At 37.4% G+C, this 72,089-nt stretch overlaps 1 pseudogene; it reads left to right on the top strand.

The window, feature by feature from the left end:
- Positions 1-1,778: 1,778 nt before the first annotated feature.
- Positions 1,779-52,400, top strand: LOC114215163 (nascent polypeptide-associated complex subunit alpha pseudogene; annotated as a pseudogene).
- Positions 52,401-72,089: the final 19,689 nt, after the last annotated feature.

Here is a 72,089-nt window from a genome sequence, read left to right on the forward strand (position 1 = left end):
AACATATTTGGTACTCAGTGGCAAATAGGTGTTTCATTATCACCATAATGATCGTTGTGAGTCATTGTGAAAATTAATATAAAGCTTGAAACAGATTTTAAATTTAGGGCACAAAATATTACCAATAGTTTACATTGTTAATAAACAGAACATACTGTGCTCTTTCCAAATCATCCTGTTCTTCTTTAGTAGAGGGAATTAAATGATCTACCCAGTCACTGGCTTTAGTTTAAACGAATTAAAAAAGACACACATAGTTGTGTATGTACTAAATTTCAATGGGCTCCTTGAAAATTTGTAACTTATAATTCTATCCTAGAGACCAAGAAAAACTGCTGTTTCTAATGAATTTGACAATCTCATTGTATTTCTTGAATTGTAGGTTTACTTCTGTATTATCAAAGTGGGATGCATTGATTATGTGATTGTTTAGAATATTATGAAAGACTTCACACAGGATTAAATAGAGAAAGAATCATGTGGCAAACATACTTTAAAAAAATCTCATACTTAACAAAAAATAAATTGTTAATAATTGATAGTATATTAAAAATGGTTTTGAAACTTGTTTCAAAACTAGTGCCTTCCCTTCATCAAGCAAATAAAAATTTCAGAATGTTTTCCTAAAGAAATAATTTTTAAAGAGCAAAATATATATGGAGATGTTTGTTAAACATTTTCTATATAGTGAAAGGGCAATAGTACTCATAACAACCAATACTTACGTAAGACTTACCCTGTGCCAGGAATGCTTTAGATGCTTTGTGTACTCATTTAATCTTCACACGCCCACTTCTCATTGTACAGATGAGGAAACTGAGGTGCGGAGTGTTTAAGTAATTTGCTATAGTGCAGCAGACATCAGACCGTAGATTTCATGCTCTAAACCACTGTATTATTTAGTCTCGCAAATAGAGAACACAACCTATGATTTAGTAATGTGGAGATTATGTAAATGAGGATTTTAACTGGACAGAATATTATGCAACCATTAAAATAAAGTCTTATGGAGAATATAAAGCAATGTGGACTTTCAAAAACATAATGCTAAATCATACAATAATGGTCCACCATACCATACAGGATGGTCAACCCATTGTGATGGCAGACTTTAAAGATGGCTCTCACGAGGGGCCTAATAGAAATGAGTGTGCAGGGCCATCCAGGCACACAGAGGTTGAGAGGATTAAGACAAGAAAAACAGGGAACAAGAGCAAGCCATCTACCCAACCCTACTGGCAAGAGGACAGTTGTTATACCCATGTGATGCCGCGTTGGCTTCGTGCTGGGAGGGTATTTGAACCAAATGATGGAGAAGAACATCTGGCTTCAGAAGTGTGAAGTGAAGATGGAGGGAGAGCCAGAGACCCAACGGAGAATTGTCCCAGAGTAACAAGAAGTCAAGGGAGGTTGAAACCCAACCCTGACTCCTAGTGGAACAGAGGTTAGACGAACAAACTCTAGCCTGCTAGCTCGGGTGGTGAACAGAGCCCCTGTGGTGCCAGTGACTGAGAAGTGCCGTGAAAGCCGAGGTATCCCAGAGATCCCAGCAGAGATGGGCTTGTTGATGGAAGTAGGGGGTCAGACCAGATAGGAAGCTAGGCCTCCTATCTGGAGTAATTTCCAGAAATTGTGAGCTATTAGAATCATTAAACACCAAGAGCTACAGAATCTTCAAATATAGGACAGTAGAAGATCTTCTAAATCCTACTGTCCCTGGCCAAGGAAGCCTTTCAGAGCTCTCCAGCCTTTGATCCTGTGAGAGTCAGAGGAAAACAATGGAAGCCAAGAGTCAAAGGCCTCAGGTAGCTGCGACGGTACAAGACGTGCACAGGACTCGAGAACAAGTAAAATATGGAAAGTAATGCATTCAATTAAAAGAGTAATATGTGGATATTTTTCATCTGATAAATTTCCTTTAATGTCAAAATATTTCTTTGACAATTTTTTAAAAAATCTGGTAACTCGTGGACATTATACTCTAGCAAGTTTTTTTTAGCTGTGTACTCTAGCTGTTCAAGTTTCTGTGAACAGATGATTTAGTTGAACATTTCCCTTCCTTTCACACATAGGTACAATACTAATAACCTCGCCACTGAATTCTCAACAAAGATTCATATGCTGGCTTTAGTGCGTCACCTCTCCCAGTGGGTTTAAGGGCTCACAGTAACGTAGGGTAGGGACCGTTTCTTCTTAGAGCAATGTTGAGAAGTTGACACTGCAGGATGGAGATAAAATGATCTTTTGTTCATTTGTTTTAAATGCCATATGTTTCAGAGATAACAAATATTGAGAGGTAGTGAATGATTTTTCTTTTTCTTCTATTTCATGGGAATATTTATCAGCACCTATCTGACATTCTGTTTGGGAGATTGCAATAGCTGAGAAATCATAGGATGCCAGCCCAGTCTGATGAGACCCTGACAACAAATTAGCTGGTCCTCCCATCCTACAACAATAAAAATCAGTTTATGAATAGGGAAGTTTGTATATAGATACTCATCTTCCCCTTTCCTCCTTTCTTCCTAGAAAATTTTGGAGAAGTCACCTATATATTAACTAGGTAAGTTTTAGGTGTTGGGTTCTATTTTAAATATACAAACTCAGGGAGGGGTTTACTGTGATAAATCAATTAGAAGAATTTTAAAAGTAAGCTGATTTCTTACTGCATTGAATTTAAAAAATCAGATATGAGATAAAGTGAAAAAATATATTAACTTCTCTTTTATTTGGTGTCAAAAGATAAACTGATTGCTTGGTCTGGCTTTTGGATTGTCTATGGAATTAATTTTTGTAGGATATTTATACATATCATATTTACATTCGTTTTCTTTCTTTTTTTTTTTTTAAGATTTTATGTATTTAAGTAGTCTCTACCCTCAAAATGGGGCTCGAACTCATGATCCCGAGATCAAGAGTCACATGCTCCTCTGACTGAGCCAGCCAGGTGCCCTATTTATATTCATTTTCTAAGAAGCCTGGGTCACCATTCATAGATTCACATTCTAACACTGAAAAATTGTAGCATGCAATTCTTGTTACCAGATTATCTTGGAGGTTAAAATAATCCACTGCTACTGAAAAGGGTGTCCCATGCCTATCTCTCTAAACTAATATTCATCAATCTGTGCCAAATAGCAAAATTTCATTCCTATTAAACCACCAAGAGTAAGAATTTTTATCATCCCAGCAGCAAAATTTATTTATGGATTGGATTGTATCCCAAATAAAAGTCGTTCTAGAGGATTTGCAATAGAAAATGAAAAGAAATTCTACTGATGAGTTTGCAAACAGCATCAAACTGTCAAAAAGCATAAAACACAATCAAACTGTGTCATAAAGCATGAAAACAGTGTCATAAAGCATAAACAAACTGTCCCGTACTGATGCGGGGCCAGTTGGATGTTAACGAACTTCTTTTAGAGGGCCTTAATTTTTGCATTTCCTGTGACTCAGCCAAGCCTCCCACTCTCTTTTGAAGTCATGGATCATTCTGAAGTCGTTTGCAGTATGCACTTTTTATGCTTTGATGACATCAGAAGTAGTTATAGTTAACCACTAAAATGCAAACATATTTCCCATGAAACCAGCCCTGGCACTCCCTTTTACTAAAATAAGATGCCCCTCTCCACCGAATTATAGCAGCTAACTTCTGAACATTCACTGTGGTCAGGCATTTTTCTGGGCATGTGTCATCCATGCACACAAGTAATCCTCTTAATAAGCCTAATTATTCCTGCCATTTTTCAGACGAGTCAACTGAGGCACGGAAGTTTGAAAGACTTGCTCCAGCTCCCACAGAGAAGTTGGAATGCTAACCCAAGCTGTCTGACACCAATGACCTGCCATAGTCTCAGCTCCTCTTGGCTTACTCTTGCCCCCGCCATCAGCTTCCTCATCTCCTGTGCTCCAGTCACACTGCATGACTTTGTAGGTCTCCAACACATTCCCAGTCTTTCCATTTTAAAAAAAAATTTTTTAAAGATTTTATTTATTTATTTGACAGAGAGAGAGCATGCACGAGAGAGCACAAGCAGGGGGAGCAGCAGGAGAGGGAGAGGGAGAAGCAGACTCCCTGCTGAGCAGAGACACCCATGTGGGACTTGATTCTAGGACACTTAACCAACTGAGCCACCCAGGCGCCCCCAGTCGTTCCATTTTAAGCTAGATCTCCTTCTTTTGCCTGGCCACTGCCCCTGAGCTTGCGGGACTCTGTTTGGTTTCTCTGTGTGGGATGTGTGTCGGCCCGCCTTTAAACCAAAGCATTAAGTAAGCCTTTGGAGAAGCTCCATAGCGGAGTGGGGAGGTCTTACAGGACATTGAGGAAGGAGAGCTACTTCTTGTTCCCTTAGTGTTTGTCTGCTTATTTTGCAATGGTGTGGTTGAGAAGGATACTGGAAAGAAACATTACGCAAAGGTAGGAGGGATCTGAGATTTCCTTCTGGGCGAAGCATTAACCCCCTCGTTGTTCATAATGGAAAGGCACGAGGTACTATGGAAGGAGCTACAGTAGGTAGGAAAGCTCTGGAGAAATTTGGGGCAGGGTCTTTATAGATACAGAGGATGTTCCTTAAATATGTACATTTTTATTTACGGCCCTACCAGCGTGTCTTGGTTAGATTACTTGGTAGCACCTTGTGTTAGTGGTCTAAATGTGCTTCTAGCCACTGCCCCCCTCAAATTCTCTTCTTATTCGTCTTCTCTTTTATCACAACTGAAATATGATTTTGTTTAGTGGCAACCCATTTATATTCTCCTCTCAAAGAAGTGGAGCAATTCTTCCCTGTCTAGCTTTACTGATGAGAATACATTGAACTCTTTATTTCATCTTGGAGCCAATATTTACAGGAGCCAGTTCACAGTATACTCCAAATTCTGTGTTCCCTGGTCTTATATTTTCATTTCTTTCAGAATTAAAACTTTCTGTTTCAAAAATATCCTGCTTTATCCTTCTGTCAGTGAATGGCAAATCTAATGTCATCTGTCAGGGCTGGAAGGTTAAGGACTGAAATCCAGATTTTAGAGAATGGGTAACTCAGGGATACCAGTTCCTCCTCTGTTTAGCTTGTGCTCCAGGTCCCCTGCACTTTCACCTACTTAATCTCTCCCCTTCAGGCACCTGGCTGCTCTTGCATCATCCACATTACTTCTTTTAATAGATGACTTCTAGTGGCATTAAGCTACGTTTTTGTAGCTCTGATGATAAAACAAATAACCAAGCATAAAATCCCCATCATCCTCCAGCTTTGAGCATCACAGCAAAACATTTCAAAAGAATTGTTGACACACATTGTTTCAATTTCATCTCTCATTCATAACATATTCCGATCTGTTTCTGTTTCTTCCAGTTCCCCTGTCAATGGCCTTCCTCCCTCTATTACTCAACCCTTCATCCTTCAGCTGCATTCAACATGGCTTCTCTTGAAGCCCTCTCTTCTCTGGCTTACAGGGCATTTTCCAGGTTCTGTTTCTACTTCACTGGCTGCTGCTTCTCAGTCTCCCTTGCTGATATTTCTTCTTTTGATCTTGAGGGTTGGTGTGCCTCAAGTAGGTCTCTGTGCTTATTGTTCTTATCTTCTCTCCCCCAATCTTTCTCCTTGCCTGATTACAAAAGGGACACCAGATAGAACCACGTAAAACTGAGGTCTTTATAAGTGTATGTGAAAATGAGATGAATATCAGCAATTTGTTGATTCACCCTAATGTTTCTAATCTAAACCTCTTTCCTGAGTTCCGTACCCACTGTTTACCTGACATCTCCACTGGATGTCTAATAGGCATCTCAAACATAAAACATGTCTAAAGTGGAATTTTTGTATCCATCCATCTTGTTCAATTCCAAGTTTCCTATATGTATTAAATACCACTACTAAAGAGTCATTTTTGATGTATTCATCTTCCTCATCTTCAAAATATAATCCATCACCAAATCCTTTCTCTTCTCCCATCACTTTATATGTTGGATTTCTAGGTCCACTCTCAGCTCCTCCAGTCCAAGCGATCCTACACCTTGAGTGAGCACTCTAACAATGCCCTGTTTTTTTCTGCTTTCACTCTTGTCCCCTTCCTCCCCGATCTCTAGTAACCAGAGTAATCAATTGAAAGTATGTCAGACTCTCATATTAAATAGTTAAGAAAACAAAAGTAGTAGCAACAAAAATACCTCTTTAAAGACTTCCCAATGCCTTTAGACTAATCAAAATCCTTGCCATGGTTCATACTAGGGGTTAGAGAACTATAGCCTGGAGGCCACATTGAGTCCACTGCCCGTTTTTATAAATGGTTTCTCTTTAGACACAGTCATGCTCAATTATACATTACCTAGCATTACTTTTGCACTACAGTGGCAAATGGAGTCACCGCAACAGAAACCATTTGGACTGCAAAGCTTGTATTTACCATCTGAGCCTTTACAGAAAATGTTTGCTGGTCCTGGTTTATAGGGTCTTGTGCTCTCTAGTTCCTACCTAGCTCTGAACTCCTCTCTGCCTTTAGCTCACTTACAACTCTTCCCCAACAGGCCTTGTTCCTATTACAAGCCTAGGGCTAGTGCTTTATGCCATGAGGGATTCCTTTGTATCTCTACAAGCAATGTTCCTTCTCTGGATCTTTGATTGGCTGATGCTTTCTCAATATCTCTAGTTCTCACTTCCTAGGTTGGAGGTATTCCTTGACATTCTATCTAAAGTTGCTCCTGATTTCTATCTCATTGCAAATTTTTTATTTCCTCATAGCACTTATCAGTTAGTAATTACCATGGAGACACTAGCCACAAGAGAGCTAGTATAGTATAATATCGGACAAACTAGATTTTATGGCAAGACATATTATTGGATAGACAAGACATTTACTATCTATAGAGAAGATTGTTTGTGGATATATAGATACCAGATGAAATAGACTTTAAAGCAAGAGAGAGTGATAAACTTAGATATTTCATATGATAAAAGGTCAGTTCAATAAGAAAAAAATCTTAAATTTGCATGTATCTAATAACATAGCCTCAAAATATATAAAGTAAATACTGATAAGTTACACAGAGAAAAAGAAATATTCACAATCACATGGCTGGAGGTTTTGATATCACTATTTTAGTAGCTCATACAAATACATAGGTAAAATGTCAGTAATAGGTCCTATCCACTCCTACTGAATTGCTTACATTTCTTTTTGAGGTCTTTGGTAGCCCACTAATTTATTTCCATAGCACCAAGTACCTACTATTAAGGAAACTTTCTATATTTCATCTGTTTATTTAATAACCTCCCATACTCCCACACAGTTTGGAGACAAATATTACTAAGCCTGTGGACAGGTAGATAAATTGAGACTCAAAGCTAAATAATTTATAGTAGGTCTTGCAGAGAGTAATGAGGCCACGTGGCTAAAACCTTCGAGCCTTGGTCTTTCTGACCTGTATTTTTTTCCATAGATTACACTTCCTCCCCTGATGAATGAGTTAGCAACTTACTGTATCTTTTTCCTGTAATTGCTATAAACCATTTTCTTCCTCATATTATACTCAGATGGGGATTGGCAGAGATTAATGTCACCATTAAAAACCTGTGGGATGCTGGGGTGGTCATTCCTATACCATTTCTGTTTAGTTTGCCAGTCTGGCTCCTGCAGAAATGGACAGATCCTAGAGAATGACTATAGTATGGACTACGTCAAGCTCAGACAAGTAGAAATCCTGTGCACAACTGCTGTGGTCAATGTAGTATCATTGCTAGAGCAGATTTATAAAGCCTCATGTTCTCATGGTATGCAGCCATTGATTTATTGAATGCATTCTTTCCTATTCTGGTGAGATAAGGGGATCAGACATAGTTTGCATTTATGTGACTGGCACAAACACATTCATTTATGCTTTTGCTTCAGGGCTATGTTAACTCTCCTGCCCTCTGTCATAATATAGTCTGAAGAGATTCAGACTGTCTGAGTTTCTCAGCACATTACATCGATCCAATATATGACATCATGCTGACTGGACACGATGAACAAGAGGTGGCTAGCATGCTGTAAGTCTCAGTTTTATGCTCTTCTAGTGGCATAAGATAAACTACATGAAGCATTTACCTTTAAAAACTTGTAAATTCTCTGCCCCTTTGAATTGTAAATCTTCTCCCAGCCTCTTGCCAGCTTTGCAATCTAGGAATGTCTTTCTCAAAGACTTGGGGACCATCCCTTAGCAATGTAACCATGAAGAAAGATAGTTCCCCAATTTCCCAGGCTCTGTGGGAAGGTAGGAGCTTAACTTGGGTAAGCACCAATTAGCACACACAGATGGTCTAATCACATTGATCAGCACCCGCGCCCCTCCCCCCGCCATGACCTCTAGTACTTTCTCAGTAGCTCACCCTAGTGTTTAAAAACTCACCTTCAATCTCTCCTTCTTCCCTAATGCAATAGTCATTTTACCCCAGGTTTACTGAGATATAATTGACATGTAACACTGTATAAGTTTAAGGTATATATGTAATGATTAACACACACACACACACACACACAGTGACATGCTTATCACAATAAGTTAACATCCATCATTTCATTGTTACACATTTTTCTTCTTATGATAAGAACTTTCCAGATCTACTCTTGGCAACTTTTCAATATAAAATCAGCAATGTTCACTTGAACATAGTCTTCCTTGCCTATTTAATTCCATCTAGTATCATCTTTCTTTGACCCAGGTTTCATGATGAGAAGAACTGGAGAAGCTGCTTTGGGTATATTGAGGATTTCTGAGCTTCCCTTTCAGCCCTGAACCACCACCTACCTCTGGACCATGACATGAGAGAAGAACAAACATTTATCTTATTTGAGCAGCTGAACTTGTGTATCTCTTTGTTCGAACAGCTTGGCCTGTGTCATAAGTAATGTAAGATCTATTTGACCAAGTTCCTTTAAAAAGAAGACAGGATCAAGTTTGAAAAACAAAAAAAGAATTAACTTTTTTTTTTCCTCTGAGTGTGCATTATGGCACTGAACTTTGTTAAAAGTCAAAACTTAGGAAAATATAAAAGTACATGTAGCATCCATCACCAAAAAATTGAAATAAATGTGATATTTAAGTCTTGGACCAAAATTGTGTTGTTCAGAAACAGGAAAACACAAAAAGATGAGTTTATAACATTTTAGGATTCAATTTGGCCAAGTTCTACAATGATTTATTAAAAAAGCATTACAGAGAGCCTACCCTGAAGCCCACTTTACTCAATATTTGGATTGCTTAGAAAAGGTAAATAATAACAAATGTAGAAAAGAATACTTCTGTGTAATTATAATCATGTATATTTTGACCTTCTAATGAGCTTTTTACCATGTCCATATTACAGTTTTTTGGGATAATGCCAAATTTCATCATGTCATTCACTGATGCTCTTTCTTCTTTCCTTTATTCTATTTGTAAATATCCTTCAAATTGATTCAATATAAACTTGTGAATACAAACATTGTGCCTGGACCTGTTTTAGGTGCCAAAGTGCTAAAGAGATCCTCAATGGGAGATGGACAATAAAGTACGAACAGGTCACAAAAACAAGAGCATATTCATTTGTAATAAATCAGAAGTGTGGGTGGGAGAAGGAAACTGGACGCTGCCAAGGAGACTAAGTGCGTGGGGAGGAGAGCGCTAGGTTAGCTAAGCTGGCTGGGTATGCCCACCTGTGCAGAGCTAGGAAAGAGGATTCCAGACCCAGGGAAGTGCAATTGCAAGGCCCCCTGGCAAAGAGAGAGCTGGACGCCCCAGAAGAGGCAGCGGCTATTGAAGGAGAATCAAGTGAGCCAGGAAGAGATGGGGTTGGGATGAGGGGTAACTAGAGAGGCGTGATTAGAAGAGGGATTTACGAGACAGCTAAGGAGGTTAAATTCTGTTCTAAGCACAAAGCAGAGTTTTAACGGGGGCAGTAACAGGATCGATTTACATTTGTTGGAAATCACTCTGTGGTGCCTAGATTAGAAGAAAGACTGTTTTACACTTCATCATTGAAGTCACCTGCTGCTGGGGGTGGGGGTGGGGATTCAGGAAAGTAATGACTTCCCTGCTTTGGGAATTTGGAGTGAAATCTCTGGACAACAGGGCTCATTTGCATAGTATGGTCTGATTGGTTGGAAAAGGTTTCTCCTTTTGTAGGCTAGTCAGACTTTCAGCCAGATGGCTTGCCCCCGGAAAAAAAACAAAAACAAAAAAACAAAACAACAGCAACAAAAAACATCTATCCAGCTAGTCACAGGGTTTTTTGTTGTTGTTTTGTTCCCCTGCTTTTTAGTAAGGCCTGAAGAGATCACTGGTGAGAATCAGGGGCCATAGGTTAGTTTGGCCTCTGTCCCCCCAAGCAAGGAGAGTGGAGAAAAATCTCAGAAGACACGGGGATTTCTCTGCGGCATACAAAAAAAATCAGCAAGCACCACAACATACATTCCCTTTAGCACTCTACTTTAAGTCTGCATCGTGTTTATATTACTTATGCACCCATCTTCTCCACATCAGGATTTAAGACACAAAACAAAACTTTGTTCTTTAAACTTCTCAACACTATGAGTATCACAGTGAAGTTAAAGGAGTTGGAATTAAATCATTCATGTGCTAATTTACATGCAGCAGAATATCCAAAGTAACTGCTTTAATACTTAGCAAATTATTATTTAGGAGATGAACATATTTGAATAATATAAATAATTAACATACTTTTAAGACTATTCTTGCTGTATCGGCATTACAGGAAAAGGCATTTTAACTATCTGTAAAAAACTATATTGGACAAGCATCCTTGATGATGATTAAAATTCAACAATTTGATTTTTTTTTTGCTTTCTTTTATGAGACAACTAAATGCATTTGCAATACTTCATTAACTAGAAAGTCTGTTTTATGCCACCCAGAGATGAATTTATACTTGTGCAATATGCAAATATTTTCAAGGTATAAAATTTTAACTGCTGTTGAATTCAACTGAAGCACCATGAAAAGTGAAACATAGTTCATAATTCCAAATTTCATTTTAACAATCTTGGCTAAACATTTTTTCAGGATCGAGATTTTTGAAGTAAATCAATTTTAGTTACGATGATCTCACCTCCCTAAGTAATGTCTGCCAGGCTTCATGGGGTCACAAGTACCAGCCTCAGAGTACAAACAGGACCAGAGTGGGAACCTGGCTGTACAGGAAGGCAGGAGCCAGCCCAGAAGCTGCAAATTCCACTTTTATGGAGTCACTCATTCCTTTGTTTTCAAAAAAAGCCTCTCCTAAAATATAAATGTCCTCTGGAAAAATGGGATTTAAAACCTGGCAACATTTGTCTTTCACTTGTTGGCTTTAAAAAAATATTTAACGTTACAAAAATATAACGAAGAGAAAGATTTGGGTTGTACCTGCAATATTTTCATGGTAGGAAAGGTTTATGTTGATAACCCACAAAACTATCTAGGAGTGTTGTGTGGGGTGCCTAGACATTAGTGATCCAGTGATAGGTAGGGCGAGAAGGAAGGGATTGTGAGAGGAGCTCCAGAAATTTGGAAAGAGGAGAAAAGAGAGGCATCCATTGTTATCTCTGGAAGGAAATCTGGCTTGGATGTCAGATCATCTTGATTTTTATCCTGGGTTTATAACCAAAGCCATCATAACTACTCGGGTAAAAATAGATCCAGAACAGATCCAACCTTTGTGTGAAGCTTATACATTTCTGGTGGAAAAAATAAAATTATGAATACAAATTTAGGCATAGATCCCTAGAAGAGGATATGTAGTGAGGGACCTTGAAGCTTAAACTCTTCATGTAATGTTAAATTCTGCTCCAGGTGGATGTCAGAATTGCTATTTTCATATGATACATCTGAGATCCAAAGATAAGAAATGGCTTCCAGCTAGTATTTGGTAGCGCTAAGCCTCAAACCTGGTCTCCTGAAGATGGAATCTCTGCTCCTTCTCTCCCAGAGAAGGAGCTCCCTATGTGACCTCAGGCGAGTTACTTCACCTCTGGTTTTCAGTCCCATCTTGAGAAGTGAAAGTCAAACAAAATGAACGTAAAGGTCTTCCCAGTTTCATAAAAGCACTGGCCATTTATGCAAGTTGAAAAAGAACAAAATTATCCTTGCTGCTTCTCAGAATCTCACCCCCTGTGACCCAGTAGAACGTAGCACAGTGACTAACAGTACCACTGTGACGTCAGTTTCTCAGGGGTGCACTGCTGGTCCTAGCATACGATTGCTGTGGATGCTCAGGCTAGTCAATTCTATTTTCTCCTTTATAAAATAATGATACTAATAGTCTTGGCAGCAAAAGTTATGATTATTATGTAACTTCACCCACAGTGCGGTAAGAATTAGCCATTATTTTTCAATCAGTTACCAAATCAGAAACAGCTCCTCTCCATATCCCTGAACCACCCTCTTCCCCCGTCGTTTTTCTCTTACCATTTCCAATAAGGATGCCTTCCCAGAATTCGCTTCAGTATCAGGATAGTACCGGGGTATCAGCATACTTGTCCTTTTCGTTTCTACTCTGCTGTTTCCCCACATACTAAACAATTTATGTGGGACACATGCTCTTAGTACGTAAGGGCCCACCATCATTCTGGGTTTTTTTTTGTTTTAGTTTTGGTTTGGGTTTTTTTGGTCATCCCTCTTGCTAAAGCAGTTACTTTCAGGGGCGCCTGGGTGGTGCTGCCAGTTGGGCAACCCGCTCTTGGTTTCCGCTCAGGCTGTGATCTCAGGGTCTTGGGATCAAGCCCCATGTCAGGCTCCACGTGGAGTCAGCTTGGAGTTTCTCTCTCTCTCTGCCCCTTCCCTCTGTGTGCTCTCTCTCTCTAATAAGTAAATAAATCTTAAAAAAAAAAAGAGAGAATACACTTTCATTTATCTTTTCTTCTAGAAGACCACATTGTCTTTGGAGCTGCTTTCTTTCCTGTCCTCAGGAATTCTTTTTCTGCTAGGTGAGGGAGCTTTGAGACACCCCTTTGCCTCCCACACATTTCAGCTCTTCTCCTTAGCCACAGACTGATTCAGTCACCGACTGGCTTGACAGAGGATATACGGATATGGTGAGACAAGTATTCGCCTCTCAAAGCCATTGTTTTCTCATTCACAAGTTGGGAAAATAATTGTTTCTCCATAACTGTGGTATGAATTAAATGAACCAAAGCATGTAAACAAGTGAGCACACTGCAAGCCCTTAAGAGCTATTGACTCTTACCATCGTCACAGTCATTTACGTGCAGAAGAGTTTGGTAGCACTTGGTGTCCTTTTCCCCTGCAAAATACTTTCCAGAATGGGTCCAGCGAGACCAGAGTTTCACATTCTGGAAATAATGAGCAAAATGTTAAGTATGTTGGTCAGGTTATCTCCTGATCAGGAACACTTCTTTTTATGATTGCAGAATCCATTCTTATGCTGATATATAGTAATCCTACTGCATTCTTATGAACCTCTGTTTTTTGTAAAAAAGAAAAAATCTTAAGTGATTAAACATTCTTAAGAGACATTTACTTATGCCGTGATTGAGACTGCATTTTACTTCTCTCAAAATAATCTTTTAATAAGTAATTTCAAAAGATATGTTCAAAATAGGAATGCCATCAGGGAAATGTTGATGCAGATGGGATTTTTTAGAGCTCAAAGTAATTAAGAGTTCTTGGCAAGGAGAAAAAAAAAAACTTTGAAGAAATAGAATCCATTCTTTATCCATGATAATTTAATGTTGTACCTTTAAACTGTCTTATTAGTACTTATTTATGATCCACCCAAATTTAGCATAACAGCATATAATTGAAGTCCTTGTATTCTGGGTGCATTCATTTAAAATATTGATTGAATCAGTATCCTATTTTACAATGTTCTACTTTAACGCAATAAAGATCAGCTATCATGTAGGTCTTTAAGAATGACACCGAGTTCTGGAATTACTATTTGGCACGAAAAGATAGCATTACCTAATATGAAAGTTTGTTGGCTCTGAAAGTCCTCTAAAGTTTCTAACATATTAGTATTATTGATTAGGTTTCTGATGATTGACTAATGGTGTGAACATGTTTGGTTAAAAGCAAACAAGGCCCCTATCAATGAAGAGTAACACTTTGCTTAATGGAAAAATGAGAATGGATGACTTGTTAATGTAAATCATCACACATAGGGATTCAAAGCATCAAAATCTCAATTATTGTCATTATAAAACTAAAATCTTTACTGTTGTGTCCCAGAAACTATAAATTCAAATTTAGAGAATAGAACATCCATACATCCTTTATTGAGCATTGAGTATCACCTATACACCAAAATGTACACTAGTTGCTGTATATGCAAATATTAAAAGACCTAGATGTGGCAACTGAAGCCAAAAAATGAACAAAGGAGACAAAACAAAAAATTATGAACTGACCTATTTGCAGTTTGAAACTTCAGAACTTTGAAAGAAAAGAGAAAGAAAAGTTAGGAAATGGGGGATTAAAACTTAGAGAGGATGGTGGAATCTTTGGAGGATAGGACATTTATGCTGAGGCTTAAGTGATTCCAGGAGAAAGACTGGAAGAATTCTAACAGTAAGGGTTCCAAAGTATTCCATTATTTGATAAAGAGGAAGGTCAGAGTGGCCCAAGGCTAGCGAAGGAAGAAAAAGAGGAATTGAGAGGACTTTGGACAGGGCAGAGTCAGATGACGCATGTAAGTAGGACAGTTAGATTTTAACCAGTAGGCAGTGGGGACCTTTAATTTCTAGAAGGGATTAATTTAATATAAAAGTTACACATTGGCTTCTTGCTACTAGATAACAGATATTGTTCTCCTTAATCAGAACAAATCAGGAGCAATGTAATGGAAGGAAATAAAGGAAAGGGAGTATGGTGGTGAAGAATTATAAGTGGGGGAGCACACTGAGTATGGGATTTTGAAAAAAGATGAGAAGCACAGCTTTTAATATTTTTTAAAAAAGATTGTATTTATTTATATTTGAAAAAGAGTAGGTGTGTGCATGGGAGCGGGGAGGAGCAGAGGGAGAGAGAATCTGAAGCAGACTCCATGCTGAGCGCTGAGTCCGACATGGGGCTCAATCCTGCCACCCCGAGATCATGACCTGAGCCAAAATCAGGAGTCAGACACTTGATTGAGTCACCCAGGTGCCCCAATATTGATTTTTAATATGAATATGGTCCTTTCCAGAGTTTAGAAACCTCAGTTTCTAATGGAGGAATAATTTGTTCAACAAATGTTTATTGATCATTTGATGTGTGCTGGAATTTTCCAACTTAATAAGATTTAATATAATCAGATTGATAATACAACAATGCAAATCATGAATGAAGGATAGAAAAAGTGAAAATCTCGAAGGATAGAAAAAGTGAAAATCCCTCTGGTACAGATAGGCAGTTGCTTCAATTGGAAGACAAGGTCATTCATTTGAAAACATTTTGTATACTGATCATATGAAACTATTAGCAAGGTTCTGTACACTCTGGAGAATAGAGAGTTGGACCAAATCTGCATCTTTCCCTCAAAGAGCTCACAGCCAGTAGAAAGAAGACAATTACAATAGTCAAACTTGATAGGGTTCTGAAGATTCCTAATATGTGAGCTACACAGGAGTTACAGCTTCATTAATTTATCCCACAGCAAAACTCACTGGGCACAAATATGTGCCAACTATCATCAACATGTCTGCTCTAGAATAATTCTTTACAGAATTTAAAAAGGAAAGTCTATACTGCATGCTTACTTTGTGTCCGACGACATGCTGTTGGGTTCCTCTTTATTTTCATTCATCACAAGAGTGTATTACCCTACTCCCCTTTTCAGGAGGAAAGGAAAGTGCATAAAATATATGTAATTTGCCTGGATTTTACTAGATGTTAAGCAGCAGAGATGGAATGTGAATATATCTTTGATTCTAAAGCTAGTTTTCTCCTCTCCTTGGCTATTTCGGGATCTCTTTTTGGTAAAGGAAAATACTTTATTTTAGAAAAATAGGACATGTTTTGATGCAAATTTTAGAACAATAAGTTTAAAGGTAGATTTAGGTGTACCAAAGTGGAGAGAGATTCAAGATAGTTAAGTTGATAAAGAAAACATTGGAGGTCAAAACATGTACCAATTTATTTATTCTTTTATTTTTATTTTTATTTTTTAAAGATTTTATTTATTTATTTGACAGAGAGAGACAGTGAGAGCAGGAACACAAGCAGGGGGAGTGGGAGAGGGAGAAGCAGGCTTCCCGCTGAGCAGGGAGCCCGATGTGGGACTCAATCCCTGGACCCTGGGATCATGACCTGAGCCAAAGGCAGACGCTTAATGACTGAGCCACCCAGGCGCCCTGTACCAATTTATTAAATGATAAACCCTAAGCCAAACACAATAAATAGTAGGACACATGGGAAAGAGACTTATAAGTAAATATATGCAAAACTTGGTAACCAAGTTTGTCTCTCAGAAGGCAGCAGGATTAAGAGGGGAGACGGGATACTTTTATCCTGGACTCTATAGCTTAAATTTTTTTTTAAAAGACTTTATTTATTTATTCATGAAAGACAGAGAGAGAGAGAGAGAGAGAGAGAGAGAGGCAGAGGGAGAAGTAGGCTCCAAAGGAGCAGGGAGCCCGACGTGGGACTCGATCCCAGGACCCTGGGACCATGACCTGAGCCGAAGGCAGATGCCCAACCGTCTGAGCCACCCAGGTGCCCCTTAACTTACATTTTCGACAGGAAAGAATCCATGTGTTACATGTGCCATTGACTAAAACAAAGAGATACACATAAAAGTAAACTCGTTTTGTTTTAACAGCCGGGTGATACGTAGAACAGTATGGTTTCATGTTCGTAACAGTTTAGAGACCGTTTCCTTCATCGTATACAGAGGCACACTTTCTTCTAGAGTTTTACTAGATAGAAGAGCCATCGAGTAACAACGGATGGCCGCAGAGCATTGCAGACCACCAGAGCTGTCTGAGATGGTACCGTAGATAAACTAAGACTAAAGATTCTTGGTCACTACAGGTTCCCCACAGATCAGACCACAGAGGTCAGCTGTGAACCTAGTCACACAGAGCCTGCTCTGAGCTTGGGATTCCTGCCTTTCCACCTTCTGCTTTTAAACTCTTAAGAGTAGCAACAACAACCAAAAGACTCTTTCACCCACAAGGTAAGCACAGACTCTTACCTTTTCCAGTGTTTGCCAAGCACTCCTTTTGATTGTTAGTTTTTAGATGTTTTTATACACCCCTTGAGACATCTGGTGTGCGGTCTCCATGGCTACTCTTTCTCAAAAGTTCTTTTGGTGACGGTACAAACTGCATGATTCAGGACTTTCAGATTTTCAGTAGAACAATCCATCTTTAGGATGAGGCCGCGATTGCCAATGAACTGGGCATATCATAGGTTTTGAGTCTTAATACTTATGTTAATGTTCATTTCATTCTCATAGCTTTTTAAAAAAAAAAAAACATTGACCTTTAGATCAGAAAACTCCCACATCACTATAGAAGGCAGATCTCCACAATATGGAAAGAAAAGCTGTGACCCACAGTCACTCAGTGTGTTCAGCTGATACATAAGCTAGTACCCCCCAGCTCCTGACTTCTACTTTGGCACACTGTCCATCTATATCATGGTACACATATGGGGGTCTTTTTGGGTCGTCTCTGCTTATCCTGAGTCAACCATCACACCATCATAAAGCCAAAACAGATGCACCTTTACAACTCACCTTGCTATGGACAGAAAGTATGTGTCTCCCCAAAATTTATATTCGAGGCCCTAATCTCCAGTGTGATATTTGGAGATGGGGTCTTTGAGCTAATTAGGTGACAAGGGCAGAACCCACATGATAGGACATAAGAGCCTGCTTCCTCTTTCTGCCTTGTGAGGATACAGCAGAAAGTGTCCATCTGCAAATTAGAACCCCAATTAGCCAGCATCTTGTTGTTAGACTTCCTAGCCATCAGAACTGTGAGGAATAAATTTCTATGTTTTAAGACAACCACCCAGTCTATCATATTTTTAAAATATGATCCAGCCTGACGTGTGGCTGGATCCCAGGACCCAGGATCATGACCTGAGCCAAAGGTAGACGCTTAACCGACTGAGCCACCCAAGGTGCCCCCAGTCTATCATATTTTTGTTATAGCAGCCTGAACTAACCCACAACTAGATTTCTTATTTATGATTAAGGAAACAGTAGAAAAAAATCTCTTAAATACCACACCACAGAAACTTAACTCAGTTCCTCATTAGATATTTTTTTCTCCAAGAAGTTTCCCCCAGTACCAGAATTCTCATTTTTAGTCTCTGGATTTTGCATGGAGATGCCAGATTCAAGAAAACATGGGTATGATTGTCTTTAAATTTAAAACATTCTTTGCAAGCCTCAACAAGCTAAAACAGTAAACTGGGAAAAGCTGAGTTTTTCTACTTTCCCTTTCACTGAGAATATTTAAGAATATTTGGAGAATATATAAGTAATTAAGTTGAAACCATTTAATGAAGAGGGGGGGGGAAAGCAAGGTGAATAATAAACCAGCTAGAAATTTAGCTCCTAAAGGACAGCATCATGAGGGCGCCTGGATGGCTCAGTCGTTAAGCGTCTGCCTTCAGCTCAGGTCATGATCCCAGGGTCCTGGGATTGAGCCCCACATCGGGCTCCCCGCTCAGTGGGAAGCCTGCTTCTCCCTCTCCCACTTCCCCTGCTTGTGTTCCCTCTCTCGCTGTCTCTCTCTCTCTGTTGAAAAATAAATAAAAATCTTTCAAGAACAGCATCATGAGCAAAGTTATTTACAAAACCCTTTTAGGATATGCTAATTTCATGTTTTATATATATATAATATATGCATATACATATATATAAGACCATTATCAAAAATATTTGGGAAACTTGCATATTACAGTTCTCACTTTGGAATATATGAACCAAAGCGCCAATAATGTCAAACAAATGTATTTAACTTGTTTAATTCAGGATGTCCTGAAAAAGACTCCTATTCTTTTAATTCCCATCATTACCTTCTAGAACATACTTTGGCTCTAAAGGAGAGCAAGTTGAGAATGGTGTCCTACAGCGTTACAGACCTCTAGCCACAGGACCGTATAAGCGGACTCTGCTTGCTTTGTTATTATTTTGTTTTAAACTAAATGTTTGGATCATAATCTCCTGTAGAGCTCTCCCCCAATCACAGTGTAGTCACTTAATGAATGCTCACATTCACGTACTTTCTCAAACATCCAGAACTGACCAGGACTCAGCAGCGTGGGACATGTTCTGGGGGTCAGGAGATCAGGAAACCAGGCTTGATGGAAAGGTTTAATCTTGGGAATTTGTACACCTGAACATTAAGGAGGTGAGAACAATATGGCTTCTTCCTGGAATTTTCTAGGATTCTATGATACAGTCTTTCCCATGGTCCCAAGGCAAAGATCTGAAATATTTGGTAGTCTCAGAGTTTAATAAGGGTGTTCCCTGAGTTACGGGGGTCTTCGGAGATTACAGCAATAAGAAGATTAAAGGATCTTAAAAGGATAACCACCAGAGCTACTTCACAAGGAGAGCTGAAAAAGCACTTGTAATTTCCCGAAGAGATGAAAGGATTGCCAAAGGGAAGGATGTCTCTGGCCAGTTTTCCAGTGAAATATAATGAATGGGAATTTAGTGGCACATAATACCCCTGCCAAAATAATGGTGGCTGCTCTAACAACCAAATCCTAAAATATCTGTGACTTATGCGAAGTTTTTTTTCTTATTTAACAGTCCATTGCAGCTGTTCCTGACCAGCAGAAGTTTTTTTTTCTCCAGATAATGATTCAGGAATCAAAGATTTCCACACCTTATGGTTCGGGGTCCTTTGCATCTAGCCCCAGAAAAAAAGGAACACCTCCTACTTAAATGCTTTGTACCAATTACAAGCTTCTTGACCAAACAGGCCACAGGGTTCCCCCAGAGGCAAAGAGCTGGAAAATGGAGCTCCAGGCTAAGCTGTACTGAATACAAAATGGAGATGAGCCCTAAGAATTCCCAGAGCAGACAAAACCACATAAGCCATGTAAGCAAGATGGGTAAAATTTTTGATAATTTGGAATTATAGTGGCCACTTTAGGAAACATTTGACTTAGATAAGATGGTCCCCCTTAGGGGGCGACCTTGAAAAACGAGGATCCAAGCCTCCCAGACAATGGAATGCATCACTTGCTATGTAGACGCTCTTAAAAAAGAAGAGGACTCCAAAAATAGCTCTGAAGGGATTTTTACAGCATGCAAATAATCTTCAGGTAAAAAAAAAAAAAAAAATGTTGGCCTTCTGAGCAGGTAACCTTGACTGAGTCTGTCTGCCAGAAACCATTTGAATCCAGCTATTTTTCTGAGTTTTACATTATTGTGCCTGAGGCATGGCTAAATTTTTAAAATGAGAGCTATGAGACCTGTGTTTGTCTATATGTCTATTATGTATAGGTAATATTTTTTAAAGTTCTATTTAATTGGCTTAATGAAAAATAATCACTTATATAAAAATTCCTAAAATGCTGAAATACAGAAACAAACCCAAATGATTTAAGTTCACATGATCTGGGATAATTGTCAATAAACAAAAGCTAGTTTAAGTCTGTTGGTTTAATAGAAGCAGGCATGTCTTCAGAGTTGTCAACATTAAATAGAGTGCAAACATACAACTTTTCTACCTGGGTTTACTAGACAAATAAGCTTATGCTGCCTCTAGGTTACAGAATTTATCAGCAAAAAACTAAAAATAAAAATAACTTTAGATGACAGTTAGATATTTGATATCTAAGCATAATTGTTAAAAACAAGTTACTTAGAGAAAGGCAAATGAAAGTTTATACTAACAAACTAATGGATATTCATTGAATATCTAGACAGTATACTGAGACACTGATTGCTAAACAGAAATTTAAATTTACTTTTGGGGGGCACCCGGATTGCTCAGTCATTAAGCGTCTGCCTTCGGCTCAGGTCATGATCCCAGGGTCCTGGGATCGAGCCCTGCATCGGGCTCCCTGCTCCGCGGGAAGCCTGCTTCTCCCTCTCCCCCTGCCTGTGTTCCCTCTCTCGCTGTCTCTCCCTGTCAAATAAAATATTAAAAAAATAAATTTACTTTTGGCTTAATATTTACATAGAAACAGAAAATATTTGGATCTCTAAATGTCTTTTGCCACATTAAATCAAATTATAGTATGAAAAACATGACTAAAATTTTATAAATTTTAATCATGTACACATTTTGCTAACCTACAACAGGATGCTGGTATATGGTAGACAGTTGCTAATATGTGATAAACAGATAATTGCCCGTTTCCTAGTTTTCACTGGAAAGTAAAGTTTACAAATATTTAAAATTTATAATCAATATGTAAAATAGAACTACTAGAAACAATAAGAGTGAAGGGAAACAACTTTATATGCAAAATGTGGGAAGAAAATAAGATGTATTTCTATATGAAGAGGATTCAAGGAAGAGAAGAGGTGTTTTTGTTAATAGGAGAGTAAGTTCTAAAATAAAATGCCTGCTTACTCTAAACAAGAAGGAAAAGTATAAGATAAAACCTAAATGGATACAGAAAGTTGCAGGTTTGTGGAAAAGAAATTTTATGTTGTGAGTTCAAAGCTGGCTAAATTGAGTAGATTTTATAAAGATTTTCAAGCTCATTTTAAAAGGAGCTGAATAATGTGCAAATACAAAACCAGAGTTTAATTTTGTTTAAGCCACAGCATTTTTTTCTTTACATTATTGGTCTACTCACTAAAAGTTTAGAGAAAATTTTTTATTTTTAAGGTAATCTGTCCGGGAAACAAAGATTCTTTGTCTTAGAAAATATTTCCTGTGCTCCACATTGTCCTTATCAGGTCTCTGATTACTTAGGGAAAAAAAGGAGTCTTTTTTTTTTTAAGATTTATTTATTTATTTATTTGAGAGACAGAGAACGAGAGATAGAAAGCACGAGAGGGAAGAGGGTCAGAGGGAGAAGCAGACTCCCTGCCGAGCGGGAAGCCCGATGTGGGACTCGATCCTGGGACTCCAGGATCATGACCTGAGCCGAAGGCAGTCGCTTAACCAACTGAGCCACCCAGGCGCCCAAAAAGGAGTCTTTTTAATATTAAATAAGTTCTACTTACAACTATGTGAAAGGTTTCTGTATTTGCCTAGATCTTTTGATTGTCAATGATGGGATAACTAAGTCTTGTTTTATAGTGACTGATACTTCTGTTTGATCAAATGTCTTCAATCTTTTGACATTTTTGGCAAGCTTCCCCGAATCAAGTTCTGGATGACATCTCCTTGACCTCAAAATAACTAGACTTTTCCAGAGGGGCTCTAGGAAATCTCAGAAGATTTGCTTTCTCTCCTTATGAGAGATTGATTTATTTAGACTTAGTGGATACATTGAATTGCATGGGAAACAGTCAAATAAAAAGTAATGTTTAACCCTTAGATTATATTTTAAATGGGTACATATTACTAATTCAGAAATATGAAACTCCTCAACTTCTGTGTCCTGCTGTAATATTATCAGTCATAATTCCAATTATTTTGAAATACTATAGATCACCAAAACAACCAAATTTACTTATCAATTGCATCATTGTGTGTGTGTGTGTGTGTGTGTGTGTGTGTGTGTGTGTGTAAACTCTCATCAGATCTTAACTAGGGCTATTTTTTAAGTTTTTTGTCACTCATAGACACTTATTTTATTCTCAATTCTTCTCTGAAAGCATTTACAATGAACTACATATAAAAATGTTTCATCTTCAAAGAGATTCATGGAAAAGATCCCGACACATACTCCAGAATACAGGTATCTGCTAACTTTAAGATCATTACACTAATCTAGGTAAGACTTTTTAAAATTCTAAATGAAACCAATTGATTCATAAAGCTGCTAACCCAAGATGAAGCAAAGTGAGAATTATAGGTGACTGAACAGATGAAGAGGATTATAATATTTAGGACTTGATTTAAAACATTGCTGGTTCTTTGATGTTTTCTCTTCCAGATTTAAAGGACCCCGTTTCTCCTCTCTTAAGCTTTCTATAACTTACAGCAATTTGGTAAAATAAACTTTTGTAAACAGAAGTTGAAACATTTACCTTTTTCTCCCTCCAGAATTCAGGAACTCTTAATATTCTTATTTTTCACAACAATATATGTACTTACCTAAGTCCAGTAAGAATCTGTTCTCTTTGTGTAACAGGACACAAACAAGTTAGTTTGGCTTCTTAGCCTAGAGAGACTTTTAAGATCTAATAGAAATTCCTTATTACCCAGCAATTTTAAAGTACTAAGTTTAACTTTACAGAGCCAATAAAACCCCTTAGATATGACCAAAGCTTTGACTGAAATGTCATATTTGAGAATATGCATAGAATTCTTATTCTTCCTTCATTTATGTAAATAATCAAGCCAAGCTTAATAAGCCTAGACTTATTTTACAAATGTGTTTCACTGTAAATATCTTTGATAAGAATGGGAGGACAATTAAAAAATGTGTTTCAATAGAAAACTGTAGTATATCTATTATCAGATGCTAGTCCTGTTAATGGTGTTTGAGATTTTGTTATCTACTTAAAAACTTCAGAGAAACCACCACAACATATTATATATGGACAACCTTTGTGTCTGTTACTGTGTGAGCCACTCAAAGAGTTCACCGGAATACCGAATTTAGCATCAAAGACAGTCAAACTGCAAACCAGGAAAATCTGTCAGATTAAAACTGCCATCCTTTTTCTACCACCTGAAGATGCTTTCAACTCAGATCTAGAAATTTTCTCAACTGACTGCTCTCCAAGCTCAGAAACGGCTCCTAATATTTGTTTGAACTTTAACCTTTGTTAACCTTGGGACTTCTGTTTAAAATTAACATTTGTTTTTCTTTTGTTTCCATAGACATGCCTCTAATTACCTGGTTGCTCACATCATTTGGAGGCCTAATTTAGGTAGAAGCTCACCGGTTGACACCACTTTCTAAAATAAAACATCCTCATGTTCAGCTTGTCCTAAGTAATCACGAGGATAGGTGATTACTAATACATCATGTTTTACCTATGTAAATAATTCAGAAAAAAAGTAGAAACCCAATTACACATTATCAAAAAAAAAGTGTAGGTTGACTTGGAAAGGTAAAACATGAGTCTTATTCTATCCCATTTGATTTAATTAATTGGTTAAATCTTGACTCCTGGGAAATTTTTCAGTTCTTGGCAGTTCTTAGAGTGATCAAACTAACCTCCCCCGTGCATTGTATCCTCTGAAGGGTTGATATGCCTTTCAACAGACACACATCAAATGATATCCATCAGGATTGGACAAGCGCAAGAACTCAATGATCTGACCTCTCAGGTCTATGATGACCATGTAACTGTTGGTAACGCTGACTACCTGACACTCCATCCTGACTCAACGTGTCCAAGCAGCAAACATGGGATTCCTCAGTGTTCAGCTCTCAGTACCTGAGAGGACTGCTGTACGAGCTGGTCTCACTCCCAGCTTGCTGAGAAAAGGACCAAAAATGGGGAATTGTTAAAATTAAATGCAAAATGGAGACCGGGCTTGAGAATTCCCTGAGCAAGCATAGAACACTTAAGCCATGTAAGCAAAACTAAATCAATTTTATTTCATAAATATGAGCCAAAGTTAGGTTACTTCTTGTAAATGCCTCTGACGATCATAAAAAAAAAAAAAAACCCTTAAGTCATCTTCTGGAAAATGGTAGATCATCACTTTTAACCAGTCACCTGCTGTGTGGAAACCCCCCTTGTAAATATAAACAGCTTCTTCATTTTTGCTTTACAACCATCCCGTGACATCACGCCCCTGAGCTTCAGATCAGTCTGTGAATTTGAAAGCTCCCAGTTAGAGAACTGTTCTTATATTCGCAATAGACTCTTACTAAATACTCTTTAGTATTTCCATGGTTTTAATTTTGCTGCTTCTGGAGTTTTGACAGCAGCCGTTTCCAGCAAATTCTCTGCACTAGGGAATGGGAGGTGCATACTTTGGTGAACAACTAGCCTTTTATTTTTTATGGATAATAATAGTATGTATTAGCTTCCTATTACTTCAACACATTACCGGAAATTAGGTGGCTTAAAACAATGCAAGTTTATCATCTCACAATTCTGGAAGCCAAAAGTGTGAAATGAGTCTCACTAAATGGAAATTGAGGTATTGGTAGGCCTGCACTTCTCTTTGGTGGCTCTGGGAAGGAACACATTTTCTTACCTTTTCTAACATCTAGGGGCTGACGGCATTCCTTGGTTTGAGGGTCCTTCCCATCTTTAAAGCAAGCAATACCAGGTCAAGACCTCCTTCTTCCTCTTATAAAGACGCTTGTGATTACATTGGCCTACTTGGATAATCCGAAATAATCTCCTCCATCTGAAGGTCAGCTGATTAGCAACCTCCATTCCATCTGCAGCTGTAATTCCCCTTGGCCTTAGAACCTGTCTAGTCACAGGTTCTTATGATCAGGAGGACATAGTCATTTTTAGGGGGCCATTCTGCCTACCACATAGTATCAAAAAGATTAGTCACAATGACATTTATTTAGTACCTTCTGTATACAAGAATCATGATATAGAATAATTCATTTAATCCTTAGAACAACCCAATCAGGTAGGCATTGTTAGCCACCATTTTGCAAATGAGAAAATTGAGGGAGAGAGATACTCAGCAACCTTGTGTTTAAAGTCACAGAGCCGGGGTCCCTGGGTGGCTCAGTTGGTTGAGAGTCCACCTCTTGATTTTGGCTCAGGTCGTGATCTCAGGGTCCTGGTATTAGGTCCATGTCGGGCTCTGTGCTCAGTGGGATTGAGGATTCACTGCTTGAGGGTTTGCTTGAAGATTCTCCCTCTCCCTCTCCCTCTGCCCCGCCTAAATAAATAGATAAATATTAAAAAAAAAATAAAGTCACAGAACGAATGAAAGGGAAAAAATAGGATTCAAAACCAGTTCTGTTTGAGTCTAAAACTTCCATTTTATCTCAGAATGTCTACCTCTTTCCCATCATATCTTTCTTTCCTTATTTTTCTGCAGATGTCATGGCCTCTTTTTGACAAGTGAAGCCACATAAATCTCTTCTTTTAAAATACTTTTACATTTTTAAGTGGTTGGAAAAAAATCAAAAGAAGAGTTATATTTTGTGAAAAGTGGAAATAATAGAAATACAAATCCCAGTGTCCATAGTAATGTTTTATTAAATACAAGCATGCTTGTTTGTTTGCTTATTGTCTATAGCTGCCTACATATGGCCTCTCCCTTTTCCCTCTAGTCCCAGAGAAAAACATTCCATGGCCTCCAAAAGTAAGTGACTGAAGCAAATGTTCTGCTCTCCGTCTTCTCAAATTCCCCTAGTAAGTAGACAGGCCAGTATTACTACATAGAATAGAGCACAGATGTCTGCAAATCTCAGGCTCCAGAGCCCAGAAGAAGCACCTGACCGGCTGGAGAGGGCCAGATGGCTCTGCCTTTGCTTTCTTAGAGGTAGTGAGAACTAGAGAGAGAGAGAATTTAGAGCTGGAAGAAAACTTAAACATGACCAAATTCATCCTTCTATTTTACAGCTAATAAAAATGAGGCCCAAAGGATATGCACAGCTGGGCTTGGGTCGCACGTGGTTATTTATAGCAAAGATCTAACTGCTGACCTAGAGTCCAGGTAGTGTGCCTCCCAGCTTAGGCTTTTTCTTCCACACCCACTAAACAAATTTGGTCCACCATCTGTTTTTTGTTTTTACAACCTAAGAGCTAAGAATTGCTTTTATCCACCCTCACCATCTGTAGCATAGACTGGCCAGGTTGCATTGGGCTGAGGATGTGGGATTGTTGTGGGAGAGACGTTTCACTCACACACCCTATCCTGTGTATACTCAAGGCAAGTAAAAAAAGAATGTTTTCAATGGAAATCATATTGAATACCGTCCCTATAACCTTTCTCTGGTCTGTGAATGAGGAATGATCCAGATTTTATCCTCAGAGAGAACTGTCTACTCCAGCCAACGACAAGGTGAAGGATTTTTTATTTATAATCTCATTTAATCTTCACAACAAATTTGAGAAATATGATACCCATTTTACAGATGAAGCAACTGAGACACAGAGAATTTAACCCATTTGCTACAGACCCAAACCAACCATGGTTGGTATCTAGCTTTTTTTTCTCGGAAAAGGTCATGGTCTTATCTCTAACACTCCCACATCGACTACCCCTGAACTCCAGAATAAAAAACAGTGAACAAAATTTTTTTAATTATGGTTTTCATTGTTTCCACCTGTGGCTCTAAAAGAATGTTTAAATAAATAGGACCTCTCTCGTACGAGTATCTTTTAAAACCAAGTAAGGAATACTGCATTACAGTTTGAAACAACACTAAAGCAAGATAAAATCCTGCTTTTTCTCCCATTAACATGGGAAGGGGAGAAAGCTTCAGCTCACTTCCTGATAGCGAGTGAAGGAGGATCCCTCGGAACTGCAAATTAAATCTGAGGTATTTTGCCAGTTGACTCCCAATCGATTATTCCAAGTGTTTGTGATGCAGAGAATGTCATTTCTCCCACTCTGAAGAGTGGTGGACTCTGAAGAGTGGTGCTTAATTATTCATCATGAAATTGAATTTCAGGGCTTGTAATCACGTAACTGTTCAAAATGGAATTTGTCACTGAAACACATTGAGAGGAAATAGAGGATTATTTAACATCTACTCATCTCACTTCGAGATCAGTTTGAAATTGGATGTGTTTCGTGATTTCATGATGGCAGTCATATAAGGGCCATGTAAGCTAAACTCTTACATGTTTTCTACTAATTTGTTTGATTTAGGTAATTTTGTATCATGAATTGGAAAGAGTAGTACAGTTTAGGGGATATAGATTCAAGATTTTTCTTTCCTCCCAGAGGTTCAACTCCACAGAAACACAATTAACTTACTCTGAGCCATTCCTTGAGATGCTGAGAAAAATATTAGCTGACAAATGAAGTCCAAGGTAATAGGTGGGGAAAGACAATAACTGTATTAAATGGAAGACTGAAGTGGTTCCAATTAGTTTTAATTTTAGTTAGAAGCAAAAAGATGCTTTTGAATTTTTTTAGATTTTATTTTATTTTATTTATGCTTAGCATTTTTTTATTATGTTATGTTTATCACCATACATTACATCATTAGTTTTTGATGTAGTGTTCCATGATTCATTATTTGCGTATAACACCCAGTGCTCCACGCAGAACGTGCCCTCTTTAATACCCATCACCAGGCTAACCCATCCCCCCACCCCTCCCCTCTAGAACCCTCAGTATGTTTTTCAGAGTCCATCATCTCTCATGGTTCATCTCCCCCTTCATTCTTCCCCTCCTGCTATCTTCTTCTTCTTCTTCTTTTTTTTTAACATATAATGCATTATTTGTTTCAGAGGTACAGATCTGTGATTCAACAGTCTTGCACAATTCACAGCGCTCACCATAGCACACACCCTCCCCAATGTCTATCACCCAGCCGCCCCATCCCTCCCACCTCCCACCACTCCAGCAACCCTCAGTTTGTTTCCTGAGATTAAGAATTCCTCATATCAGTGAGGTCATATGGTACATGTATTTCTCTGATTGACTTATTTCACTCAGTGTAACACTCTCCAGTTCCATCCACATCGTTGCAAATGGCAAGATTTCGTTCCTTTTGATGGCTGCATAATATTCCATTGTATATATATATACCACATCTTCTTTATCCATTCATCTGTCGATGGACAACTTGGATTTGACACTATCAAAGATCACTGCAAGATTACTTTTTTTTTAAGTTTTATTTATTTATTTTAGAGAGAGAGGAGGGGGAAGGGCAAAGGGAAAGGGAGAGAGAATCTCTAGCAAACTCCTCCCTGTGCTTGGAGCCCGAGGCAGGGTGGGACTGCGAGGCCCTGTGCCTGGTCCAGGCCCTATGCAGGGCTGGATCCCACCACCCTGAGATGATGACCTGAAAGATTACTTTCATCAGAAAGCTCTAGTCTTGGGTTTGGATATAACCAGATATAGGGTGGGGCCTCCTACATCTGTGTCTCATAATGACCTGCCTGGACTTAAATGACCAAAAGGCAGAAGACCATACATATTATGAATGAAAAAGAAGTTTAGTGAAAATGAACTAGAGGCATTTTTTAAATTTTATTTTGTTATGTTAATCACCATACATTACATCATTAGTTTTTGATGTAGTGTTCATGATTCATTGTTTGTGCATAACACCCAGTGCTCCACGCAGAACGTGCCCTCTTTAATACCCATCACCAGGCTAACCCATCCCCTCACCCCCCTCCCCTCTAGAACCCTCAGTTTGTCTCTCAGAATCCATAGTCTCTCATGGTTCGTCTAGAGGCACTTTTATTTAATCACCAGTGAAACAAAACACTGTGATCTCTAAGAGCAATAAAATAACTAGTACTTAAAAGAGCTGACAATTTTCTAATGATCAAAGTAAAAGTTGAAAATATCTAACCAAGGCCATATTATGATTTTTTCATCATCTGAGGTGATACGGTTCAACAAACAACAAAGTTTTATAAAACAACAGCAAGAAAAACCATTTCATATCAGATACTCTCTTGTCCACATAGCCTTAAAGTTGACCTTAAAGAACAAATCAACTCATGTTGAGTTTAAATCAGATGCACAAATTTTTACATGACCAGTGAGGCCCCACATGCCCTAGAATCCTGAGAACCTCTCCATCCTTGTCTGATGCTACTCTGCTCTCACTTTGCTGGCTGCTCTTTCATGCTCCAAAACTACCATTTTTTTTCTTCTGCCCCCACTTTTAATCCTTTTCATATACAATTCCCAGAACCTGACAAGTCCCACACCTTCTCTTCATACAGCTGGCTCCTCTCTTCTGGATCCCAGCGTAAGTCACCTCTAGCAAGGTCATTCCAGATAGCTTATCTAAATTGTATTTTTTCCTGTCTCCAACCACTTTTCTCCATCACTGCCTCTTGTTAATATCAGTTATAATAACATATCAATATTATAATATAAGAACATAATAATATATATAATAATATATAATAATACTGTTATTATACCTGTTAATAGCACTAATAACAATTTATAAATTATATGTGCATGTGTCTGGTAGGTAGTATACTATCTTTTATCTCAATTAGGTTGTAAGTTTCATAAATGTTTCTGGCAGTGAATTTTATCTATCAATGTCTACCCAGTACCTGATAAACAAGTGTGTGAAGATTTAAGAAATAAGTAAGTTCAGATACCTCTTCCTATCTCCAAGCCACCTCCTTCAGACATGTTTATGGGTAACTGGCTAAATTCATGCCTTTAGAAAGCAGTTCTAAATCTAGTAATCATATTCTGGAACATATATTGAAAGGTAGAATAATTAGGTGATTTCTCCAAAATCCCAACTCATAAATGCTCCACTTTATTCTAGTGGTTGAGTGAGATAATACAAATCTAAGGTACAATCTTTATCAACAAAAAGCTTATAATTTTATTGGCGCAACCTCTATACACGAATAGGTTAGATAATCAAATAACTATTCAAGATCATTAAATCAACTGGTGGAATAGTGAGAAAACTAAAAGTGACTGTCAAAGGATTTAAAAGAATTGAGACAGATAGGGTATTCATTTGGCTCAGCATAGGAGGAGAGGAGGAGAGGCCCAGAAAGAATTATTTTAGATGGGGAAAGGACAACATCCATGTAGCAAAAAGGAGCACAAAGAGCCTAGCTTAGAGATGATCTGTTGGGAGATCGTTTGGGTAGGTTGGGTAGATAGTGTAGCCTAATGGAGGGATATTAATGCCAGACTGAACTGTGTCAATGTGAGTTCTTGGTCAACAAGTTGTCTTTGCAGATACAGGAAAGAAAAATGATTTGATAAAACTGGAGTTTTAGAAAAATCATCTAGCAGGACATATTGGAAGACAAAATGTTACCTGTAGCCAGACAAATAATGAAGTAAATGAAGCAATGTATAAAAGATGGCAATAAAGATGAAGGAAAAGGAACCAAAAATATATCAAAGGTTATTAGTAATTCCTTTTGCCTGAGAGAAAGGTTTTATCAAGCTGATATAAGTGACTGAGAAATTTTTTAAGACACTCATTGAAGTGTCTTATTGAAGTTGCAATTTTTGTTAACCATGAAAACACACTTAGGTAATAAGAAACAACTTTAGAGAAAAGTTTATTCAATTTGAATAGCCAAACAGTACATCAAGTTAACTTTTGACAGGCATTCGTCATGCATTCATTCACTCACTACTAAGGGTTTTATTAGGTGAAATGAACATGTTGTCAATTGACATTGAAAATAAAATAAATGAACAAGGATTTGAATTAAAATTTCCTTGACCCAGAATGCTACAGCTTTATTTCATGGCATGGGCTGAAACATTTTTGGCCTGTGTATAATAGAAGCTTTCTTAGCTTGACATTATTCTCAGATGTCATCTCATACTTCTTTAATTTATACCAAGTTTTAAAAGTCTTTGAGAAGTTGTGCACATAGGTCTTTTTAATGGGGACAAGCTACAAGGGAACACTGTGCTCTTTTGAAAAATTAGAGCAGGACTCTGAACATTTTTTTGCCCTCCATATTGCCTGGTTTTACAAATTTTGACTCTATTTTAATCTTTTAGTATATAAAAGACACTTGCATAAATCATCTTCAAGAAAAATTGCTCTTGGGTCTTAAGGAAAAAAAAAACTCTGCTGCATCATCTTAAAGCATCATAAAAAATCACAGATAAAAAGCTCAGAAAGTAATATTCACTCTGATCAACAAAATCTCTTTTATTATCCATGCATTATAGACATTTAGAGGTTTCCTTTTCAAAATGGATCACAATATCCATAAAGCATGTTGGTATACTCCTTTCAAAAATAATATACTATTTTTTCAATAAAATGTATTGGCATTCCGCCTATTTATAAAGGCAATTCCAGTCCTCTGAAACACATTTGAAAAATACAAAAACTATAAAGAAGAAGAAAGTGATTTATGTTCTCATCACATAACTTAATCACTTGATCGCTATATAAATTAGAATCACACTACACATTCTATTGTATAGCTTGATTTTTCCACTTGATAATATATAATAAGCATTTGCCCTGCTTTTAAACATACTTCTCAAACATTTTTTAATGGCTGCTTACTGCATCTTATATGGTTGAACCATACTTTAATTTACTAATCATCAATAGACAGAAGCTTTGGGGCGCCTGGGTGGCTCAGTCGTTAAGCGTCTGCCTTCGGCTCAGGTCATGATCCCAGGGTCGTGGGATCAAGCCCCACATCGGGCTCCTGGCTCAGCGGGGAGCCTGCTTCTCCTTCTCCCCTTGCCTCTCTCCCTGCTCAAGCTCTCTCCTCTCTCTCTCTCTCTCTCTCTCTATCTCTCTGTCTCCGATGAATAGGCAAAATCTTTAAAGGGAGAAAAAAAATAGAAGCTTTGTGACATTTCTTTATCATAGAAGATATTGCAGTTAATAACCTTGTGCAAAGAAATATGCATTTTTTTCATTAAAGTGTATTTATAGGATAATATGTATCTATTTCAGTATCTATATCTATCTATCTATCGTCTATCTACATACACATACACAAAGTATATTTTACCAAGTTGTCTTTCTAATATCCATAAAACAATAATTTCATCTCAGGCTAACTTATCTATAGAGTAACTCATTTGTGACTGTGTTGCATGGCATGGGATTTTTCACTGGCTTTGTCATTTTGTCCTTTGAGCTGGTCTTCAGTGAAAATTCTGTTGGAGCCATGCACACACTCTGCAGTATGAAAGCATTTTGCGGCTCAGTTTCCTGCTTGCCTCTAATGGAAGAGCCAATGAGATTATGAAAAAATATGGTTTTTTAAAGACGTAGAAAGGGGGCTAGATTATCCAGGAATTCTGGGTCATATTGGGTAGGCACTGCAGAATTTAAAGTATGTGTAATGTGTGTGTATTTATTAAAGATCCCCTTTGAGTAGATGTGAGGAATTGGGTAACTATGTTATTGATGGGTATGCACCAGTTTGCAACAGTGCAACCATACTGATTGTTAAAAAATTGATATAATTTCATTCTTATTAGAAGTAGTTGTCATCTCATGCCCAAGTGCCTTGCTGCCATTTGGGCAGTCCTGGCCCCATGTCAGAATCAGACAACCAAAGTACCTGGTGCAGCAGTGGGCCTCCAGGATGCTATCCCAGAACTATTTTGCCGCATCTGCTCTTTTTAGTTGACCCCTGTCCCATTGAGATTGTGTATATATATATATATTTAATATAACTCCTGCTGGGGAATAATTATTAAGTACATTTTATAGTAGTTTAGGAAACAAGTAATAGCAACTTGTCCCACTTTGGCTAGCATATGGGCATCAAAATAAAGAGAAATAAAGTTAAGAGTGATTTAGGAACAAAAATCGATGGGACACACTAGATAAGGAAGTTTAGCGGGGTGGGGAATACTTTGAAATGGCTGCCACAGAAAGCTTCTCTCAATTGTTATCATTTAAGCAGAGCTCTGAATGAGGGAGGAGCATGAGGAAGAATATTTTGGGCAAAGGCAGAACAGTAATAAAGGCTCTGAGGCAGGAAAGAGCTTGGCGTGTCTGCAGACATCAAAGGAGAACAAGGTCAATGCATTCCAGGAAGTGGAGTGTATAAAGGGGGTGAGTGAAGAAGAAAAGATTTAGCGAAGTAGAAGATACATTCAGGCCTATAATGGCCAGAACGATCTTCCTTCTGTAGGGGGGGAAGACACACCTCTAGAGGGCAGACAGACTGGCCCAGGTGCAACCGTTCAGTGAGTTTGGTTTCAGACACTGAAAGCAGCCCGCTAGCTCCGCCATTTTGCTGTGTAGTAGGAAGCAAGGTAGTCCGCCCAGGCCAAAAGAGGTCAATATTTGCAAAAAAAGTGAAGATCTGAGTTGCCATTCAGGGAGCAGGCAAACATACTGACCAGAAAGATACAACAGGATGTATAACCCTTAAATGAGCCATAGATTATCCAAGTAATTTCTTAGGTCCAATGACATGGATGTTCCCCACGATAAGGAACATAATTCCTAAGGAAAGTAGCTGCTTTAAAACGTATTCAAATAAATTATGAAATGATGGGCTCTGCTCTCCACATTGTGACACTTCCTAAGTAGAACGTCTGAACCTTATTACTGCATATTTACATTTCTTCCACCTGCAAATTTTAAAATATGAAATTTACCTCAGTACAACGCCTCTTTAATGATTTAATTTCATACGTTTCATCCGACCTGTTTTCAGCAAAAATAAGGGAAGCCAAATGTGCTCTGCTTTGTCATAGTCCCACATGTGCAGTTCTGTAATTAAGCATAATCAAAATCAGCCTCTTCTGTCTTATTTTATATCCCCATCCCATATGCTATATGTTTCTTGCTCCTATTAAAAAGATGTAATTTTAATAAAAATCAACTTTTGTTCCTTTCTTATATTGCTATGATTTTATAGCTTTTAAATCCATGATTACTAGGTTCAGGTGCTGGTGGTTATTAAGTTCTCTATATTCTCTCATAATAAAGCTTAAGGTAAGATAAAGGAAATGACAATTCTAAGCTTGTCTAGCCTTGAGTAAGAAGGCCCATAGTAATATCGGTGGGACGTGTGCTGGAATGAGTCTGGACTTAAGTAAACAATTGGTCCGTGAATTCAGAATGAGAAAGGTGAATTTGTGTTAGGTGTGTCTCTGGAATCCCGGAATTGCTTATGCATTCAGAGGCTCAGTCCAGTCTATGAGAGTCTTCTAAATGAGCCCCAAACTCACGTCTAAGAAAGGGGGGAACATCTAAGCAAGTAGCTTTCACTTGTATTTGTTTTTTTCTTGATATTCACTGACTCTACATGTTAGATTAAATTAAAGTAATTAGAGTGTCTCAGCCTTTGAATTGCACAGAATAGGTTACTGGAATGCCTCAGTGCTGACCCCCTTTAACTTTGGTGTAGTCGAGGTCCAACTGGAGCAGCTGAGATTTCTGGGCTGGTTGCTTCTACTACATTTAGCCTTCTCTATTTACTCCCTGTGAGCCATGCAAATTTCACAGATATCTATATACACAATATCAAAAGGATAGGAAGCACTGGTTTAAATTACCATGTAGTAATGAGAAATGCTAGCTATAGCTAGACCTGCTATAACTTATTTAAAATAACTTACTTTTTTATTTTTTTCATTCTTTTTTTATTATTATTTTTTATTATTATGGTATATCAGTGGTTCTTCAACTTTGTTTCATATTGGATTCAGCTGGGGAGCTTTTAAAAATCTTGATGCCCAGGGACATTGAGCTGGCTCAGTTGGAAGAGCAACCAATGCTTGATCTCAGGGTTGTGAGTTCAAGCCCTGCGTTGGGTGTGGAGGCCACTTAGTTAAAAAAAAAAAAAATCTCGATGCCCAGACTACATCCCAAGCTATAGCAGAATTTCTGAGAGTGGAACCTAATTGAGAATTAGTGGTTTATAGGATTACTAATAATAGGGGACAAATATGGAATAGTCCAACTGTTCTTTTATTATAATTTATCTAATATGTAGCGAAATGTGCAAATTATGTGCATCTACATATGATTCAATTTTTATGGCTTAATATATTTTTCACTTAAATTCATAAAACAGGAGCAAAAATAGCTGACTTACCTGCCAAAGTAATACCCAATCCACCAAAGTGGTAGATACAAAAGCCTTATGTGATAGCTTTAGTTTTATGAGCTATTGTTTCTGGCATGTGGTGATTGAGCAAAATGTAAAATTATTATTTTTTGTTAATTAGTTATTTTATTTCTATGGTTTATGAATCTTGATGTTAATCAGGAAGGAAAAAGAAGGCATTGGTTTGGATGAAGGGAATTACGTGAGGTTGTACTGTGAGCTCTTTTGTGTTTTGCTTTGGGAGACTATATATGGCAAGGAACCTGGGTGAGGAGAGATTTGATAAAAATAATTGATGTTTTTTCCTGAGGCTGTGAACACCTGAACAGGATACATGGTAAAAACACAAACAAAAAACAAACAACTGAGTAACTCATCATCTGCAAAGACTGAATTGTGGGAAACAAATTGGAAAAACTGAACCCCTGAAACTCTGAGTTTTCTTTACTAGAAACTCTTGGCTAAGATATTATACTCTTTTCCCTAACAGTGTGTATCACTTACCTAGGATAGTCACACTGAAGAATCTGAGACTGTTATTTCAGTCACAGAAGATATTTTGTCTTTTTTTTTAAAGATTTTATTTACTTATTCATAAGAGACAGAGAGAGAGAGAGGCAGAGGGAGAAGCAGGCTCCCCGCTGAGCGGGGAGCCCGATGCGGGACTCGATCCCAGGACCCTGGAATCATGACCTGAGCCGAAGGCAGACACTTAACCATCTGAGCCACCCACGCATCCAGAAGATATTTTGTCTTAAACCAACTGGAACCAAACGAGAACTATTCTACAAATTGGTTTTAGTGAGTACATAAACCTCCCGAATTTATTTATAAAATGGAATTTTGTGTTAATTTCCCTAGTGGCTTTTTTTTGGGGTAAGAGCTGATTGTTTTTCATTAGTTTCTCACAGAAGAAGCTGACTCAGAGGTATTGGGTGCCATGTTTTTTTTTCTTTATTAACATTCTTAGTTTATTGATCCTCTCATGAAAAATCTGCACAACCACCACAGATAAAGCCACTGCAGCATCTTTACTCCTTCTGTTGTCCAATCTCCAGCTCACTTTTTGCCAGTACCAACGTTGGCTTTTGCAGTCCCCCTGACTTTCTTCATTCTGTTCTTACGTTCCTTTCGCTGTTTTCTTGATGTCTTTTTCTTCTCATACAGGCCATGTCTTGCAAGTCTGTGTTTGGGTTCATTTTTCTTTGCATAATCCAAAGAATCATAAATCATGCCAAAGCCGGTTGTCTTGCCACCACCAAAATGGGTTCTGAATCCAAACACAAATATGACATCTGGTGTGGTCTTGTACATTTTGGCTAGTTTTTCCCGAATTTCTGTCTTAGGTACCGTTGCCTTTCCAGGGTGAAGAACATCAATGACCATCTGTTTCCGCTGAAGTAGTCGGTTAGTCATGAACTTCCTGGTCCGGATAGTTACTGTGTCGTTCATGATGGCGGCAAGGCTGGGTGCCATGTTTTAAAGGTCCAAAAGTTTGATTTTCTAGACTCCAGATTACTATTTAAATTTAAGTCCTCAAGAGCTGAATTTGTCTACATTTTATCTCATCACCAAATTTAATATTTTTAAATTAATGTAATAAACATATTGCACTATCAAGAAACAAAATAAAAATAATAACTGTTGGTGCTGGTCCTTTCTTTGGCTCCATTTTGGTAGAGAAATGCTGAGGGTCAGTAAATATTCACTCTGATAGGGGAGTGATTAGCAAGTTCCCAGAACCTCTTTTTGTGGCTTTCTTCAAAAGAAGATACAGCTGCTGATGTGACATATTAAGAAAAGGAAGAAAAATATCCATGAGCCCACTAAAGACAAGCAATAAGAAGGGTGTTAGAGACTGGAAGATGAAAACCCAAAAACATGAGCGATGAATCTCCAAGCCATCCATTTCCGTTCTTTTGACTTACTGTTTTTAATCCTTTCTGTTGGTTACAGCTGTGTTCCACAGATGAGCAATTGCATAGTGTTGTTAATTTTAATTTAACCTGTGAATCATGGTGATTAAGAGATCTATAATCCAGGCATGCTAATTAAGTGTCCTTTGTATGAGTTCTAGGAGTGGAAAAAAGCCATTAGCCATGTTTTGTGAGCCCTTGGCCTCATCCAACAATGAGGACATTTCATTGGGTTTTGCCTTTTAGGGTCAGTTCTACACCATGTCTCAGTCCATGTTAAGGCTTTTCAGAAACATCAATGGAGTCGGAGAAAAATAGCTTATTGCACTGCCTTTCTTGCTCTTTTTGAGGGAGAGAGGCTGTGTGCACAACAAATAAGAGTGTCTGCAACATACATGCCCACGCTCATTTATTTAAAGAGTTATCATTCATCATTGTCAGAGACCCTAAAGGCCAGAGAGCCTTACTGCCAGTGTCTCATGTTCCTTGTGAGTTTTTCCAAATGTTTAGAAGACTAGTCACAGTGATACCTAATGCAAGAAGTAGGAAATATTTTTAAATTTCTAAAATTGATTTTTTTTAACTTTTTTAAAAAAGAGATTTCTGTATAGAGCTGAGCTATATAGACCACAAATTATGCTTAGAGATTTGGAGGTTTCCAATGCTTTATAATTTTTATTCTTTTTCTGTATTTATACCCCACCTCCACAGATCAACTTGTGCAGAACTTATTCAAGAGGTAAGTAAGATACTCGTTATTGACATGCTATTTATTTATTTATAATTTTTTTATTATTATAATTTTTTTTTCTTGTAATGAGAACCTTTAAGACCTACCCTTTTATGAACTTTTGGATATATATTACAATGCTAGTATTTGGGATTTTTTTTTTAAGATTTACTTGTTTATTTATTTTAGAAAGACAGAGAGTGAGAGAGAGTCATTGGGGGGAGGGGCAGAGAGAGAGAAAATCTTTAAGCAAACCCCCCACTGAGTGCACAGTCAGATGCTGGGCTTGATCCCATGACCCATGAGATCATGACCTGAGCTAAGAATCAGATTCTTAACCAACTGAGCTACCCAGGTGCCCCAACAATGCTAGTATTTGAATCAACAAAATATACATCCATTTGCAAACACTACAAGGATATTATCCACAAATCACCAATTGGCACTGAATTATTTGTCAGGTTTTTCATAAAACAGGCATCTGCCAATAGGGGTTGACAAACTAAATTCATTCTTTGAATTTTTGTTCTGTATCCTTAGATATTTCTTATCTTAATTTTTTTTCAAATTTTCTTTTGAATCTTCTTTTGGCACTATATTTTAAATGTCCAAGAATTTTTTTATGTCCCTTTTTCTTAGCATCCTGTTCTTACTTTATGGTGCAAAATCTTTTTGAATCTCTCTGAGAATACACATTTTGCTTCTTAAGGTTATATATTTTCTCCTGTTCAAGGGAAAAAAATATATTTTTGGTTTACCTACATTTCTCCTTTGTTCTGAAGACTCTCATGAAATATTTGGTGTGAGGACTGGAAATTTATTTAACTTTAGGAAAGGAGATGAGGATGCTCATTGGGATTTTTGCATATATGGGTAATTTATCACCTGTCAATCTTGCTTTAGGGTGAACAGGCAAGATCCAGCCATTATGGGGTAAGCCTTACAAGTACCAGAAAGTCTGAGTGGAGCTGACTCTGGGATGTGAGTAGCACAATAGTTTCCCTCATTCTCCCCAATTTTTCTACTTTACTAAAAAAAATAAACATAAAATGTTACCCATTGTTTACCTGGCAGAGGGAAATAATCTACGCCCACTAGGGTTTGCATTATAAATTATCTGAAATTTAAACAAAGCAAAAGAGATTATTAAATATTCTTTTAGTGCACTCCTGGGATTCATATCTTATTGTCTGTGTTGTTTTTATAATTCTTGGAATAGATTAATTTTTAGGTTTTTGTTTAGTAGAGATGCAAATGATTTCTGTCAAGTAGAAAAGATAATCCTCGAGATTGTAGTTTATGTCCTGACTGGACATTAAGCAGCTTTGTATCTAACCCAGCACTCTTGCCCTACGATATTTTTTATTACATTACCTCCTTGTAACTTTATTGGTTCCTTCCTTAATTGAATTAAAGATCTTTGATGTGTGTTCATTTTATATTTATATGAGAGTCATGCTCTTACCTCTTTGAATATTATACTTTAACAGCTATTAAAGCTTAATCAGCTACAGACAACCAGGAACGAGTCTATGGTCTGATAAAAATAAGATTTGTTAATTCTTAACAAGGGAGTGCACTCCAGAGGAATTCTGCTGGACAAGAAGGAGGAGAAGAGTGTCTTTTGTAAGGTTTGATTTTTCACTGAAGGACTCTGAAGAGGACTAAGGGAGGTGGTTACCAGTTCCGGATTTGTTGCTCTTTTTGAGGCAGGATTGAAAGAAGTGGGATTAACCAGGCACCAGGTACTGTTAAAATGAAAGAGACTTAGCAAGTCAGTATCCCCAGTAATAAATGAAAATGGCAAAATGGGTCAGGAGCATCACTGGTAAGAAAGCAGTGATCAGTCAGAGAGAGAGTCGTTACAGCATTTTACAGTTGCTATAATTTCTTGAGTGAAATAATATTTTCTGTTAACTTTGCAGCTGGCTTTATCCGTTTTGTTTTCAGAGCCTAAATAACGCCAAGGTGCTCTTTGCTTTTTCTGTTTGAGCTGATTTTCAGTCTTTTAGTCCTGGATAGGTTTTTCCTTTTACAACATAAGACGGGTGGGAAATGGCAGGTGAGGTAGATGTTTAACACTACGCCACCTCCACTTGATCTTGCTTTTAAATCCCATTTCTCTCTCTCTCTGATCACCCATGCAAAACTCCATTCCTGAGTCTGGGGGCTGGAGGAGGGGTGGTCAGGAATCTTTTCTATAAAAGGCCAGATAGGAAATATTTTGAATGCCGAATTGTTCTTGGTCTCAAGTACTCATCTGTGCCATCATGACATGAAAGTCCTCAAGGAAAATACACCATGAATAGATGGAGATAAAACTTCATTTATAGAAATAGATGGTGGACTACTTTTGGCCCATGGGTCATAGTTGCCAGTCCTGATCTAAAGTTTCTCTGTGTTTCTATCCAGATGATCAGCGCCCTATTCTCCTACAGTGCCCACATCTTTCCTAAGCTGTGAGTTCCTTTACTGAGTCAACCTTCAACAGTCCTGTTTGATTCTGATGTTCCGGGAACTGGTTGAAATCTCTCACTTACTTGTAGGCCCCCTTCTTTTTTCCACATAAAGTTTTTTATTACAACCAAAAGCTCCTTTTTATTTCATCTCATTGTTAGACCTTTTCAATTTCCTTTATCACCTCTTTAGTGAGGTCTCTTGTGGGATGGGAGGGAAATTCTTGTGTCAGTTTGTCATCTTGAACTATAGACAGTATAAAAACGTTTTAATAAAAGTGAATAAAAATAAAGTTACTTGCATTGCCCATTAGGGTATGACTATAATGACTATTTTTTCATCTGTCAGCATTTCTTAAGGTTCCAAATTTGCATATCACTGTATTATTGAATAATGCAGGCATAGTTTCCCATCTAAAAGAGCTTCATACCCCAAAAAGTTGGGAGCAGTCTGCAGACCAGTATAATAGACTAAATATATCAAATCATTACATTATTGAGTAACTCTATATTTAATCAATACCTGCAAAGTTAAAGTGAGGTGATACCACACAAGAGACTTGATTCTGAAAAGCTAACTGGTTTATTATATACATGGAAAAATTTTTAAATCTAATATTTCTGTTTGGCTTTTAATTATCACCCTTACTTTTCTTTAGGTTATTTCATAAAGGTATAGATAGACACAAGATGCCAAATGGAGGACAATGTATGGATTTTGTAAATAGCATTATTTTTCTGAAATACCATTAATTTTCTGAAAAACTCAGATTAGAAAGCATGTCCAAGATCTGAGGCCAAGGTAGGGACCCTGCTACTACTTATTACAAATCTATTTTTGACATCTATTTATGGGAAGAGCCGAGTTTTCAAGCTGGACTGCAAATATATTTACCTAGCCAGATGCACGGATTGTTGTAAGCTTCCTCAGAAACCTGGTCACTAACAGAATAAGGTATATAAGAGAACATATTGGGTGTTCTAGGCTTGCCTCCAGAAGCAGATATGGAGAGGAAGCCTTGACTCACCATAACAATGCATGAGACAGGCAGATTGTGGAAAGATGCAAGAGATTGTGGAAAGTTCTTACTTGTAAGACATAGTAATGTTACCTACTGAAAGAATCTAATAGATATTAGGCCATTACCAGTTAGATTAGTTCTTCCAACATTAGAGTAAACAAGGGATGGAAAGAGAAACAAGGATTCTCTTCTACATGCTCTCCATTGTGGAGAGAAATGGAGATCTCTTTACTTATGGTAAAAGAAGGTGGAGCTAAGAAGAAAAGGGCTCCTCCATCCCCCCCAAAATCATTAAAGTAAATCAGATTATACTCTTACGTAAATGCAACTAATACCTTATTAAATGGTTCACTTAATCTACAATACTGATAAAGTCATGTCAAAATCTTTTTTTTTCTAACCTTAAGGTATGTGGAAGATTTCACAAAGGAAATGAACCCTGAGGATTATAAGTAAGTCACTAAATGCCTAGTGGAGTGAAATCAGTCATAAACTAGTTAACAATGTGCATATCTTAATGGTATGAATTTATAGAGCTCATCATTTTAAAACTAGCAAATGGCAACCTCAAGTCACATATGCAGAACCTTCAAGAGATCTTCTTCAATAGCACTTCAGCAGATAGTAATTAGGTTTGGACTCCAGCAGCCTGCAGCTGAGGCTGTGTCATATGGTGAAGGCTGCTTACACACCAAAGCATGACTCACATAAAGTAAAAAGTAAAATGAATCATCTTGGCTCCTTGTCCTTTCAAAATAGAAAAAAAAAAAAAATTAGGAACAAGCATCCACTTGAGGTAAAATTGAACGGGAAGCACCCAAAGTCCTGGGATAAAAGCAGCATCTTCAAGAGTTTTAGCGCTGTGACTGTAGCCAAGATCTAATCCAAAATTACACAGACTTTATCAAGAGCCAATCAACCACTTAATTACACTTTTCTTCACTGAATCAGCTCTGCATCATCCAGCAACTCTGTTAGATGTACAATGCATTACATTCCTCAAGATATTCTTTCAGATATATGAGGAATTAAAGGGCAAATAACACCTCTCTTTATTCAAACTGTAATTACTGGTGTAAAGTAAGAACTATATATGCCATTCCTTGGTGCAAACCATTTGAGTCATCCTTTCTGAAAAATTATTTGTCCTATTTGTCCAAGGCACGTTGATTCTGAATTACTATCCAACATACACAACTCCCCTCCCCCGCCATCACCATTGTATCAGCTTAGATGTTATCAAGAGGAAATAAGTCACTGGATTAAAAAGTAAGGTGTGCTATAAGAGAACTTTTTAAATTAACAGTAAAATCATGACCCTCATACAAATACAATATGACCGTGTGTCAGAGATTTTATTTAACTTATTAATGAATGAAGGAATCAGCAAAGGTATTAAAAACTGGTTCAAGGACAAGCAGAAGAGATGACATATAGGCAATAAAGCAACACTGAAATGATTAATAGATAAAAAACTGGCTTCTTTTTCAGTGGTTGGGAGAATTAATAGATCTCCATTGGGAAAAAAGTATTTGATAGCCTATGGAAAGGAATGATTTGCATTAATATCAGTTTTATACAGCTTACAGAATTATAAAAAAAATAAAATGACAATGAAATGCACAAACCACTCTAGATCCAGAAAATCTGGAAAGGTGTGCTAGATAGTATTTAGTTCCATAGAACATGCTATCTTTTTTGTTTCTCTTTATTTCCTGGTAGGCACAGGACTAAATTTAGATTTCCATTCAACAAAACCACTAAACAGAAGATTATGTATACATTTAATAGAATCATTTTATCTTATTCTACTTTGTGTGTATAGAAGATACACCCAAAGTTAGCCAGGATAGTTTGCTTTGTAAATACTGAGGAAGCTGAAGTCTACTTTTCATTGCCTTCTTACTATTTCATGACTTTTAATATATTCAGTCATCCAGATGCTCCTGTTGATTCTTCTTTTGCAAATTATCTTACACCTTACCATTATTTTTCATTCCCATTGCTACTACCTTAGTCCAACCATTTAGGGAATAAACCACCATACAGCTGGATTAGGGTACCAATGGTTCTCTCTTTTTTGAATCTCTTTTTACTGTGATGGGTACGATATTGCTAAATTGGCAACACCATTTTCACATGACTATCCAACCCAAAATCTTTTAATGTCTCCAGACATTTTAGCTTTATATTCAAGGGCAACTGGTTATTGAAAGAGCAACTACAAGATGGATGAGCCGCCTTAAGTCCCTTTTTAAACAAACCAGTGGTTAACTAAGCTAAGAGCAATAAAACCTGATTTATGGTTAGAAACATGCAGATAGATAAGCCATTTTGTAAAACCATAATTCTTTTCCAAAAGAGCTTCAGAGACTATTAGATCCAACTTCTTTTTTCCTTTTTAAGAGAAAGGAGTGACTTTTGATAGAGATTTCAAGATTCACTGAAGTGCCAAAATTCTTTGTCTTTGTGGTGACAGGATGGTATAGCTTCAGAGTGATTCAAATGACTTCACTTGGAGCTTCGGTCCATTTCTTATTAGCTGTGGGACTCTTACCAAAGTATTTAGCTACTTTGAGCTACATTTCTTTTTGTAAGTTGGAGATACATGAAAAAAAAAATTCATCTACTTTACAGGGTTATTGTAAAAATCACTGGAGATTGTACATATCAAAACAATTGATAAAATACTATTCAAAACCTAATAGTACTACATGGATTTTTCCATGCCTCTTCCACATAATTTATTTTGCAATTACTAGTGAAAGAAACTGGTAATAATAAGCCAGAAAATACACTGCTAAGTTGAAATCCTTTCTGACATTTTCTTTCAAGGTTGAACACACAATTGTCTAACACCCCCTCCCCCTCCCAAGAATAAAGATTACATCAGTGAAAAGCCTAGGGTTCCCGTGCACAGGGTGTACCAGTAGATAAAAGGCTTGATGTGAATGTTTTCATCAGTTTCTTACTCACAAGTCTACTAAATGTTACACTAGATTTTGCCTACTTGAATTCATTTATAAAAATATTCCAACAGACAGAAGTTGGCAATAGTTGAGAGAAAATTGTATGTGATGTAACGAGAAATTTTTAAAAATTCATTAATTTAGATCCATTAATTTATGATCACAACAAAGACTATTCAAAAAGGAATATTTTACCATCTTCAACTATATATCTTATTTAATCCAAGTGAATAAAGTGGTACCAAAAAGGGAAAGAAGGCAATTAACATTAAATATCTACTATGTGCCAGGCACAGTTTTGAATTTCCCTGTCCTAGGTTAAACTCTGTGGCGATGCTTTAGTGCGTTAATAAGAACAATTATCAATGAGTACATTATTAACAGTCTTTAGTTGGAAATCTCACAAAGCGCATTCTGACACAAGAATGTGAGGGCAAGTAGTTTATTTTGGAAAGAAATCCAGCAAGCACTCTGAGTAGAAGTGAGACAAGGAAAGGAAGACAGGCAGTAAGGAGCTCCTAGTGAGCAGGTTTCCTTTGTGGGCAGCACAAGAGAAATCCTATTTGCGACCCTCTGAGGGATTGTACAAAACATGCCTTAGAATTTTTCCACTGAGAGGTAAGCTGGAAAGGTAAGAGGTAGTTGGAATATTTGTTCACTAACTCCTGTCCCTCATTGGTTAAGGATTTATACTGAGGCATTAATCTTTCAGAACTACCAATCAGTCCCGCAAAAGTGCTAAGCATGTTTGATGCCAGAGAATATCCTTAGACAGAAAGACATAGGAAGTCACTGTCCTGTAAGGGAACCATCTGCTGAAGTAGACCATGGGGACATAGGTGGGGCATTTTTGTATCTACTACATTAAATCAATGAAATGTCATTATGTTAATCATTGAGGGGACACCAAAGAAAAAGAAAGCTTAATGCAATTTTTACAAGTTGAATTTATTTGTCATGTACAAACTTGGGTACTAGGAGTACAATAATAAAATACAACCTGTTCCCATAGGGAGCTTATATCAGCATTGGAAATATATCATCACTTTCTAAGATAAAAGATGTAGAATGAAAGAGTTATAGAAATTTAGAGTAGATGGAGTCCTGGATGAGAGCCTCTTTAAAAAGCAAACATAAATTGAAGTTAGCATTGAAGTACTTAATTGTATTTAGACAGGAACAAGGATAAAAAAAGATATTTTGGGCAAATAGAAAAATCTAAACAGAGATACTGAAGTGAGGTTTTAAAGATGAATTTTGTTACAGGATTGAAAAGACAGGAGACATGAGAGTACTGTTGTATGTTATTCAATCATCTGTTACTGATGTGTTGAAAGCCTGGACTAAGAAGATAGTAATGGAATGGAATGGAGCCAAGGAAGTGTGCCACTTACTACCCAATAACTCACTTTCCTTTTAGGTCAGTCCCCTATCAGCATGACTTCAAAACCAAAGGGGCCAGATACCTTCAAATTACATTTCAGACTCCCTTCGAGTTAGAGTACCCTGCATATGATCTGGATAATTATAAAGGCACATCCAAATATGGCTGATATTAAAGCTTACCTCCCTGGAAAATAATTCTCGGATTCATATCCACACTTATCCCATCATGCCTACAGTTTTTTAGGCCCTTTAGTTGGATTTATTTAACCCTTGACTTCCTTCTCATCAGGATGAATTTGGGAAATCTAGACAGATCTTTGCTTCAAATCTCTCTGGATATTAGTCATACTCTTTGGTTGTAGACTATTTCTTGAAAAAAAATTATGACCAAACCTCCATCTTATACTGCAATCTGAGTCCCTGTTTAGAGTCCACTTCTTCTGGGAATAAAGTAATGATTTGTTACAAAAGTTTTCCATGGGATGGAATTTTAGTTCCTAAATTGTGTAATTGGATCTCTGTTGTCATGTTTCTTCTCCACCTCCTGCTCAACATTTCAGTGGGTTTGATGTGAATGTCCACACTGATCCTCCTTGATAATATTCTTACTGCCTACTGATACCACTGTTTTTTGCATAATGCCAATATACCATGATCTCCAGCTGTTGTGGGGTGTTCTTGTCATTATAGTAGATAATGTTGGTATTTCACCCTGATTGCCAAATAACAGAACACCTGATAAGTTGGATTTTATATTCCGTTGTCATCAGCTATCTTTATTACCATATCTGACAGGTCAAAAGAGCTTTAAAACATCTTTTTTTTAGTTCATAGGCAGGAATACACATTCATGCAGGTGTGCACTTATTAATTTAATTTACTCATTTAAGCATTTTTTGAGTGGTTGCTACCAGAAATCATCCCTCCTTGCATGAAGTTACATTATAGCCCGGAACAAAGGTAAAATGAGATGACACATCAGAAACACCAGCATATACTTGGCCCTTAAGGAATGTCGATTTCCTTCCTGTCTTGCTCTCTCTCCTCTCGCGTTCCATTTTGGGAGTTCCATTGCTGATCTCCTTTCTGCCAATCTCTTAGACTCTCCCCTTAGCATCTGTCAGTGATGATTCTCACTTCTGATCCTTTGTCCCACATTGAAGTCTTTATAACTATCTCTGATGCCGAGTCCTAGTCTTATTAATTTATTTTCTCCACCATTTCTCACACCCTGCCTTGTAATACTTGTTTCTTAACACATCAGCACCTGTGGTGAGGAAATCTTTCACTAAGTCACTAAATGGATAGCTTTGGGTAAGTAATAATTTGTTTCATTGTGGAAAGATTTGAGATTGATACTTCTCTCCTAAAATGTACTTCAAGACTGATTGTACAGAAGTACATATTGGACATATTGGACATATGTCCAATTTTCAGAGGTTGTTTTCTACTTCCTTTGCCTCTCTCTATTATAATTTTTCTACAGAGAAAAAAACACTAGCAAAATTAATCTTATCTAAATGGGGTAAGGAGGGCACCTGGGTGGCTTAGTCCTTAAGTCTGCCTTCAGCTCAGGTCATGATCCCAGGGTCCTGGCATTGAGGCCCGCATAGGGCTCTCTGCTCAGCAGGAAGCCTGCTTCTCCCTCTCCCACTCCCCCAGCTTGTGTTCCCTCTCTCGCTGCCTCTCTCTCTCTCTGTTGAAAAATAAATAAAATCTTTAAAAATAGATAAATAAATAAAAATAAATGGGGTAAGGAGAGGGAGGAGCAAGATCTACAGCAAACTTAGATGTGCTAATTTTTCATTTTAGTTTCGGCTTGTCTTAAGTCCTAATACTAGACGTTTATACCAATAAATATGGCAGCAGAACAAAGAGATAGAACCTGAAGAAGCATGTGGGGAGGGTATGTTTATGGAAGAAATATAGGACCAAACCACCCATTTCTGTTATGGAGATTGAAGCCTTAGACTGCTCTTTTAGGCCTCTGTGATATATGTATGTTATAGTGTATATATACAGTGTGTGTGTGTGTGTGTGTGTGTGTACATAGTGTATATTATTGTATACATCATTCATGCATTGAGTATATACACTATTATATATTGTATATGCATATATTGTATACATACATTGGGTGTATGTATATAGTGTATTATATATATATACATACATACATATATGTATATATTATTGTAAGAAAATGCTAGAATTATTCTCTAGATTCACCATAGTAAGTCCATCTCCTTAGGAGATGATTGTTCCTTTTTCTATAGAAATGATATGATTTGAAACTTGAATAAAATCCCCCTGAGAGGCAAGGTGAGCAGAAATGAGAAAAGTACTATCAGAAGATAGTCTTCTAAATGTCCCAAGGGGCAAAAAACAGCTAGAGGAGATATCTTAGCCAAGGAAGCACAAGTGAAGGGTGATATAAGCTTTGGCAACTATAACAAAGTCACCAAAACCCATGCTAATACCTGCCAATATTAAGTGATAATAAGGTCCTATAAGTGTGATTTAAACTTGGCTGCAAAATTACATAGTATGGTGGTTTTCTACCCCAGGCTGCCTCCTGGTCATTCTGATTCCAGCAGCCTAAGAAAAAGGTACCAGTACTTTAGAAAATCTCTACACATGACTCTAATGTGTTACCATGTTTGGGAAATGTTGACCTAATAAGCCCTTGTATGAGTGGGTGTGAGTGTATTTTAAAAGATTTGGAAAGGAGAACCTGCCATTTGCTACAGTGACCTTCATTCCATATCTTACCATCACGGACATTTTGTGTTTGTTAATGAGTTATAAATGCAAAGGAACAAAAAGGTGAGAGTTTCACTTTAGGCTTACACAATGTCACAAAATGTGCCTTTTTTCACTGTCCTTGAAAAAGAATATGTATGCAATAGCTCTTTCTCTGTAGCCTATTTCAGGCAATTAAATGAATATATGTGTGTACATGCATATAAACATTATACTTTGGCAAGGTTGAGATCTGTTTTGATAGACCAATTTAAGTTTGAAGACATACACCTAAGACAACTCTGACCTGAAAATATGCTGATTTTTTTCTCTTTTTACTTTTACCTAGTCGCAAGTCAAACAGTGGAAAAGAGCAGGCAATGCTCTGAGCATCCTGCTGAATTGCAGACTTGACTTTCTTATCGGCTAGTTCCCACATTTGCTGAAACAGTCTTGCCAAAGCATGCACAAGGATTTCAAGGGGTCACAGATTTGCAAAGGTGGCCAGTGGAAAATCAGGGGTCTGGTATAGGTATTTCATTTGTTCCTCTTTTTTCGTTGTCTCTAATTCCTGTGTAAGCAACACATTTTTATGTACCGATATCAATCTAGTAAATCATGTGTATTTCCTGAAGATGACTTCCTGTGCTCCAGTGGGATTGTGGAGGAGATTTTTCTCAAGAATTAGGTCGAATTCTGCATGATTAGGGCAAGATGGGAAAGGAAGACTGGGAAGGCAGATATAAATCATAGCAAAGATTATAGCTTTTTGTTTGTTTTGCTTTGGTGATATTCCTTCAGAGAAATACATTGCATTTTCCTCTGACTCTTCATTAGCTTTTAGACCAGAATACATATTATTACTAATAACTATGTTCTGTCTGGTGGCCATCTTCTTAATTAGTCTGAACTGTATTTGATTATAATTTGCTTCAGGTATTATTGGATCATCTTATTTTAGATCTCGTTGTTGTCCTTTGTTTTCTGTTTGTACCAAAGTCATAACCATTCTGTCCTGGAAACACCTAAATCAAGTTTGTCTGCTCTAATTAAGGAAGTTTAATTTCTGATGTTCTGGAACATTCCACTTGTTAGATTTTCCCAAAATATAAATTTCTAGGTCACCATTATAGGAAACCTCAAATGTCCACCATGTTATGTCTCCTTGAGAAAGCTTACCATAAAATACTAATGTTCCTCTCCAGTACCCCTTATTGCTATTTATCACATATTTTTAAAAAAGATTTTATTTATTTATTTGTCAGAGAGCGAGAGAGAGAGCACAAACAGGGAGAGCAGCAGGCCAAAGCAAAAGCAGGCTCCCCGCTGAGCAAGGAGTCCAATGCAGGACTGGATCCCAGGACCCTGAGATCATGACCTGAGCCAAAGGCAGATGCTTAACCGACTGAGCCATCCAGGGGCCCCTACTGTTTATCACATAGTAAGGTTTCTTCAGACAATTGCCATTCTGTGCGATCCACTCGCTTAAATTTTACTGATGGAGCTAAGATACACCACTGTGATAATATGTGAAAAATTATAGTAATTTTTGAAGTTGACTACGGGGTTTAACTTTGTGCTCTTACATGATAGCTTCTATATTACTCTTCAGTAATTTTTTTTTAATTCTCAGAATTTTGATTGCAAGTATTCCTCATTGCCTTAGATAATTGCTACTCTTCTCAAATCATTTTATTCCATCTGGATTTCATGTTAGATCTTGCAAAGAAAGCACAAATATATTTAATATTTAGAGTATTTCTTTTTTTTTAAAGATTTTATTTATTTATTTATTTGACAGAGAGAGAGAGAGAGATAGTGAGAGCAGGAACACAAGCAGGGGGATTAGGAGAGGGAGAAGCAGGCTTCCCGCCAAACAGGAGCCTGATGTGGGGCTCGGATCCCAGGACCCTGGGATCACGACCTGAGCCGAAGGCAGATGCTTAATGACTGAGCCACCCAGGTGCCCCTAGAGTATTTCTAACAGAAATAAACTTATTAGGGTTTACTTTGATCAAGGGGTAGTTTAGCTCATAAATAATACTGAGAAATCATCATTTATTTATTTCTACTTTATCTTATATACATCATTTATTTATTTCTATCATTTATTTCTACTTTAGAGTCCATGTCATGGATTGTGAATGATGCCCTGAAATTATAAGGATAATGGCTTCCAAATATATAGGTTCAAGTGACCCTGCACCTTTTCCATATGATGTTAGATTAGATGTAAATTTTATTCACTATAATGTTCATCTGTTTACTATAACAACTAGCCTAGCATATTACAGGTGGTAAGTATACTGTAAATAGTTGCTGATTGACCTCTATATAAATTATTGAATGAGTGAGTGATTTAGCTATAGTTTTGTGCTACTAGTGTAACCTAAATCATTTTCATAGTGGTTTGATTATATGTTTACATGAGCCACTTCCAGCTCTGAAAAAAACATTATGAAGTATAACAAAACAACACGGGAGAAATGTAGCCAAAGATAATTATACGTGGGATGAGATGAGATTCTCTGACACTCATGCTCGTCTCTGAATGGTAACTTTCATTATGGTTCCATCTACAAATGGTCCCAGAGCACCAGGACAATGGAAAACCCACAGAAAGGAAATAGGCAAAAGTCAAGTCTGTGTATAAACTGCAAGAAGGCAATGTGTCCCTGTTTGAGAGGTAATTAAGACTGTACTTTCCGCTGCCGCCATCTTGGTTCCGCATTCCCCTCACAAAACGCCTGGTGAAGCCACAGAAACCGTCCCTGCTACAGAGCAGGAGTTGCCACAGCCCCAGGCTGAGACAGGGTCTGGAACAGAATCTGACAGTGATGAATCAGTACCAGAGCTTGAGGAACAGGATTCCACACAGGCAACCACACAACAGGCCCAGCTGGCAGCAGCTGCTGAAATCGATGAAGAACCAGTCAGTAAAGCAAAACAGAGCCGGAGTGAAAAGAAGGCACGGAAGGCTATGTCCAACCTGGGCCTTCGACAGGTTACAGGGGTTACAAGAGTCACTATCCGGAAATCTAAGAATATCCTCTTTGTCATCACAAAACCAGATGTCTACAAGAGCCCAGCTTCAGATACCTACATAGTTTTTGGGGAAGCCAAGATCGAGGATTTATCTGAGCAAGCACAACTAGCAGCTGCTGAGAAATTCAAAGTTCAAGGTGAAGCTGTCTCAAACATTCAAGAAAACACACAGACTCCAACTATACAAGAGGAGAGTGAAGAAGAAGAGGTTGATGAAACCGGTGTAGAGGTTAAGGTCATAGAATTGGTCATGTCACAAGCAAATGTGTCAAGAGCAGAGGCAGTCCGAGCCCTGAAGAACAACAGTAATGATATTGTAAATGCTATTATGGAATTAACAATGTAACCATCTGAAAACGAGGACTTTTTTTGGTGTTTCAAAAGAATAACTGCAGCTTGGTTTGAAATTTGTACTGTTTCTATCATTAATAAAGTTATGGCTTCTTGTTGGATAAAAAAAAAAAAGACTGTACTTTCCAAGTGTAGAACTCATTGTTACATGCACTATGAAATAATGCTTAAAGCATTTGTATTTCTGATGGAGACCTGTTTGGGTTAATATCTTGGTAATGCTTTAGTTGAAAAACACACTTGTACATCAAAAAGTTTAGAGAAGCATCTTTAGTCTTGGATAAATTACATACTTTGTAAGTTAAGCCGAAAGCCGATTTCCCCCCAAATAACATTATTTACATAGATTTTTTAAGCAGAGTATTTTTGTCATAAAATCAGAACTGTATTTGAACAAATTGCTTTCTTAATATTGGTTCAATGTATAAGAAGTACATAATTTCGTAAACATTCAAGTTGAATCAGGAAAAGTTTTCTAACTAACCTTATGCTGAATGTAATTACAAGGTGAATATTCAAAACTAACGGAGATGGCCATTTATAAATTATAATTGGTTTTATCTTGAGAGTGAAAGAGGCTAAGTTTATACTATTTAATGTTATAGTAGCTTTCCAATGCTTTGAAGTTTAATCATAACACTAAGAGTGAGCTCTGATTAAGTAGTAGTTTCACTTTTAACCATTTTCTTTTTTGTTAAGCATTTTTTATGAGATCTACTTTTGAGTGTCTAGCCTTTCTCATATAAACTCTGCTACTGTCCATACTTTGAACAAAATTAGACTGATCAGAACCTGATTCTGCTGTTATAAAACTCATTGTATTTATATTCAATGACCTTACATTTATGGCATTTTTTTTGTACTTCTTGCAGATACATACAGTTAACGCAAAACTATAATGCCTTCTGCATTTATTTCATAAATGGAGACATAATGTTTTTCTGTAAATTATACTCCATACTTCTGGAGAAACAGTAAAATGAGGTTGTTCTTAGATCTCTTTTACAAATTAGAAGATCATCTTAGAGAGGTTAAATAATTTGTCCAAATGACCCAGCTAGAAAGCAGCAAAGCTAGAACTGAGAACTCCCTGAGTAAGAGAAGAGAGTGTTTCAAAGAGAGTGACCTAATTTCTCTTTCTACAGTTGCATTGTTAGTGTATAAGAAAGCAACTGATTTCTGTGCACTGTTCTTTTATCCTGCCGCATTACTGAATCGTTGTATGAGTTCTAGTAATTTGGGGGTGGAGTCTTTTGGATTTTCCACATAAAGTATCATGTCATCTGCGAAGAGAGAGAGTTTGACTTTTTCTTTGCCAATATGAATATTTTTTATTTCTTTTTGTTGTCTGATTGCTGTTGCTAGGACTTCTAGTATGATGTTGAACAATAGTGATGAGAGTGGGCACCCTTGACGTGTTCCTGATCTTAAGGGAAAGGCTCTCATCTTTTCCCTGTTGAGGATGATATTCATTGTGGGTTTTTCATAGATGGATTTTATGAACTTGAGGAATGTTCCCTCTATCCCTATACTCTGAAGAGTTTTAATCAGGAAAGGATGCTGTATTTTGTCAAATGCTTTTTCTGCATCAATTGAGAGGATCATATGGTTCTTCTCTCTCCTCTTATTAATGTGTTCTATCACATTGATTGATTTGTGAATGTTGAACCACCCTTGCATCCCGGGGATAAATCCCACTTGTTTGTGGTGGGTGATCCTTTTAATGTATTGTTGGATCCTATTAGCTAGGATTTTGTTGAGAATTTTGGATTTACAATAGCACCAAAACACATAAGATACCTTGGAATAAACCTAACCAAAGAGGTAAAGGATCTATACTCTAGGAACTACAGAATATTCATGAAAGAAATTGAAGAAGATACAAAAAGATGGGAAAACATTCCATGTTCATGGATCAGAAGAATAAACATTGTTAAAATGTCTATGCTGCCCAGAGCAATCTGTACCTTCAACGGCATCCTGATCAAAATTCCAATGACATTTTTCAAAGTGCTGGAACAAACAATCCTAAAATCCATATGGAATCAGAAAAGACCCTGAATCACCAAGGAAATGTTGAAAAAGAAGAACAAAGCTGGGGGCATCACGTTGCCTGATTTCAAGCTATATTACAAAGCAGTGATCACCAAGACAGCATGGTACTGGCCCAAATACAGACATATAGAGGGGAAATTCAAATCAAAATCACATTGAGATACCACCTTATGCCAGTTAGAATGGCAAAAATTGACAAGGCAAGAAACAACAAATGTTGGAGAGGTTGTGGAGAAAGGGGAATCCTCTTACACTGTTGGTGGGAATGCAAGTTGGTACAGCCACTTTGGAAAACAGTGTGGAGGGTCCTCAAAAAATTAAAAATAGAGCTACCCTATGACCCAGCAATTGCACTCCTGGGTATTTACCCCAAAGACACAGATGTAGTGAAAAGAAGGGCCATATGCACCCCAATGTTCATAGCAGCAATGTCCGCAATAGCCAAACTGTGGAAGGAACCGAGATGCCCTTCAACAGATGAATGGATAAAGAAGATGTGGTCCATATATACAATGGAATATTACTCAGCCATCAGAAAGAATGAATACCCAACTTTTACATCCACATGGATGGGACTGGAGGAGATGATGCTAAGTGAAGTAAATCAAGCAGAGAAAGTCAATTATCATATGGTTTCACTTATTTGTGGAACATAAGGAATAACATGGAGGACATTAGGAGAAGGAAGGGAAAAATGAAGGGGGGTGATCAGAGGGGGAGACAAACCATGAGAGACTGTGGACTCTGAGAAACAAACTGAGGGCTCTAGAGGGGAGGGGGGGTGGGGGGATGGGTTAGCCCGGTGATGGGTATTAAGGAGGGCACGTACTGCATGGAGCACTGGGTGTTATATGAAAACAATGAATCATGGAACACTACATCAAAAACTAATGATGTACTGTATGGTGACTAACAGAACATAATAAAATAAAATTAAATTAAATTAAAAAACAAAGAGAGTGACCTAATGTATTAAAAACTTTGAGATGTTGGAGAAGATAAGGCCAAGAAATGCCTATGGGAACTAGTACAATGGAGGTATGAGAGCAGTTTTGGAAGGCTGGCAAAAACTGGATTAAAATGGGTTTAAGAGAAGCTGAAGTATGAGGAGGGAACAATCTCTTTAAATGTAAACACATTTCAACAAGTATGGCTAGGAGGCGGAAGGGTCTTGAAATAAAGAACATCCAAAGGGAGCAACAGAAAAACCCTTTATTTGCAGCCTTCTGACAGTTAGCAAAAGTGTTATATCTTCAGGCACTTGGGTTCGTCTGAAATACAAAGGTATCATGACCTGAGAATGTGATGCAAGGCCAAACAAATGTTCTGTTTTCACTTCTCAGAAGTAGATGGTCTAAGGATAAGCAAGTCTACAAAAGTAGACTTTGTGAGTTTGAGTGTAGCAAAAACAATGAACAGTTTAGCCATCAGAGGGAGTACACTTGTACTTCTCAGTTTAGCCATAAAAACTAAGGCAAACGGCTTACAATTCTCATTGTTGGGGACCACAAAAATATAAATGAAGCCGTAGTTGGAAGGACTTTTAAAGATGAGAACTATTAGAGCTAAAACATATCCCAGAGAGGAAAAAAATAGACTGATAATGCAGAGGGACAGGGATAAGTAAGAAGTGGAGAGTTGGAGGTGTCAAGAGGAGATGAAATCCAGAACATTGTGCAGGGACTAGCTTTGACAGGAAGAGGCTTAAGTTGTATACATATTAGCTATAAGACGTATGATAAGGCAAAGGACCTATCAGGAGCCAAAGTGGTGGGCTTATTTTTATCTATAAGATCCAGAATGTAGATTATTTTTTCTCAAGCCTCTTTAAGCCCCTATAGTTTATGATTCTAACATATTGTCTAACATGCTAACAAATTATCTCCTGAGAAATTGTTGTGAAACTTTGTAACAGTCTTCTTTCATATGTTCTTAGCTATTTTTCAAGCCATACTTAAAAGCTCATGAAGTCTTTCTGACTTCATAGTTGGAGGGTAAGTCTTCACCATTACCTTTGTTACCTTGGGCAAGTAACTCTGCCCATTTGCCTGTTAGTAAAACAAACACCTACTTCACAGGGTTGTTGTGATAGATCATCTTAAATAAGATAATCTGCCTGCTTGTGATAGTGTCCGGCAAATAGGAAGTGCAATAAATATTAGAGATGATTCTCTTTTTATTCCCAGGAAAAGCCACATTAACCTAGATAGGTTTCATTTTGCTGACTGAGTACCTAGAACATTCCTTTGCCATTTGACAAACTATTACTTTCTCAAAGATATTTATTTAGTGAGTTAGTGAAAGATTCCCTCACCACAGATGCTGATGTGTTAAAAAAATAAGTATTTCAAGGCAGGGAATGATAAATGGTGCAGAAAGTAGATCAATAAGGCTAGGTCTTGGCATCAGAGATAGTTATAAAGACTTCAATGCAGGACAAAGGATCAGAAGTGAGAATCATCACTGACAGATGCTAAGGGGAGAGTCTAAAAAATTGGCAGAAGGAAGATCAGCAATGGAACTCCCAAGACGGAGTGGGAGTGGAGAGAGATCAAGGCAGAAAGAAAATTAACATTTCTTGAGAGCCAGGTATATGCTGGTGTTTCTGATGTGTCATCTCATTTTACCTTTATTCTGGGCTATAATGTAACCTCATGCAAGGAGAGATGATTTCTGGTATTGCTTACCATCTGAGCTCCAGTGTGCAGTGCCTGGTATATGGCAGGCACTCAATAAACATTTGAATGAGTAAATTAAATTAATAAGTGCACACCTGCATGAATGTGTATTCCTGCCTGTAAACTAAAAAAGATATGTTAAAACTATTTGACCTGTTGGATATGATAAAAAGATAGTTGATGGAAATTAAATATATTCAAATATAAAACTATATATATATGAGATTTATGATTAAAAATAAATATAATTTGTAAACATTTTGATGTCATAAAATCCATCCTATCACAGCATAAGTCAAAGGAAGTGAAACATGTCAATTTCCTCATCTGTCAACTATAATTTTAACAACTCCAACATCTTAGTTTTTATTCTCAACTTTAGAATTATCTCTAGAAACTTCTTTTGTGATGAAGAATTGTGTACAAGAAGTTAAATAAGTCCTTTAGCTTTACTTCAGTTCTTTCTCTATTACCTTCATTACATTTTTAAATATATTTAAAATTGTATTTAAAGTTGATGTCATTTTAAAGTTCATTTTTATTTATCCTTTTATTTGTATGTGTATGTAAACCTGTATCAAAAAATATATATAATGAATATAGATGAATATAATTCATACATGTAAGACTACATGTATAAATACATCTTCACATATATATATATATGTATATATATATATATAAAAGTTTTATTAATGGTGTTTGTGAAATGTTTAAAATAGGTTGGGTTGTTTTTGGATGGTGTTATTTTAATTTTTTCTTTGGACTTTTCTGTGTCTTTCAGATTTTTAATAATGTAATTTCACAGACTCTTAACCTAAAGGTGTACCTTACATTAATTCTTTCATACTATAAAGTGTCCAGAAGGTAGCTGTTATTCCTTGAATATCGTTCCCAGGTTTAAACTAATTCATCTTAATACAGTGGGAGCAATTAATGGGTCTAGTATTACCTTTCCTGCTTAGAAATATCAGTAACTTAAATGTGGCCTAAACTTAATACATGTTTAATGTTTGCTTTCATTTGAGAATTACAATGAAAAATAGGACTGAATCCCATTGAATCTTCAAAATCACATTGAAAAAAATTTTCATAAGCCAATACCTGGGAGAAAATCAGAAATTACAAATTTATTTTTTTAACAAAGTGAAGAAAAGTATAACATGAGAATGTTTATACAGTAGGACTTTAAATGACCTTTCAAGAGTCAATAAATTAAATAAAAGCTTTATTTGTTTTGTGTGAGCTTTTAAAAAAATTCCATGTAGCTCTGGACCTCTCTTGAGAGGCCTTTAGAATTATGTACTTGATGTAATTCTCTGCAAACACCCAGTAGATTACATTAATCCTAAAATCAAGATATGTATCATTTATCTCTGTGTTCTCACAATCCCTGGGATACCACAAATGAAATATGATTTTGTGCGTGTGTGCATATGAGAGAGAGAGAGAGAGAGAGAGAGAGAGAGGGATTAGTTATAGTTAGTTCATTTGGTTTTGTTTAATACATGGATGGATGGCTGAATGAGTAATTTTATATTGTCCCTCATTTTAGTCAAGAGAATGAATTATGTGTGCTCATATTCTGATCTTAATCATATAGGATGACATTTTGTCCCCAATTTTTTAACTTCTTTGAGAAAAACTTGAAAAATATAATTGTATATATTTAAAGTGTACAATGTGATGATTTGATATACATATATATTGTAGAATGTTTACCAAGATCAAGGTAATTAACACATCCCTCACCTCACATAGTTAACATAGTTAACTCTTTTGTGTGAGTGTAGTAAGAACGCCTAAGATCTTAGTATAATAACCTCCATATTCATCCATGTTGTTGCAAATGGCAAGATTTTCTTCTTTTTTATGGGTGGACAATATTCCCTTGTATATATATATACACCCATTTTTCTTTATCCATTTATCTGTTGAAGGATATTTAGGTTGTTTCCTTATCTTGGTTATTGTGAATAACATTGCATTAAATATGGGTGTGCAAACATCCCTTTGAGATATTGATTTCAATTCCTCCAGATATGTACACAAGAGTGGGATCACTGGACTTGAATAAACATTGTCAAACAATCAATGATTTCTCTTTTTAATGTTAGCATCCTTGGATGCTCAATGCCTATGACCATTAATTCATTAAGGGTTGCAAAACTGTGATATTCTAATTCTATAATTTTGTTTCACTTGTTATCTGAAACAATTTAATAAGGAATTGCTCCCTCTCATCTACTATTTATCTACCCAATGGTATTATTCATATTCAAAAAGTCAAGATAAATGTTGATCATTTCCTTATAACTACTGTTTTAATATAATCAATTGGTTTTACTTCATCCTCAGAAAGCAAACAATTAGATTTCTTTTTTTAATGAAAAAAAATACCATTACAAACTCAATGATGTAGAAATACTCCATAAGTTTCTATCTACTGCAATTCTTACCCCTAATGAAGCTCAAATTATGTTATCTTTGGTCAGTTGAAGCTTCTTCAAATTCTTTTTGACATGTCCTAGCAATAGTCTTTCATAGCTATCTTGCTACTAATATATTAAGATGTTCCAAATTCCTCTTATACATTTCAGCCCCAGACCTGGAATCAGCCAAAGAAGACTTGTTAATGGGAATGGCATTTCAGAAATATGTGGACGGGGAGGTGGGGGGGAAACAAGATGGCGGAGGAGTAGGAGACCTGGATTTCATCTGGTCTCAGGAATTCAGCTGAATAGGGATCACACCTACGAACTCAACAGGAGATCAAAGAAAAGAATAGCAACAGCTCTCTGAACAGAGAAGCGACCACTTTCTGGAAGGTAGGACGTGCAGAGAAGTGAATCTGAGGCGATATTTGGGAGGATAGACGGCAGGGGAGGGGGCCTCCATCGGCCGCTTCTGGCAAGTGCTAGAGCCGCGGAGCACAAAATCGTAACTTTTAGGAGTTGGCTCCGCTGAGGGACATCGCTCCAGTGGCCAAGCGGGGGTGGAACCCTCACGGGACAGTGTGGTCTCAGGACCCTCGGGGTCACAGACTGGGGGTGCCTGAGTGCAGCAGGGCTTCCAGGTATCAGACCGGGGAAGCCGGTTGCAGAGACAGAGCCGAGGTGCGGGCTCTCAGCTCGGGGTTGCCATAAACTGATCTGCGGCCCAGTCAGGCCACTGCTCCTCCAGCAGGGACCCAACAAGTGGCAGATCCGGGGAGACTCCCCTTCCTCCCCGGGGAGGAGCGGCGCGGGAGTGCACCGCAGGGATCTGCTGGGTTTGGAGACTCCACACGGGGTCGGGTGCCAGAGATAGAAATGCTAGGTCACAGGCCAGGTGAGCACGGAGTGCGGCCAGAGACCGGGGAGACGGGAGTGACTGACTGCTTTTCTCTGGGGGCGCACTGAGGAGCGGGGCCCCGAGTTCTCCGCTCCTCCGGGCGGAGATTGGGAGGCTGCCATTTTCACCCTGGACCTCCAACGCTGTACCGAGAGCTTGCAGGGAACAAAAGCTCCCGAGAGCAAACCAGAGCAGCTTCCTTAGCCCGGACTCACAAGGGCGGGGCAATTCTGCCTCCGGCAAAGACATTTGGGAACCACGGCAACAGGCCCCTCCCCCAGAAGATCAGCACGAACAGCCAGCAAGCCAAGACCAAGTTTACCGATCAAGGAGAACGGGAGAACTCCAGCGCTAGGGGAATACTGCACATAGAATTCATGGCTTTTTTTTTTACCATGATTCATTAGTCTTTCAAAGTTAATTTTTTTAACTTTTTTTTTTGAATTTTTCTTTTTCCCTTTTCAACCAACATCTTATCAATCCCTTTTTTAAAAAAAACATTTTTATTTTTCATTTTTAGAGTCATATTCTATCCCTTCATAGTAGTTACCCTTATTTTTGGCATATATATATATAAGTTGTTCTCTCTTTAAAATTTTGAGATACAGTTTCTTCTAACATATCAAATATACCCTAAATCTCTAATGTATGGCTTTGTTCTTGTCTCCTGCCTGATCATATTCTCTCCCCTTTTTTTTTCTTTCTTTCTTTCCTTTTTTTTAATCCTCTTCTTTCTTTTTTCAAACATCTTCTTATCAATTCCTTTTTTAAAATTTTTTATAATTTTCATCCTCACAGTCATATTCCATCCCTTCATCATATCAACCCTTATTTTGTACATATATAAGTCTTTCTTTCTTTAAAATTTTAGGAAGCACTTCTAACAGACCAAAATACACCCAAAATCTAGTGTGTGGCACTGATCTATGCACCAGCCTGATCATATTTGATCATATTCTGTTTTTTTTTTGTTTTGTTCTGTTTTTGTTTGTTTTTATCTTTTTCTTTTTTTTCTTTCTTTCCCTTTCTTTTCCCCTGGTTTCAGGTCTTTTCTGATTTGATTAGAGTATATTTTCTGGGGACATTGTTAACCTGTTAGCATTTTGTTCTCTCATTCATCTGTTCTCCTCTGGACAAAATGACAAGATGAAAAAAATCACCTGAACAAAAAGAACAAGAGGTAGTACTGTCTGCCAGGGACCTACTCAATATGGACATTAATGCGATGTTGGACCTAGAGTTCAGAATCATGACTTTAAAGATACTAGCTGGGCTTGAAAAAAGCATGGAAGTTATTAGAGAAACCCTTTCTGGAGAAATAAAAGAACTAAAGTCTAACCAAGTCGAAATCAAAAAGGCTATTCATGAGGTGCAATCAAAAATGGGGGCACTAACTGCTAGGATAAATGAGGCAGAAGAGAGAATCAGCAATATAGAAGACCAAATGATGGAAAATAAAGAAGCTGAGAAAAAGAGAGATAAACAACTACTGGATCATGAGGGCAGAATTCGAGAGATAAGCGATACCATAAGATGAAACAACATTAGAATAATTGGGATCCCAGAAGAAGAAGAAAGAGAGAGAGGGGCAGAAGGTATATTGGAGCAAATTATAGCAGAGAACTTCCCTAATGTGGGGAAGGAAACAGGCATCAAAATCCAGAAGGCACAGAGAACCGCTCTCAAAATCCATAAAAATAGGTCAACACCCCGACATCTAATAGTAAAACTTATGAGTCTCAGAGACAAAGAGAAAATCCTGAAAGCAGCTTGGGAGAAGAGATATGTAACCTATAATGGTAGAAACATTAGATTGGCAACAGACCTATCCACAGAGACCTGGCAGGCCAGAAAGGACTGGCATGATATCTTCAGAGCACTAAACGAGAAAAACACGCAGCCAAGAATACTATAGCCAGCTAGGCTGTCATTGAAAATAGAAGGAGAGATAAAAAGCTTCCAGGACAAACAAAAACTAAAGGAATTTGCAAACACGAAACCAGCCCTACAAGAAATATTGAAAGGGGTCCTCTAAGCAAAGAGAGAGCCTAAAAGCAGTATAGACCAGAAAGGAATACAGACAATATACAGTAACAGTCACCTTACAGGCAATATTATGGCACTAAATTCATCTTTCAATAGTTACCCTGAATGTAAATGGGCTAAATGCCCCAATCAAAAGACACAGGCTATCAGATTGGATTAAAAAACAAGACCCATCAATATGCTGGCTGTAAAAGACTCATTTTAGACCCAAAGACACCCCCACATTGAAAGTGAAGGAATGGAAAACCATTTATCATGGTAATGGACACCAAAAGAAAGCTGGGGTGGCAATCCTTATATCAGACAAATTAGATTTTAAAACAAAGACTGTAATAAGAGATGAGGAAGGACACTATATCCTCCTTAAAGGGTCTATCCAACAAGAAGACCTAACAATTGTAAATATCTATGCCCCTAACACGGGAGCAGCCAATTATATAAGGCAATTAATAACAAAAGCAAAGAAACACATTGACAACAATACAATAATAGTGGGGGACTTTAACACCCCCCCCGACTGAAATGGACAGATCATCTAAGCAAAAGATCAACAAGGAAATAAAGACTTTAAATGACACACTGGACCAAATGGACTTCACAGACATATTCAGAACATTCCATCCCAAAACAACAGAATACACATTCTTTTCTAGTGCCCATGGAACATTCTCCAGAATAGATCACTATCTAGGTCACAAATCAGGTCTCAACCAGTACCAAAAGATTGGGATTATTCCCTGCATATTTTCAGACCACAATGCGTTGAAACTAGAACTCAAACACAAGAGGGAAGTCAGAAAGAACTCAAATACATGGAGGCTAAAGAGCATCCTACTAAAGAATGAATGGGTCAACCAGGAAATTAAAGAAGAATTAAAAAAAATTCATGGAAACCGATGAAAATGAAAACACAACTGTTCAAACTCTTTGGGATGCAGCAAAGGCAGTCCTGAGAGGAAAGTATATAGCAATACAAGCCTTTCTCAAGAAACAAGAAAGGTCTCAAATACACAACCTAACCCTACACCTAAAGGAGCTAGAGAAAAAACAGCAAATAAAGCCTAAACCCAGCAGGAGAAGAGAAATCATAAAGATCAGAGCAGAAATCAATGAAATAGAAACCAAAAGAACAGTAGAACAGATCAACGAAACTAGGAGCTGGTTCTTTGAAAGAATTAACAAGATTGATAAACCCCTGGCCAGACTTATCAAAAAGAAAAGAGAAATGACCCAAATCAGCAAAATCATGAATGAAAGAGGAGAGATCACAACCAACACCAAAGAAATACAAACAATTATAGGAACATATTATGAGCAACTATATGCCAGCAAATTAGATAACCTGGAAGAAATGGATACATTCCTAGAGATGTATCAACTACCAAAATTGAACCAGGAAGAAATAGAAAACCTGAACAGACTTATAACCACTAAGGAAATTGAAGCAGTCATCAAAAATCTCCCAACAAAGAAAAGCCTAGGGCCAGATGGCTTCCCAGGGGAATTCTACCAAACATTTAAAGAAGAATTAATACCTAGTCTCCTGAAACTGTTCCAAAAAATAGAAATGGAAGGAAAATTTCCAAACTCGTTTTATGAGGCCACCATTACCTTGATCCCCAAACCAGACAAAGACCCCATCAAAAAGGAGAATTACAGACCAATATCCTTGATAAACATGGATGCAAAAATTCTCACCAAAATACTAGCCAATAGGATCCAACAGTACATTAAAAGGATTATTCACCATGACCAAGTGGGATTTATCCCTGGGCTGCAAGTTTGGTTCAACATCCGCAAATCAATCAACGTGATACAACCTGATATATTAACAAAAGAAAGAACAAGAATCATATGATCCTCTCAATAGATGCAGAGAAAGCATTTGACAAAGTACAGCATCCTTTCTTGATCAAAACTCTTCAGAGTATAGGGATAGAGGGTACATACCTCAATATCATAAAAGCCATCTATGAAAAACCGACAGTGAATATCATTCTCAATGGGGAAAACTGGGAGCTTCCCCCTAAGGTCAGGAACACGGCAGGGATGTCCACTATCACCACCGCTATCTAACATAGTATTAAAAGTCCTAGCCACAGCAATCAGACAAAAAATAAATAAATAAATCAAAGGCATCCGAATCAGCAAGGAGGAAGTCAAACTCTCACTATTTGCAGATGATAGGATACTCTATGTGGAAAATCCAAAAGACTCCACCCCAAAACTGCTAGAACTCATACAGGAATTCAGTCAAGTGGCAGGATATAAAATCAATGCACAGAAATCAGTGGCATTCCTATACACCAACAACAAGACAGAAGAGAGAGAAATTTAAGGAGTCAATCCCATTTACAATTGCACCCAAAACCATAAGATACCTAGGAATAAATCTAACCAAAGAGGCAAAAGATCTATACTCAGAAAACTATAAAATACTCATGAAAGAAATCGAGGAAGACACAAAGAAATGGAAAAATGTTCCATGCTCATGGATTGGAAGAATAAACATTGTGAAGATGTCAATGCTACCTAGAGCAATCTACACATTCAATGCAATCCCCTTCAAAATACCATCCACTTGGGCGCCTGGGTGGCTCAGTTGGTTAAGCAACTGCCTTCGGCTCAGGTCATGATCCTGGAGTCCCGGGATCGAGTCCCGCATCGGGCTCCCTGCTCAGCAGGGAGTCTGCTTCTCCCTCTGACCCTCTTCCCTCTCGTGCTCTCTCTCTCTCATTCTCTCTCTCTCTCAAATAAATAAATAAAATCTTTAAAAAAAAATACCATCCACTTTTTTCAAAGAAATGGAACACATAATCTAAAGTTTGTATGGAACCAGAGAAGACCCCGAATAGCCAGAGGAATGTTGAAAAAGAAAAGCAAAGCTGGCGGCATCACAATTCCGGACTTCCAGCTCTATTACAAAGCTGCCATCATCAAGACAGTATGGTACTGGCACAAAAACAGACACACAGATCAATGGAACAGAATCGAGAGCCCAGAAATGGACCCTCAACTCTATGGTTAACTCATCTTTGACAAAGCAGGAAAGAATATCCAATGGAAAAAAGACAGTCTCTTCAACAAATGGTGTTGGGAAAATTGGACAGCCACATGCAGAAGAATGAAACTGGACCATTTCCTTACACCACACACAAAAATAGACTCCAAATGGTTGAAAGACATAGATGTGAGATAGGAGTCCATCAACATCCTAAAGGAGAACACAGGCAGCAACCTCTTCGACCTCAGCCACAGCAACTTCTTCCTAGAAACATCACCAAAGGCAAAGGAAGCAAGGGCAAAAATGAACTATTGGGATCTCATCAAGATAAAAAGCTTTTGCACAGCAAAAGAAACAGTCCACAAAACCAAAAGACAACCGACAGAATGGGAGAAAATATTTGCAAATGACATATCAGATAAAGGGCTAGTATCCAAAATCTATAAAGAACTTATCAAACTCAACACCCAAAGAAATAATCCAATCAAAAAATGGGCAGAAGACATGAACAGATATTTTTCCAAAGAAGACATCCAAATGGCCAACAGACACATGAAAAAGTGCTCAACATCACTTGGCATCAGGGAAATCCAAATCAAAACCTCCATGAGATACCACCTCACACCAGTCAGAATGGCTAAAATTAACAAGTCAGGAAACGACAGATATTGGCGGGGATGTGGAGAAAGGGGAACCCTCGTACACTGTTGGTGGGAATGCAAGCTGGTGCAACCACTCTGGAAAACAGTAGGGAGGTTCCTCAAAAAGTTGAAAATAGAGCTACCATATGATCCAGCAATTGCACTACTGGGTATTTACCACAAAGATACAAATGTAGGGATCTGAAGGGATACGTGCACCCCAATGTTTATAGCAGTAATGTCCACAATAGCCAAACTGTGGAAAGAGCCAAGATGTCCATCGACAGATGAATGGATAAAGAAGAGGTGGTATATATACACAATGGAATATTATGCAGCCATCAAAAGGAATGAGATCTTGCCATTTGCAACAACGTGGATGGAACTGGAGGGTGTTATGCTGAGCGAAATAAGTCAATCAGAGAAAGACATGTATCACATGACCTCACTGATATGAGGAATTCTTAATCTCAGGAAACAAACTGAGGGTTGCTGGAGTGGTGGGGGGTGGGAGGGATGGGGTGGCTGGGTGATAGACATTGGGGAGGGTATGTGCCACGGCGAGTGCCGTGAATTGTGCAAGACTGTTGAATCACAGATCTGTACCTCTGAAACAAATAATGCAATATATGTTAAGAGAAAAAAAAAAAAGAAGAAGATAGCAGGAGGGGAAGAATGAAGGGGGGGAAAATGAGAGGGGGAGATGAACCATGAGAGATGATGGACTCTGAAAAACAAACTGAGGGTTCTAGAGGGGAGGGAGGTGGGGGGATGGGTTAGCCTGGTGATGTGTATTAAAGAGGGCACATTCTGCATGGAGCACTAGATATTATGTACAAACGATGAATCATGGAACACTACATCCAAAACTAATGATGTAATGTATGGTGATTAACATAACAATAAAAAATTTAAAGAGAAAAAAATAAATAAAAATGGAGAAAAAAAAGAAATATGTGGACATTAGGGATGGGCACTGCTATTGGATTGGTCATTATTTCACTATTGTTTTCCATTATTTCCTTGATTTTCTCTTTCAAGGAATTCTAAAATCTGTATGATAGTTGCGCTTTCAGTGTTTGTTACTTTCTCTTCAATGGTTCTCGTGTCTTTATTTCTTTTGATTTTCAAATCTTTCCTTTTAACATTCTATTTAGTTTAGGGCCCTGACCTCTCAGAACTTCTACAGGACTCTTGCAATCATTCACCCACTCCTGGGGTGGGCAAAAGCCCTTGTGGTTCAGTTCCTGTGCTCAAATTGGCCCTCCGTGAAGTTGGCTACTCAGGAGCTCCCTTGTTCTCTGATCCTTTAGGCACTCTGTTGCTTCCCTCTGTTCTCCCACACATTGATGGCTTTGGTATCTTGGCTGCTGGTGTTTCTTCCCCATCTTGTATTTTGGAGTGTGTGGAATATCTTGTCATTTTGTTTTGTTTTCCATGCTATCCATGTGATTTAGTTGTACCGTGTGATTTTGCTTTCTGTTTTTATTTGGGATTTGTAAAAATCCAGGATCTATGCTATCATTGCCCCTGCCACCTTAGAATCCCCCTTTGTAAGGGCACTTTTGTTTAAAGAACAGTACACATTTTCCTCAATGTGGCTTCATGTAACCTATTCCTTTCAGAGGAAGAACTCTTCCCTTTGTTCCTATTTAGATTAAGAAAAATACTTCTACTCATTAAGCCATGGAAATTTATTTTGGTTACTGTTATCATTTATGGTGCCAAGGATTTAAAATTAGTGTTATAATAATTGTTTGGGAAAAGATTCAAGTGAGAAGCTATTACAAGTCCCATATCTCCTCCAGATTTAACCAGCAAGTTGTCACTTCCTTTTTACAGTCTCTTCATACCCCATATGTTATGATATGTGAAACTGAAAAGTGCTAATATGATGTCACAAGGTACCTTGTTGCTATAAAAATAAATGACCCATGAACTAGAGCTCTCAAATAATTTTTTTTTCATTCTCAGAGAAGGAAATAAAGCAAATGACAAAAAAAAAAAAAAAAAACCCACAAGTCAGTATTACTATTTAATCTCAGTTTTTCTGGGAAAACATTCTGGGTTTAAATACCTTTGGGAAAAATGTTCATTTTTTATTTCATTTATTTATTTTTCATTCATTCCAGGTTTGGACTTTTAAAATGTGCAATAAAAATTAATGATCTACATATTGATTGAAAAGCATTCTGGATCCTTGATTATCAGAGAATAACAGTTTTTAAATCAGCAAAATGAGCTATCTTATACTTTAGAAATAATTTTAACAGCAAAAATTGAAATAAATAGATTCAATAATTCAAGTGATGAGCACTCTTATTTCCTGCAACTAAGGATAATGAAGAGTTAGACAGTCCCTGCCTTCACATTGTTCACAGTCTTGTGATAGAAAATGGGCTTTTCTGTAAATCTAGTCTGTTGATTAACTGTGTGACTCTCAGTGAATCTTTGGTTCTTAGTTTCTTAATCTATAAATGAGGATAAGGTTTATAATGTCTGCATAGGAACATGTTAGAGAGAGCAGTCTAAAAAGATAATGAATGTGCAAATGCTTAGCATATAAATGATATAGTGCAGGGCTTCTCTTTCTTGTTAAGCCTCTTCAGGAATGGCTGAAACCATTTGGAGTTTCCACATGCAGAGTTACCTAATGAAGGAAAAAAAAAAAGCCTCGATTCAATAAATTAGTAATTTGAGGATCACCAGCACAGGGAAGCTGTTGGAAGCTATAGGATGAAATGAGATCAATTTGTCCAAGAGAAGAGACAGAGAAAACAAAACGACTGCGTCATAGGATACAACATTTAGATGTCAGATGGCGAAAAGTCAGGAAAGATGACAAAAGGAGAGAGGGGGAGAAAAACAAGAATAAGATGTCACCCAGGGGAAAAATACTTCAAGGAGGGGCAGGTGGTAAACCATGTCGAAAGCAGCTAAGCGGTCTACTAAAATGAGGACAGATAATTGACCATTAGCCTTATTAGCATATAGCTCATTGTTAACCTTGATAAAGCCATTTCATCTGAGGAGTAAGTCAGAAAGTCTGGAACAGGTTGAAGAGATAATGGGAGGTATGAGGATAAATTGAAAAAAAAGTAGAGATAAAGAGATTATTAAAGTAATCCAGGTCAAACTGCACTGGCAGGATTAGTCAAAGGCATTCAGACATGTGATGACACATGGCATACGGAGATATGACCACTACCATGGTTATTTTTTTTTTTTCATTAAGTGACTCAGGTCTGAAAAAAAATTTACTTGAAGCTATTAGTTCATTTAGGAACTGAAGATAAAATTACCTGATAGAATTGACTATTTAGAAGAAAGAATTATGATGTTGAGTCACCAGGAAAGATTATAAAATATCATTAATTCATGTCACAAAACAAAAAATTCCATTTTCAAATAACAGGCATAAGTAATCTGAAACAGAAGCTTAATTAATATCTGGAAGATCTGCTGAAACATCTCATGCTTGCCAGGAAGCTACTATACTACGTTATTTGCTAAACTTAAACAATTAAAAATTTCTGTTCAAAATAAGTACCAGTGCCTTTTTAATTTTAACTGCTTTTTGAGGTAGAATCTACACCCAATAATTTGCAGGTTCAGTAAAAAACTTGACGTGTTTTGATCTATTCATATGCCCACAAAACCATCACATACTAAGAATGATGAACATATCCATTTTCTTAGTTCAGGATACTATAACAAAGTACCATAAACTGGTACCTAAGAGTAGAATACCTGGATCACATTCCCATCAGTGTATATGAGTCTCATTTCCTCCACATCTTCTCCAAACCCTGAAATGGTGAGTCTGTTTAATTTTTACCCATTCTAACAGATTTGTAGTGATATCTCACTATGGTTCTAATTTTCATTTTTCTAATGGTTGATGATATTGTGGGCCTTTTCATATGCTTATTTGCCATCCTATAACTTCTTTGGTCAGTTGCCTATTCAAATTTTTGACCCATTTCTAAAAATAGATTGTTTCTTATTATTGAGTTTAAGAGTTCAATACTAATTCAGATACTAAATGTGTTCACTGGTAGGGCTGCCATAACAAAATGCCACAGACTGGGTGACTTAAACAATGGAAATTTATTTTCTCACAGTTCTGGAGGCTAGAAGTCCAAGATCAAATTGATGACAGGGTTGGTTTCTCCTGAAGTCTTTCTCTTTGGCTTGCAGATGGCCTTCTTACCATGTCCTAAAAGCCGGTTTTCAGTGCAGACACATCCTTGGTGTCTCTTCTTTTTCTTCTAAGAACACCAGTGATATTGGATTAGGACCTCACACTTATGACTTCATAAACCTTCCTATGATTTTTGGGGAGACAAAGTCAGTCCATAATCCTAGGCCTTTATCAGATATATGCTTTGCAATCACTTTTTTCAGTCTGTGGTTTCCTTTGCATTTGATTGGGATTTTATTTATTCTATAGGTCAAGTTGGAAAGAACTGGCATTTTAAGAACATTGGGTCTTCTTCTCTGTGAATGCTGAATCTCTTTAGTTATTTAGGTCTTTAATTTCTCTTAACAATATTTTCTATTTTCAGTGCACAGGTCTTACACATCTATGTCATACTTATCCTAAGATATTTCATATTTTGATGCCATTGAAAATAGTATTACTTATTTAACTTCAATTCCTTGTTCATTGCAATTGTTTTGTATATTGACTTTGTATCATGAAATCTGCTAAAACACTTACCAGTTCTAGCAAGTTATTGTAGATTCTATTGGATTTTCTACACAGATGATCATGCTGTCTATGAATACTGGATGAATTAGTCCATTTTATCCTAGGAGTACGTCTTCCTTTTCAACTAGATGTCTTTCATTTCTTTCTCTTTACAACTACACTTGCTGGAATCTCCAATGCTGAATACAAGAGGTGAGAGTAGACATCCTCGTCTCATTCCTGATCTTAAAGGGAGAGTATTCAGTCTTTCCTCGTTAAATACAGTGTTAGCTGTAGATATTTCATGGGTTCCCTTTATAAAGTTCAGAAAATTCCTTTCTTTTCCTACTTTGCCAAGAGTTTTTATCATGAATGGATGTTGAGTTTTGTCAAATGTTCTTTTCCTACATCCACTGAGATGATCATATGGTTTTCTTTTTTACCTGGTCAATATGGTAAATTATATTGATTACTTTTCAAACATTAAACCAACCATGCACTCTTGGGATAAATCCTTCTTGGACATGATAGATATCATTTTAATATGTCTGGTTTTGATATGATAAAATTTTTAATATTTACATCTATGTTCCTGTGGGTTATCAATCTTTAATTGTTGTTTTATTTTGTTTTATCCTTGTAATGTTCCTCTCTAATTTTGGTATCAGGGTAATCCTGGCTTCATGAAGTGAATTGAGACAATCCCCTTTTCCTTAATGTTTTGGATGAGTTTGTGTAGAATTGATATTATGTCTTCTTTAAATGTCTGGTAGAATTTATCACTGTAGCCACCTGGGCATAACATCTTCTCTGAGGAAAAGTTTTTAACAACAAAATCAATTCTTTTAATAGATACGGGGCTATTCAGTTTGCTGATTTCTTCTTGAGTTTTGTAATTTGTCTCTTTCAAGGAATTTATCCATTTCATTGAATTGTTGAATTTATAGGTGTAAAGTTTTCATGACATTCCCTTATTATCTTGATAATATCTTTAGAATCTGTAATGATTCCTCCTATCATCTTTGATACTGTTAATTTACATTCTCTCTCTCTGAATAAAGGTTTATCAATTTCACTGATTTTCTCAGAGTATCAGCTTTAAGCTTCATTTATTTCCCCTATTGATTTTCTGTTTCTATTTCATTGATTTCCCCTGTGATCTTTATGCCACTTTGGAGTTCCTTTGGTCTTCTTTCCTTAGTTTATTAAAGAGGAAGCTGATATTAACTTAAGATCTTTTCTTTTCAGATCTTCTTTTTTAATATGGGTATCCAGTGTCCCAAATCTCCTTCTAGGTACTGCCTAGGAAGCATCTCACACTTTTGATATGTTGTGTTTTCATTTTCA

The sequence above is a fragment of the Eumetopias jubatus genome, unplaced genomic scaffold, assembly GCF_037043125.1.
Source record: "Eumetopias jubatus isolate StellerSeaLion01/CBP00866 unplaced genomic scaffold, mEumJub1_p1.0 scaffold_4, whole genome shotgun sequence".
Classification (NCBI taxonomy): domain Eukaryota; kingdom Metazoa; phylum Chordata; class Mammalia; order Carnivora; family Otariidae; genus Eumetopias; species Eumetopias jubatus.